This window comes from Gymnodraco acuticeps, unplaced genomic scaffold (genome assembly GCF_902827175.1).
Source record: "Gymnodraco acuticeps unplaced genomic scaffold, fGymAcu1.1, whole genome shotgun sequence".
NCBI lineage: Eukaryota > Metazoa > Chordata > Actinopteri > Perciformes > Bathydraconidae > Gymnodraco > Gymnodraco acuticeps.
Window position 1 is genome coordinate 573,800 of NW_022992032.1, and position 72,089 is coordinate 645,888.

Consider the following 72,089-nt stretch of genomic DNA (forward strand, 5'->3'; position numbering starts at 1 on the left):
GATGAATTCCCAGCAGCTGCATGGTGCGTTGACACAGTTAATTAAGTAGGCTTGGACCAAATCCAAGGCTTCCTGCAGTAAAGGTCCGAGCTGTGATTCACTTTATAGTACAAACATATAACTTCCATGGTGACATTTGCCCAAATGCTTAATGGCATCAACTCCCTTAAAACAATCTTATCACCTAAACATTTGTTTATCCTTTGTTTTTCCAGCAAGGGGCTATGTCATGTTATGTTGTGTGATTTCATTGTGAGTAATGCAGTGTGTCATCATGCAGTCAGCACCAGGTTGTTAGTGCATTTATGGCAAATTGTATGATCAGTGTTAGAAAAGACCATATGTTAGAAAATAGGATCTTTGAGCTCTATATTTTCTTTTCTTTTTTAAATAGAGCAAAATTATATAATCACTGATTTATAAATTATTGAATTTATATTCATATGTATTAATAAATGTTACATAGATTTTTTTTTAAAACATGTGGTAGTCACAAAAATATGACCAAGGTATAACTAAATGTGTGTCTACATAAAAATGTACTCATATTCATTCAATTAGAATGTTCAATAAGAAACAAATTACAAACCACAAATATTTCTTGCCATTTAAATTTTTTTCAATCAAATAAGAATCTAAACCAATAAGAGCCTCGTCCTTGGTTCAATCCAGTTGTTTCCACAACCATGATGATCAGATGTAATTATATATATATAAAAATAAGAAGAAATGTGGAAGTGATAAATAGATTACTGCTGTTTTCAATGCATGCCTATTATTTATTCAATATTTTTTTTCAATAGTGTCTGATTTATATTTTGAATAGTGGTTGGCTTTGTGTTGTTTACTGTTAGTACATTTTCATTTACCAATGTAGTAGCTGCATATGCCGTCACATAAGGATACAATTAGACTTCGGAAATGGTTCTTAATTAATATTATATATTATTTCGCAGATGTTTACCCTATATATTTACAATATAAACGAAGTTCATATTATAAAAACCATTAAAAAGACCACTAGCTACAGTAGGGCGTTGCTATGAGGTGACGTCCTGGCCCCGCCCCCTGCTTGTGTGCGGCCAGTACCGGAAGTTCCGTTCCGTCGCGAACTGGGAAAGCAAAGCGGTAAGTGTAATGCATTTGTTCTGCTTGCGGGCCTCAGATGTTCATTTTAATCCACTTTATCCAGGTCTTACTTGATTTGTATTAGAACATTGTGTTGCTTAAGGTGTCTTCTAAAAACTGCCCGTGTTTGAGGTCCGAATTCGATTCAAAACGTGAGCGAGAGGTAAACGAAGAGAGAGACACCGGCAGGAGACAATACAATGATGTTAGCTAGCAGCTCTACTACAGCTAGCCGCGGTTATTGTGCAGTGTGTGTGTGCGCGCGCACATGGTGTGTGTCTGTGCGCGCGTTTTGGCCAGCTATAAACCGAGATTAAAGCCGAGCAATGGGAGAAGTGTTTTTTGGGGCAGTATAGGCTTTGCAGTGCTGAATGCCATCACTACTAGTACTGAGGACGGATGGGTCGAATAACCATTCATTGTCTCCTTCCTCTTCGACACCCACACCCCCCACTTCCTCTGCTTCAACTAAAGCTTTTATTTTTTTATATAACCGATTAATCCTTCTGCTTTCACTGTGTTCTCCGACTGCGGTTTCTACATCGGCTAGTAGTCGCGCTATTAACCTCAAGCAGCAGCAGGCGGAAAGCTGCTGGTGGTGTGTATGAAAGTAGGAGGAACGAGGGTGGTGCCTGTCACTCATTGCCGCATATTATCCTGTTGTTTGCCAGCCATCCGAAGCCATTGAGCCAAAGAGCTGTCAGAATGCAGCACCGGGTGTTTGTGTGTGCCTGTTTGACGACCTTACACACACAAACTGCAGCACGACTCTGTTTATGTGTGTTTGTTTGATTTGAATGTAATTGGAGTCATGCAGGATGGCGACTCTTGATGTGCTTTACGTTGAATGCTGCAAATCTTTTCCTATCTCGGTGTTTCTGTCACCTAAAAGTATCACAGAGCAGTCATAAAGAGTCCAGTTTATTAATCATGTGACAATATTAAATTGTCTATATCCTAAAAAAAACAAGTATCACTTAGCACAATATTTAATATAAAATATACCATGATGAACACTAACATTTGATAATATCCATTTTTAATAGGGCTGCAATTATTTTTCGCTATTAAAAAAAGAAGGCTCATCCCATTTTCTCCAAGTCCATTAGTCCATCATTAAATGTCTTATTGTTCAATACAAAAACCTAAGATATATCCACATCATTTAACATATACAAAATTGATAAAGCCACACATCTCTATTATTTATCAATTATCAAATCAAATCATGATTATCGACATAGTTGCTAATTATTTTCTGTTTTCGGACTGGTTACATGTATCAATCAGTTTTATCTCTTAATTCAACATGTAACAGAAGTTATTAATGGGCATTTCAGGGCTTTGGTAGATATACAATACACATTTTGATTGATAAATGAATAACCAACTGAGGGCTGAAATGATAAGTCCACAAATTAATGCCAGCAGTTTTGATAAACATTTGATAATTTGATTATTGTGTAATGGAAAGGTTTTATGTTCATATTCAAGGCTTGTTAATTTTAGACTGATTTATTGGACCATCAAATCATATTGAGATCTTTCTATGGGATCTGAGAACTTTTCAATGCCGTCATAACTACACCAATAAACGAATTCCAAACACAAAAAACAAATGAAGAAAATAACTGTCACAGCTCTATTCTAGCTGTTTACATGAGGAGAAGTTTTAAAGGTTCTTATAAATCAAATTGGCAACATGCTTCATCATTACTAATCTGTGAAGCATGCTCTAAATAAGCTTCTCTGCCCGTGAACATATATAGTTGGTCCTAGATTAGATCGACCCATCCTGTTTTCAGTTGTTTTTAACACCCAACCTGAATTGGACAAGATGCTGGTACACAGCGTGACACTATTTGTAACCAGCAGCCTCCTCCAGAGGCAGAGAGCGAGCCATTATGTCTAAGCGTGCATTGAAAACCCACATGGTTATATTTGTGCTGTTACTCTGGGTTACGGGGCACTGTGAACCTGCTAAACAATTACAGGTGGCGAGTGCAAAAAGGGAATAAAAGTGATTAATCGCCTCTTTGCATATTCTGGCATGTTTAGAGAGCTTCTTCGAACACATTATCCAATGTCCCTGCACTCCTCCTCCATCTTTATCTCTTCCTGTCTTTCACTCCTCTTGTGGTCTACTATTAGTTATATGATCTAAGTGGCTCTGTCTGTTCCCATCCAGGGCCAAATGGCAGCTAAATTGCATTTATTTATACCCACAGTTAGAAATTGGGGACAATGATCAACTTGTGATGCACACATGTTAATCCCATAAAATGTGTCTAAGCATTTAGTTGAGATAAAAGTACTCACATCTTTTATTTAAAGTGGACCTATCATGCTATATTTGAAACATATATTGTAGGGCCATACTTATATAAACTATATAAATATATATTTTTTTTCAAAATACCAAACAGATCCTGCATTTTAGCCATGCCTCATTTAGCTCTATTTGCTCTTTCCAGCCCTGTTTTTGCAGGGGGCTGATTCTGTGAGCTGCAACTGACCACGCCCCCCTGCAGGAGAGGGGAGTAGGGGTCGATATTCCGCATTTGACCGATTATCGGTATCGGCCTTTTTTTTATATCAAATTGCCGATAAAACTTTGGCTCTGATGCGGCCGTTTCTCTGGCTGCAGTCACCACTCTGTGTACACGAGCAATGTCCCGCCCACAGCGCTATCTGATAGGCTATTACTGAAGAGCCAGCCAGAGAGGCGGGACCTTCTCAGATTACAGGCAGGTGCGAAAGAACGCAGACACAGACTGAAGCAAGCAGCAGCGCAGAGCGGCAGAGCCATACATGTGTTAAACCGAAGTTCAATAAACATCCCTATCCCCTATGCTGAAGTTGCAAAAACACCACGATCTTATGATCCAATTCTATCAGTTTCCCAGTTACACAGGGACGCGGGAAGTCAGTCAGAGTTGGGGGTGCGTGCAGCGTCTCGCAGCGGAGTAACTGTGGTGCGGAGGGGGGGGGGGGGAGAGGCTGCGAGTGGAGCCTCGCAGTTTTTCAGGTTGATATGTGAAGCTCATTAGCTAGCCAACATGTATCTAGCAAATGTTTAGCAAAATATTAGAAGTGAGGCTACTAGACTAACGTTAGGTCTACTGTAATAGTCTCACTTTTAATAGTTTGCAAAACATTAGCTAGCACTAGTGTTTTGCAGTTGCTAGCAGTTTATTGGGATTTTATGCTAGATAGACAGATATAATAAATTAAGCATTATTGTTAGTTAAGCATGTCAGCCTGCAGCCCCACTTCTTGTCTCTCTCTGACTCATTGCAGATGGCTGCACTAAAGAAAAGGGCACAGAGAGGAAACCAGTTGTAAGATGTTTAAAAGTTCATTAAACATAATATATGCTTAAATGCATTTCAAAGAAGTTGTGTTGAGTTGTGTTGGAGTTTGTGTTATTCTACATTTTGACACCAAGATTTTCTGATTTGACTGCAAATGTATATCGGTTCCAAATATCGTTTATCGGTCTCCTTGATTACTAATAATCGGTATCGGTATCGGCCTTGAAAAAGCCATATCGGTCGATACCGAGAGGGGAGTTGCCAGTTACTTTGGCATTAGGGCAGGGATTTAGATACTTTCCAAGGTTTGACATCATGAATTGTGCTACTTTTAAAGCAAGCAATGATGTTTTCAAATCTGTAATCAAAAAGCTCCTCAAAAACGCTATCGAAGCAGTTCCTGCCGTTGCTACGTTAGTTCAAACGGTAACAACGGACTATTTTTCTTAGCGGATGCATGTCAATTTAAATCAATACATACAACTATTTTTTAAATCAATAAAATAATTTTCTTAATCCATAAAAGCATTTAAATTAATATTGGGAGTCATGTCGTTACTTTGTTGAGAATGTGGCCATGTGTAATAAGCTGGATAATGTGCAGCAACGCGGTCATTATGGGGAAAAGAACGACAGGCTGATCAGAGGGATCTAGATCGGCATGAAGGTGCCCGTGTATCCCTTACATATGATTTATATAGAGTCATTATTCATTTGTTTTAAAGCAGGAGGCGCAAAATCTTGCCTCGGGGAGGGAGACAAAGAGCCACAGCGGAGAATAAACAGAAGGGCAACCATGCAAGGGAAGTCTTCTTCGCTGCTTTTGTGGCAGACTACAGCGCCACTTACAGGCCTGGCATATGTACTACAGCGTCTCCAGTGCTTTCGAGCAGCAATGGCCCGCCGTGGCCCAACCTCTCATTCCCCTGATAGGTGGAGAATTGACCAATAGCCGTAGCCATATTGTTTTTGCAAAGAATAAGCCACTGTTCCTGATGTGTATTATTATATCTGTCATTAGTAGATCATAATACTTAAGCATCAGTATGTTGGCCTCTTAATGTGGAGCTATTTTTAAACTTCTTTATATAATTATGTAGTAAATCTGGGTGGTCTACTAACTCGGGCTCCCACTACTCTAAAAGGTCCCAAGATAAATGTGAGGGCTCATCAGATGGTTAATGGTAGAGAAAAAATGACAGAGGAAATCAGACTAATTGTGACAAAGGGCCTCAAGTAGACACAGCACTTGTTTTAATCTGTCATTTTACAATTTATAATATGTTTTTTTAAATGTCAAATCCTCATTTAAAAAAAGGATATAATAACTACAGCTGTAGTGTAGAGCTGCATAATTAATAAAGATGTGATGGAAATCACAACACATAAAGGCAAAATCTGTGAATGTAAATGAAACGTATATCAAATGTTATGGGACTGCACAGAAGTCCAGGTCTACAAATGGTATTCTACAGACTAAATAAGAAATGATCTGAAATAATGAAACTATTATCCATTTCATGTATACAATTATCTTGTTTAATTCCCTCTAATATTGTAAATGATATTGTATTTGCAATATCATATTATGCAGTCCTAATAGTGCAGTAAATGTGGTCAAGTATGAATAAAGAGAAGCCTATCATTGAAATACTCAAATGAAATACAAGAACCTTAGAATGATACTTAAAGGGGTATTTTATCGATTTCTAAATGGCTCTTCATTATCGCAGTGTGTGACACTCCCGCCCACCCTCTCTTCACCTCACCCGGCGGACTTTTGCTGTCGGGCTCCTGATGCTCGCAACATAGAGGTCGTCCTTCTAGACACTGCAATGACTCAGTGATGGAGGAAAATTGTCAAAATATCACTTAAAACTAACTAACACGAAAGCGTGCATGTAGAAGATGTCCTTGATGCTTCACAATGGAAATGTGTACAGTTCTGAAAAGACTTTCCTGTTGCTTCACTCTGCCCTGTTATTATTCAACTATTACTCATTTATCAAGGGTCTGGATGCAGGGCATTAACTGCCTTTTTTTGCCTACACTTAATCACTAATTCACCGTCCACTTCCCCAGGTTTTTGCTGAGATTATGACCTTCAGATGTTAAATTGTCACGTGCCAAAGAGCAAACACAAAGTCCACACGGGTGATACTAAGCAGCATTTAGCTGCTCGGCCGTAGCAGCAGAGGAATTTTAACACACGTTACCCATTAACCTCTGCGTCTAGACATTTCAACGTCTCCCCGCCACCTATTTTCTAACCAGGCAGCATGGCGTCTGACCCGCCGTCTGTCTTGCCTCACTTTCCCCCACATTAACACAAAGTGAAAGGGCATCATGAGGAGGTTTTATTGCTCCACTTTACTGTAAAGCAACCACCTGATCTCATGCTTTTTATCGATGGCTTACTCATAGCACAGGGATGAATGTCTGCAGAGTACAGTAGAGGGGAGGGGCTGCGTTACATTTAGTTAGTCTCGTCACCTGCTGACAAACACACACACCTCATGACTGCTGTTTGGGGTCCAGCTTCATTTTGTGTGTGTGTGTGTGTGTGTGTGTGTGTATACGTGGTATGTTCAGCTTTGTTGTTTCTGTCTGCGTACTGAATGGCTGCATTGATGACCAGCCAGAGTTGTAACTGACTGTGAGCTGGTCATTGTGTCTGTTAGGTCGTCTAAAACGACATGACGATACAACTGTACACCAAACTGCCCATTACACCCTCTGCAAATAACCTGTTCCAAGCTCCTCTTGTTCAAACATCCTGCTTATTAGAACATTTAGAGCTTTGACTTTGCAAACAGCTTACAAGAAAGTAAGATGTAATAAACATGTTTATTCTTTAGCAAAAAAATAATTGAAAACAGTTTTTGTGCTTAAGGGAACCCTGTTATACCCTACAATTTATATAGGTTTCTTATCGTTTTTCTAAATGATACAATATGACCAAAGTTATCATGCTTTCCATTATAAAAGTAAGAGCTGCATTTATTATTGTTCAATTTATGAACCAAACATGTTTTTAGCTTGACCCATTAAGGGCAGCACTGATATAGATACTATGGAAAGTAATTAGCTTTTTACATAAACTAATACTTTTATTAATTATCATGATACAGATCAAACATATTTGTTTTTAAGACTTGGGACTACGAAATGATAGGTAACTTTTAGGTTAAAAAAAAGTGTTTTTTTAGTAGATTAATTATATTTTCACCTTTCTCGGAATGACTTCATCAACCCTGGGTAAGGCAGGCTGTATGTAGCTAAAGAGGGAAATTAAACTGACGGTTTTAAAAATGGGAGGATCAAAATATTTCGTATATTGAAATGATGTCCTGATGATGTGATTTGTAAAATATCCATAAAGAAAAAGTAAATCTGTTTACAGTTCTGTTTCATATGGGTGTTGAGAGATGTATCCATGGAGCTCTTAATGTTGCTCTCAAAGTGCACCAGATTGATGCTTTTAACTTCAATATTTAAAAAAATATCTTCCCGGGGGAGCATGCCCCCGGACAGGTCCACCACCCACTTGTAAAAAAATAAATAGCACTTTACCCCTGCTTACCTGCCGCGAGGCGTGAGCTGATTATCGAGCCTTCATTGTAACGGTCGCGGGTACACTGTGTATTTGCATGGAGTGTTGCAGTAGAATATTCCACTGTAGCACCGGTACATTAATGGGAAACCCTAAATGTTTCAGCACCCTCTATGAAACGTCAAGCTACCCCACAGCACCCCAAAAGAAATCTCTGGCGCCGCCACTGCTTGTGTTGCAAATTAAAAACACAGCGAATAAATAATGTTGGTAATATGTGTATCAAATGAATCAAGTTCCCGGGGCTGATTCATTCGAAGAAATGTTGACTGTTGATTAGCGTAAAATAATATATTTGTATTTTTAAAATCATTTAGCATCCAGTAAATGCTCCTGTAGATAAGGGTCTAACTAACCTCCATAGAACCACGCAAATAAAATATGTATAGTCTGAACTATAAGTGGATTCTTTAATATCTGTCATGTGAATAGTCTTGTGTTTAATATGTGCAGTAGGCTCTTGAATTATGTGGATATTTAGCAATTTGCTCTATCTCTTGCAATTGAGTTAAAAAAAAGCTCTTTGTTGAGTCCTAATGCACATGACAGCATATTTCTTGTGTGTCCACACTGTTCGCACTGAGCTGACCCTTGTTCTTTCTTCTCTTCTGTCTGCAGTACCTCTCACAGTGTATGTGTGGCAACAACATGTCTGTTCCGCTGCTCGCCGAGGCTGTGACGGTGTCTGGGATGGAGAAGGAGACTGCGGCGGTGAGTGGAAACTGGAGAACTTAGCGTATTATTACTCAGAGCATCTTACAGTCACTGAGCAGTTGAGAGCTGGTAGAGAGGAGATGTCTGAGTGACTTCCAATACTATTGCTTTGCCGCTCCATTTAAAGTACATCAGACAGACATTTTTAAGGGATATTAAAACCAGTACTTTTACATCCAATCCTCTATACTTTTGGCTAGAAGATGAGCCTTTTCTCATGTATGCACATGTGTATAATATCCCTTTATTTGCCTTTCAGAATAATTGTATCGATGGACTCATTTGACATCAAACAACGCAATAAGAAATTAGGAAGATTAAACTCAAAGGAAAAACAATGAAATAAAGATAAATCCAAAATGGAATAAATTATATTGTTTTTATTTAAAAAAGAAAGGCAACAAAATTATATATATAGACATTAAGGCCTAGTGGAAAGCGCTTGAGAATAATATGGTTTTAGTCTAGATTTAAAAACTGAAATGTCAGGGCCGGCATTCCTAAGTGGAAAGCAAACAAATAAAAAAAGTACACTGTATTTAAACAATGACACACTCATTTATGAAAAAGATTTGAGGAATATTTCGAATTGGTTTGACACTGTCATTAAGACTTGGTATTAAGCTTAAATCTTTTAAGTAAAACAGAGATTTTCATCACTCTAAACTTGTTTTGCTTCTGTTTTTTTATATTATCTTAGTGATATGACTTGATATTTTCAGCCTATACACTTTGATTGTAATAGTTTCCTTAAGTATAATAAGCATTACTCTCCAATTGTTGAATTTTCAAATCGGGTGCAAAGCGCAGAATTTTGGATACACTTTAAATAATGACAACTGGCAACAAAACGTCTGGTCAGATATTGCCATCAGGTTGTTCCTGACACTCTCAGTTTACATTATTTTTATTTGATTGATTTAACATCAGAGAATTGCTTCTTCTGTTAGATGATAAACAGGGTTTTGTATTCAAGTATTTGAAAATGTCAGAGTCCAGGCTTAGCCTAACGTAAAAACACGATCCTTGGTTTGAAAATAGCACGTTAAAGAGGCCCTATTATGCTTTCCCTTTCCTGTAGTGTGTTATTTAAGTCTTAATGCATGTAAATGGTCTGCAAAGGCTCAAATCCGGTAGTTTCTCTCCCCCTGTATTGGGTCATCTCAGCTGAAACCATAGTAACTAGCAGCTAAATGCTTTTAGTTAGTCATCATTTCTTTCTTCATTATGTCATTAAAGTTTGATTACACTAGTTTAATTTTTAAAGGCTGCAGTAAAGGATCATTCATTAAATAATTGATGCCGCACATTTGCTTACTATTTGACATCCTGGCAGGGCTTTTAAAAAAAAAAAATCAGGACATAATTTCTCATGCGCGAGTGTCAGAGAATGCAACACCTGTAGCAGGCGGCGTAACAAGCACAGTACAGGGAGCATTCAGATGCTCAGCTGGATCGGAGTGTAAAAAGGATCTGAGCCGTTGTCAGGTACAGAGCGGGGGTTTGTTGAACACTACGATCAAAGCCGCGCTCCCCTCAAACCCTACATGGAAGAAATGTGTTTTGATCAGAGCAAAGACAGCTGAGTGTCTGATTCTCAGCCAGCGAGCAGGGAATTGCCAGATTTCTAAATTGTTGTTATTCCCTTTCATGGTTTCTTTGCGGGGAGCAGCGTTTGTGGAAACTGCCAATGAGGCCGTATCCTGGCAAGAATTGTAGATTGGCACCTGATTTTCTCTGTTTTGGAACAGAAATGCACGCTTACCACTAGTACATTGTGGACTACAAGATAGATGTAATGTGATTAAATATATCCAAGTTCAAAGAGCGTTTATTTTGGGTTTTTCTCTCCAGCAATTAATGTTTCAGAAGTGAAAAATCCCTATCAGAAACTTCTCAGTATCTTTGTATGTGGAGGGTTTTATGAAAATGCTTAATTTGATCCCTTGTGTTTTTTGTAAGGTTAGTCATTTGAATGTGCTTCTTTTTCAAAAAATATAACGTAATTGTTATCATAATCTGGTGTTTCATCAATCCGTCTTCATATGATCTGTTGTCTCCTGTCGTCTCACAGTAGATGTCGAGCGAACTGGAGCTAGATTGATTTAAATGTGTGGCGAAATTAAACGTTTTTTTCATTTAGCTATGAGAGACTCTTTTGAAAACTTCTAAAAATCAATAGTTTCGTGCTGCCGTAAAGTCTGCAATACATCAAAAGCAATCTAATAATGGAGTAATGGTGTACATATGATTATAAAAAAAGAAAGAAGCAAATCCTCTTTTCCAAGCCTTTATCTGCTGTAAGAAAGGATTCAAAATATTGACAGTTTAACATTTTATTTGATCAATAAATCATTCTGTTGTTTCAGCTGTTTGAACCTCAATGAAAAAATAACTAATGTTCCCTGTTTCTTTGTGCATATTGTCAATATTTTGGAAAGTGTAAATCGAATGTTCTAACCAGCTTCTTTATGTGCTGCAGGTGATATTCCTTCATGGGTTAGGAGACTCAGGGTGAGTGGTGTTTATTTATTAAAGCAGCCACTATGAACAATGTAATAAACCTGTTTTCTAATTGACCCTAGTGAAGTGTGGTGTTATCTTAGTACTGTATCTTCATTCATGTCAAATGTGTCCTATACAAGAAAGACAAGAACTACTAGCTTTCTGCATCAGATGAATTTGGACGTCTATTAGTTTATTTTGATTAAACCGGCCCCTGGTTGTTATTCTACCTGCCGCCCAATATGCATAGAGTGGTTTGGTGTCAAAATGTTTAATTGATTCCCTCAATCATAATAATAATAATAATGCATTTTATTTATATAGCGCTTTTCACAACTCAAAGACGCTTTACAGTATGAGGGAGGGTAGACAAACAAGGACAGGCAAACAAGTAAAAATAGTAAAATAAACAAAAAAAGGCAGTCAAGAGGAAGTTGATTGAGAGGGGGGGGGGGCTTATGGCTAGACAGAGTTGAAAAGATGCGTTTTGTTTGAGGCGGGACTGAAAGACTGTGAGGGACTCAGCGTCACGGAGATCTTGGGGGTCAATCATGTAGTTTGATAATAAACCACTGACAAAAAAACATGAATAAATGATTTAAAAGGCTCTCAAACCATCAGTCCATGCTGGGTGACTCACTTACACAGATGTTCCATTGTGTCAATAGAGATATAAAAAAAACTCCTCTTTGGTGGGTGTTTTTCTCTAAAGTGCTTAATTGTACCTCAAGTGCAAATGAAGCGTTTTTTTATTTGTAGGCCATATACAGTGTTGTACTAAGTTGTTACACATTCTGGTTTTGATACACTGCCTATCTGTTTCTCATCCGGCTTCAGCAAAATAACAAAGCGTTATTTTCTCCCTGTTTTCTTTTAGGCATGGGTGGGCCGACACTTTGACGGGGATCCAGCTGCCTCACGTCAAGTTCATCTGCCCCCACGCGTAAGTCTTTTTTTCCCCTTCTCCGATATCTTATTCTGCTTCTTTTTGTGGGAGAAATTCTTACATAACTTTTATTTGATCAATAATTTGCATGATTGTGTGAACAAAAACACAATTTCCATCTCTATTTTAAGCCAATTTGCGCTTTAGGTCAAACAATGCACTTGCGTTTAGCTGCAGCTGGACTCCTAATCTGAGATTCGTGTTTTCATTTCTCTCCCTCCCTCTTTGCCCCTCGCAGGCCCCCGATTCCCGTCACTCTCAACATGAATGCAATGATGCCCGCGTGGTGAGTTGGCGTGATGAAAACAGCCTTTTAGCCCAACACTGTATGCTATTGTTTCCGTGGAAACCACAATAGGCTCCCATAGTGGCATTGACAACAATGCGATTGTATCTTTTGAGTTCCCTTCAATGCTCGTCTCTTCCTGTGTGCAGGTTTGATCTAAAGGGTCTCAGTCCCGACTCCGCGGAGGATGAATCTGGAATCAAGAAGGCAGCAGACAACAGTGAGTTTAAGTGTGCACTGTGATGTTACATGATTAAAACACACAAACTGTGTCCACCTCTTCATGATTGACACATTTTCATTGCATCTTTACAGTACACCTCTCACCTGTTAACACTTTATATAAAACAAATTCATTTCCGACCCTTTGATTTCAACCTTGATTTTCTAACTATCAGACATGTTTTAAGGATCTGAGTCCCCTCCTGGTGGTCATAGAGCATAACAACACCTTAAATACAGTGTGACAATCTGCAGGGCCGCCCCTGGCCAACTTGTGGCCCCACGCAAAGTTATATGAGGCCCTCTGTCGCGAGCGTCAACGGGGGGTGGGGGGAGGGGGGGGTGCTAGTGGAGTCTTCATGATCGGCCTGTAGGGTGAGGCGGCCCTGGCAATCTGCATTATACATTAAGGGTTCACACAGTCTTGAACGTTTGGAAAATGCTAAATTTGAACCAATAGGTTTTTTTAATGCTTGATCTGCACAAAACATGCACAATGTGGTGCTTCATTGAAAGAAATCACTAAAATAAACATATTTAAAATGAACAATCCAGTTTTCATGTTGTCTCATAGCAATTCATAAAACGTACGCCCGGAGCATATCCTAAACGAAAAAGTAAAAGATATAAACGCGTTGCCGTGAGCACTAAACTGGATTATCAGAAAAACTGATGTTTATGTAATCTTAAAAAGCTTTATATTTGTATATATATTGAATAGCACACATTTGTTCTTGCTATCTTCTAGTCAAGGCCATAATCGAACATGAGGTGAAAAATGGGATCCCTCCACACCGTATAATGCTCGGTGGCTTCTCTCAGGTTGGACTTCATATCTTACCATGTGTTATATTCCGCAAGAGAAGTATCTCTGAATCAATGTAATAAGAAGTGTGGATTAATAACGCTCTGCTTCCTGCACCCCTCCTCAGGGTGGAGCCTTGTCCTTGTACACCGCCCTGACCTGCCAGCATCAGCTGGCCGGCGTCGTGGCCCTCAGCTGCTGGCTGCCGCTCCACAGGAGTTTCCCATCGGTACAGTTATTACTTATCATAATGGGGAGAGGTTATGGTTCTCTGCCTCCTCAATCCAAACTTGTTCAATAGTTTAATTGGCTTCCTTATTTGATTTTCCTAGCATTTGAATTGTGTTTTTTGTGATTTTCCAAATATTCTCACTGAGTCAAAGAAGAGTGTTAATGTTAGGGTTTGTATTTGTACTAAATAAATACAATTATTTGTATTTATACTTATGTATGTAAAATCATGATGATGTACAGAAGTAAAACAGATGATATATATTATAGAGGTTAGTTTTTTGACAGCAGTATCAAACATAAGCAAAGTAAAGGGGGAAAAAAGAAAGTGGAAGGACATTTTTTTTAGCAAACAAATAAAAAAATGTACTAGGATAAAATACATATTATTTTAAAAGGTATTTCTTCTTTGTACTTTGTTCTCCTAGTTAATTAAAATTCACTGAAATGATCAGAATAAAGAGAAATATTAAATGTAATACAATGAGACCTGTGTGTGTGTGTGTGTGTGTGTGTGTGTGTGTGTGTGTGTGTGTGTGTGTGTGTGTGTGTGTGTGTGTGTGTGTGTGTGTGTGTGTGTGTGTGTGTGTGTGTGTGTGTGTGTGTGTGTGTGTGTGTGTGTGTGTGTGTGTGGTGTGTGTGTGTGTGTGTGTGTGTGTGTGTGTGTGTGTGTGTGTGTGTGTGTGTGTGTGTGTGTGTGTGTGTGTGTGTGTGTGTGTGTGTGTGTGTGTGTGTGTGTGTGTGTGTGTGTGTGTGTGTGTGTGTGTGTGTGTGTGTGTGTGTGTGTGTGTGTGTGTGTGTGTTGCAGGCTTCCAGCAGCCACAAGAACATCCCATCCTGCAGTGCCACGGTGAGATGGACAGCATGATCCCAGTGAGGTTTGGTGGCATGACGGCAGAAAAGCTCAAAACCATAGTCAACCCTCAGATGATCACCTTCAAAACCTACCCAGGGCTCTCTCACAGCTCCTGCCCTCAGGTACTCTACTGTGTGTGTGTACAAAGTGTAAACTTCAGCTCTTTCTCAAACCACAGCAGATATTTCCTTACAAAATGTTAAGATTTCTCAACCAAAGTGTCATGCCCTTAAAAGCTTTAATAGTGCTCTACCTACAGGTCACCAAAAATTGTCTTGACAGAAGAAAAAAAATGAATTCCAGAAACCTGAAATATTCCTTCTCTCTTTGCATTTTTTTGAGGCCTTTCTCACTTAAGTCTGTCTTCAATGCAAACTTTTTTCTTGTAAATTCCCATGTAATGCTTTTATTTCTACACAGTTGCAGTTAAAGATAGGCTGCACTTATATTTTAAGTATTACACTATTTGTAGAATACGACTCCATTGGTGGTAGGATTGTTTTTGACTTTTGTGATCTCAACATTTCCAATAACCCCAGTGTGTTGTAAAGTCCCATAGGGAACAACGTGGTTTAATGCAACCAAATATTCAGCTTATAGCAACACAAATTGTTTTACGTATAGCCTTAAAAAAAACTTGATTTTCACTGAAGATAACAAAAGTTGCTCTTCAGCTTGCACAATATGTATGTATTTATATATATATATTATATGATATAAATGGAAGTAGAATGTGAACACTTGTACTTTAACTTATCAGAATCAGAAATCCTTTATTAGTCCCACCAAATGTACAGTTTTACAGCAAAGTGTCATAGCAGGTAATAAAAAAGGCATGCAATAATACAGAATAAGATAACTTAATAATATAGAGAAGAAAAGCACACATTAGTTATACTAGAACAAAAATAAAGACAAATAAGTAGGTAAGTAAGTACGATTCTGATTAATTTGGCAGTCTAGCTCCAATCCCAAAATTATAATTTTTACAACCACAATAATGATGTCATAAAATATTAAAAATGGTGACACTTCATTTAATTGTAACAGTATCATCTGATACTCACTGTACCAACATTTTCTTTGCTCTCTTGCAGGAGATGGCGACTGTAAAGGAATTTATCGAGAAGTATATGCCCCGAGTCTGACCTCACCTCACCCCCACTGTGACCCTCTGAGACACTGACCTCTCACGCCTGATCTGCCATTCTCCCACAGGAAACAGCCATGAGCACCCCTCTTCCACACACATCAGCAAGATGACAAACACGCACACACATTTAATATTGATTTGATCCATACTGCTACACATAACATACTTCTCTCAAATGCAGTCCTTCAGACACTCATACTGAAAATGCACTGATTTATTCTAACATTAATAAGTGCTAACACTCACAAGTCTTAGCCTTTCGGAGGGAGAATACTAAACTCACATGATACATTCCCTTTGGTTTTATTTTAACCACCTCTGTCAGTCGCTTCCACACTATCAAATGTTTACCTCATCTTAACCTTCAGCTGTGTCACATCCTCTTTTGCTTTCGGTCTTTCGTTGCTGTGTCAATATGTAAGACATAGAGTCACATAAGCAGGTTAACAGCCACCATGCTAAGGTGCAGTCAGACCGAATTTCACTTCCCAATCATTTCCACACGGAATGGGATGCAACACATTTACTCCTAGTCAGGAATTTACCTTTTTCCTTTGGTTCAATCAGATTGAATAAGCAAACATATTATCTGTCCAATGCACAAGTTTAGGAAAGGGGAGTTTATTGTCTTGCTTAATAAATGCATGGTAAAATACTACAATCAGAGCATAGATAGAAACAAAGCTAAAAACCATTACAATGTTTGATAAAACCCTGCCCAAGCTTTTTCCTGTCCCCTCCTACATTTTTTGTGCTACACCACACGAGTACATTTGGCCAGATTAAATAAATTCAGCCATGTGAAATTCTGTCCAACTACGGCTTTGCTTCAATGTCAGTCCCACATAATCTGGTTTCCATCCCACCACACAAATTCTAAACAGCAGCCTGTCCGAGTCTTGCATCACTAACCGCCTACGGAAGCCCCTCTTCACTAATCTTGAATCATACACGAGGGCTTTACATTCCTTTCTTTTTTTTAAACGGGTGTAATAGAATATCTTGAAGTACATGAAGAAAAATCCAATTGAAATAAACCAATCAATCCATGCTTTTGCCACGCTGTGCTGTTTATTTCAAAACGTCCACATCTGCATGTTAACCTATTTCTGCTTTGTGATTATTATTTGTTTTATTACCTCAATTGATTAAAAAAATATGTAAGATTGTAGGTATGAGTTGCATGAAATAAAAGATCGCTCCAGATGTTTGCAGGCCGGCACAGACTGCACACCATGAGTCGCTTCACTGTCTCACTTTTCCTCAAAGATTCTCCCCATTCAAGTGTTCCTGTTTCAGCATCTGCCACCCACCACCCTCCTCTTCATCAGTCCCGGTGGATTTTCAAAGTTCTTTTTGTGTTTAAAACCCCGGAAAAACCTGATAACTATATCTTCTTCCACAACACCGTAGCAGTCCAGAGTTTTAAAATGTACACCTTTTTTTTCCTAAGAAAATATTCACTTCCTTACTCCCTGCTTCGCCAACACACTGTAACCCACTAATATCCCATATAAGGTCAGATTTAAAATGAATCCCAATGCTATTGTAGTTAACTTCTTAAAAAGATAAAATGGCTATACACTGGGAGCTTTGGCAAGAAGCTGTTCCAACATAACTGATGGGTGATTTTACAAATAAAAACAGCAAACCTTGAACATCGTGTGATCCATCCTTGAACATAGGAGTGTAACTGAGGAGTTGTTTGTGCTTAAAAATATATATCAGGTGTTCTGCATTTTCCTTTGTGAATGGTTATTTTGCTCCACATGATTAATTGTTCTTTGTTGGTGTTCTTCACCCTGATTTAACAAAAGAAAAGGAAGACATCTGTTTGATTGTTGTTGTTGAATCAGTGAATGTCTCTTCCCTCGTCGAGTCCTTTTATGTTTTCCTGTGACTCTGAATCTGATGCAGCCCTGCCTTCATTCTACGTCTCTGTTTTTAGTTTCTTTTCTTTGACACCTTTTTTTGTATTCATTTCTTACACTTCCCCTGTGTGAAAAGGTCTTGTGTTTTCTCTCCTGGGTTGTATGTTTTCATTGGTTTTTACTTTCATGTTTTTGTTGTTTATTTGACTTATGTTTCGTTGCGTGTTGTCGCTGTTGTCATCTCATCCTTTTATTGTTTGTTTTTAATTATAAGCATTAACAAAACATGTTTAGGTGAGACATGATGGTCTCCAGTTTTTTTTGGTTTTTGACACCTGTATGCGGAATAAATGACAAAAAAAAAGATTTCTTTAGAGTTGAGTGTTTTTCATTCTCCGTAGCTTGATATTTTTCATGCGATGCATAAAGCCTGATCACTAGCAGGAATTTATGTTGGTCAAAAAAGTACACAAGTCTGGATTGACAGACAAGACTGTCTGGATCCAAACAGTTATAGACTTAAACTGATAATAAATGTAACTAGTAATGATTTGTTGGTCCTTTTCAATGGTAATACAGTCAGTAATGTTTGTATAATGCAAAATGAAAATCCCATTCAAAATACACCCAGCAATAGGCTACATCTGTTGTGAGAATAATGTTGATTCTTTTTAGCCATGACTAAATACCTCTCCATTTCGATTATAGTTTCCTTAATAGGTATATTGTGTACATGTTCTACTTTAAACAAAAAAGAAGAGACAGAGAGGTTGGCAAAGAGAGCTGAATTTGTTTTTTTTACCAAAGAGTCGAATGAACTGATGCTTCATAAGACCCTGAACACTCCCTGTCCCTCCTCCTTTTTGGAAGCGGACCAATCAGCGGCTCGTGGGGGTGGGGGTTCGCTCTGCTGGAGAAGAAAGACTCCTCCCGTTCTTATTATACATCCATGCTCCCGACACAGTCGTCAATCGCCATTTTGAGGTGCTCGACCTGCAAACATCGGCCGAACACCGTTGTTACGCAGCACAGTTGAATCCATTTTTGTATTTTAATCATAGTTTTCGCTAAAACAAGGATCAATGTCTCGATTCAACAATAATCGTGGCGGATTCGCGATGAATCATTTCCAGCAACGCAGAGGAGGCGGTGGGCCAGGCGGCCCTATGAGGGGCGGGATAATGGGAAACCCACATTTCAGGAACCATCCTTTCCAGAACCAAAATCAGAACCAAAATCGGAGGGGAGCCAATAATAACTTGAACAGACCTCCCAACCAGGGGCAAAATACCCCACAGAAGCCGCCACTTAACCAGTCGCTGCCAATTATTCCTCCACCAACTCCTGGCCCAGCTCTCACTATGAAGGGGCCGATGCAGCAGATGCAGAAACCGGCACAACTGCCCATCGCAACACCAGCTAAGCAACCGGAGCCAAAACCGGCAACCCCTGCACCGCAACCGAAGATTCAGTCACCTCCTCCGAAACCCAACATCACTTCCCCTCCTCCGAACCAGGCGAACAAGGACCAGAACCAGGAGCTGAATCCACCGGTAGTAAACACTAATGGACAGAAGCAGCCTCCGAACCCGATCTCAAAGCCGGAGCCTGTACAAGGCCCAAAACCCCCCCAACAAACTCAGAGGTCCGGCCCAAACCAAGGCAATAGCGGCCAGCGAGCAGGCCCTCATCAAGGCCAGAGGACAGGCCCCTTTCAGGGCCAGAGGACAGGACCCCCGGCAATGAGGCCCAAACAGGACCAAGTCGTAAGAATGTGCGGAAACAACGACGGCGCCGAGACCGACGGCAGCCAGGATACGGTCAGTTATTTTTAATAAATGTTTTACTGTGCGTCGAGTCTTTGTTCGCTAACGTTAGCTTATTCAGTTGTCAATGTGCTCGATAAGTAATACAGTGCAGCCCGAGCGGGCGGGGGTTTCTCTCCTAACTATTTCCAGTATTCAATCGTCTGTGTCTGTTCTTCGTTGTATAAACAAGAGCACTCTTTGCCGAATAGTTATTTCTAATGAAAATAATTAATTATCTATTTTAAAAGGAATGTAAAATGATTAACGGTACACGCGGTGATTAAAATCATGCGCACCCTATTGCATTCGCTTTAGCTCTCCGCCATCTTGTCTACAACACGTAGGCCTACATTCACAAATCTCTAAATGGATTCTTTGTGCTAAAACACAAACGCACCTCTGTTTATTTAACACCAATTACAATTTCCTTTGCCACATCTCAAGTACACTAGGTTATAGAAAATTGACGTCAGAAAGTCAATCATGTTTTTCCGTCGAGCAACAATGGCGAATGGGGGATGGGCTGCTCGCATGGGGATACATCCATGAATACAAATTCCGTGACTGGGCAAGCAAAAGCAGTCATGTCCTAGCACAATATAACCTTTGTTTATTGGAATTTTAACTGAACAATTTCAGGGTGTAGTATTGTAGATGGACAACTAAATGTGTATTGTTGTATCGTCGACAGTCGTTCAAGGCGACCCTCTCCATGCTGCTGAAGCCTGGCGAGAAGACATACACGCAGCGGTGTCGCCTGTTCATTGGAAATCTCCCCAACGACATCTCAGAGGAAGATTTCAAGAAGCTGTTCGCAAAATATGGTGAGCCCAGCGAGGTCTTCATCAACAAAAGCAAAGGCTTTGGATTCATCAGACTGGTAAGAAATTATATTCTTATTTGTTAAAGATTGATTGTGGAGAAAAGCTGATTCAAAGTTCCTAATACTAATCTTACATTTTGTTTCTTGTAGGAGTCCCGTGCACTCGCAGAGATAGCAAAAGCAGAGTTGGATGACAAGCCGATGAGAAGCAGACCTCTGCGTGTTCGATTTGCCACACACTCTGCCGCTTTGTCTGTGAAGAACCTGTCACCATTTGTTTCAAACGAGCTCCTGGAGGAAGCCTTCTCACAGTTTGGAATGGTTGAGCGATCCATTGTCATCGTGGATGATCGCGGACGCCCCACAGGCAAGGGAATTGTTGAGTTTGCTTCCAAACCTGCCGCTAGAAAGGCATTGGATCGTTGCAACGAGGGTGTCTTCCTTCTCACCACGTAAGCATTTTTAATGTTTAAAAAAACAAACATTGTGCTTTATTATGCACCTGACTAAGTTAATGAAACATTACTAATTTCACTTTATTGTTTCACCCATTTAGGTCACCACGGCCTGTTGTTGTGGAGCCTCTGGAGCAGTATGACGATGAAGATGGTCTTCCAGAAAAACTGGCACAGAAAAACCCCAGATATCAAGCGTAAGCAAGGTTCAGTTTGTCTATAAATATGCACATATTTTAACACATTTCAGGAATCGAAATCTGAACTTTGGATAAAGCCAGGTTCCAAATTCTTGTTTCATTTTGTAGTCATTTTAGGATATCTCTTTTTATCACTCCATAAATCAGAAAATACTGTCAACAGCCCTAAAATATCAATTTTCGCCATGTTTTTAGGTATACAATGTTGTATAATTCAGGCTATGAATGATATATGAACAAACCCTTCTGTAAAAGCCTTCATAATATTGATAGGAATATAACTGGAAGGTTTGGTGTCTCTACGTGCTACTGAAGTTGAAATTTCGAACTCAGAGTAGGAGAAAAAACTCATTTTGAGAAAACGACCTTTAAAGATTGCAGTGTGGCGCTAGCTAAACCCTCCTGTTCTTTGGATGATAGCTTGCGCATCGACGCACTCCGTGAAGGTATTTCATGTTCGGGGTCATTTGTTTTTTGTATAACCTTGCTTCGTGCAAGTGACAATTGTTGTCTTCTTCTCTGAACGTTTTTTTCTCTGTTCTTTTGCCATTTTGAGATTTCAATTTCTAGCGGAAAGCTAACCAGGAAGTGTTTTAGCACACCACGTGACGCATCTGAACGAATCACGTTGTCAGAAATGTATACCAGCCAATGAGATTTCGTTTCTTGGTTTAAGACCCCTTTGTGCTTTCACGATTGGTTGCTGATACAAAGGAAATTACCATATTTGGATCTGATGAGATTGTGCAGGAGAGACTGAGCTTTCCAACGATATCTCTGATCACATGGTGCACACAGCGGTCGCGGTACTTTATGTTACGTTAGAATGCTAACTTTTGGTGAATTTAGGAGAAATCTACAGACGCAAATAGACAAACTATAGTAAAATAAACACTTAAATGTGTATTTTGTATGTTTTCCTTCCAAAAGCCTGAAAGAAAACATGTTGTAGAATCAAAATGGCTCAAAATTGACCAGTACTTGAAAAACGATGTTTTTGCCTGCCGTGTCTCGCCTTAAAAGTCAATGTTCTGTGTAGAGGAAGATGGTAAACTGACTGAAGGGGGGAAAAGAGCCTTTTTCTGGCAACATTGCTCACTGTAGGACAATGGCTGTAAATGAAAAGTTGATATCACAACACGGTCCAGTTTTAAATTGAGTGTTAGTTAGACTGTATTGAGCAACGTTTGTTACAATGGAGTGTATATATATATCAACTCAGAGTTCTTAAATTACTCGGCTTTAGTAATTCCAACTGGAAGGTTATACACAGTTTTTTATGTTGCGTATATAATCATGTCAACCTAACAATTTGTACATTGTGTTGATTATTTCTATAGAGAGCGTGAGGAACCTCCTCGTTTTGCTCGTCCTGGTACTTTCGAATACGAGTACTCCAAGCGCTGGAAGTCCCTGGATGACATGGAGAAGCAGCAGAGGCAGCAGGTGGAGAAGAACATGCGCGAGGCCCGTGACAAGCTGGAGAGCGAGATGGAGGACGCCTTCCACGAGCACCAGGCCAGCATGCTCAGACAGGGCAAGTGTAGTTGTATTTTTACCACATGAGACAAGATGGATGTCCCACTTGTTGAATGAAAGATGTTGAATACTTTTAAGTGCCACAATTAAATGTGTTGATCTCACATTACCAGATCTGCTGAGGCGGCAGGAGGAACTGAGGCGCATGGAGGAGGTGCACAGTCAGGAGATGCAGAAGAGGAAGGATATGCAGATCAGGTATTTATTAGAATTCTGTTTGCTTATTTAAGGAAGGGGTTTTAGCCACTAGGGCAACTTAATAAACACAAAATAACTTATAATTTTTTCATGTAGATTTTTCGATGCAGATTTGCTTATATTAATAAAATCACACTAAACATTTTTGTTTGTTGACACAGACAAGAAGAAGAGCGTCGGCGGCGGGAAGAAGAGATGATTCGCAAGAGGGACATGGAAGAACAGATGCGTCGCCAGCGTGAGGAGAACTTCAGGATGGGCAACTTCATGGATGTAAGTTAAACTTATTGGTAAAATGTACAACTGATACATTCCGCAATGAAGCAAAATATCATCAATAGTTGTCGGGTTTAATATATATATTATTTTTTTTACAGAGGGACCGGGAAATGAGAATGAATCCTGGCATGAATGGTAAGTCACTTTTCAATAATTTAATTGTTGTCACTTATTCAAAGATAATTTTATACTCGGAAGAGCCGGTATGACCTTCACCCCTGTAGGAGGTCAGCCTGCCTGATTCTTGAGCCTTTTTGGTCATTTGAGACTATCCAGAGCCCCTTGTGTTATGCCCCTGGTACCGGGGGCAAAACGCAACATCTTGCAAGAAACAGTGTCTGAGTGCTTCTTAACATTTAACAAACTATATTAAATGTCATACCCACTTAACGGGAAGAAACTCAGCTATCAGACAATATTAACAATTTTTACCGAAACAAAACACAACTAACGCCAAGCCTCTGAATTAGCCCTGAACAAAGAAATGCTAACGCACTTAGCATAGAACTCACGGTATAAATACTTTATTACTTATCAGATCTGCAAAAACAAGATATCAGATTTTAAAGCTGAGATTCCACAGATTCTAGCAGTATAAGTATCATCACTGTGACCGAAAGCAAACCCAGAGTGTTTCTCAATGTCAAGGACGCTTGCTTGGTAGCACATGTCTTCCGAGTCACTTGCTTCAGAAGCGAGGCAAGAATCCTTGTCTCGGAAAACGAAGAATTGTGGAACAGGTAAACAGGTGTGCGTCATATGCGAGGCCCCACGGACCCGGTTCCCGGGCCAAAATCACGTCATTTGCAGGAAACAACGTCTAAGGAACCTTAATATTTAATAAACTATGAATATTTTATATCCATATAACGGGGAAAAAACTAATTTAACTGATCTTAACGGTGCCCACCTCAACACTGAAAGATACAAACTCACAACGTTATCAACAAAAACGTACATCAAAACGGGTAGCCAAAAAACGCTAACATGGCTTACCTTGGTCTTTGTCTGGTCAAAACTGGTCTTCAATGGCATTAAAACGATGCTGTAGTTAATCCATAGGTTAATATCCAATGTGACTGTGTCCCCTTTGAAATTCTGATAATCCATCCATCTTCTGATAATCCATAAGCAATAAAAACTGCTTTTCCGTTTCCAGAAATCAGAGGATATTCCTACGCTCTGCAACAAGATTGCATGCGCAGAGACGCCAGCTTTTTTTTCTTCCTCTAGTCTATGGGACGATTTCCCTTCGATTCTATTGGCTCTAACTAATTTGGAAATTGGTCCATTGTGGGGATTTTAAGACCAGAGTCTACAAATTTCTCGCTACCACTCGATGACGTAGTATGCTTGAAATAGTGGCTCTGGAGCAGCCGTCCTCGACATTGAGAAACACCCCCAGACAACACACAGCGTAGCTTTACTGATCCTAAACGGCAAATTTGTCTTACCTTTGCTTTTTTCTGATCAAAAGTTGTGTTCAATGGCATTAAAACGATAAAAACGCTGCTGAAGGTTAAACAAATGTGTCTGTCACTTTGAAATGATTACTGATAATCCATCATTCCATTTGTCAAAACCCCTCAAAAACGGAGATTTGTTGTTGTTTTCATATAGTGTGTGAGGAATAGAGGGGTGAAGTCCCTCCCTTTCCGGTGGACCTCCATGGGATCTTATTTCGGAAAAATTATGTATTGAAGTCAATGGCGAGAGAAAAGTGATCTTTCGATCCCGTTTAAATTGTGCCACGAATTACACATGATGTTTGTCAATTTAATAGATAATTTTGTAAGTTAAAAAAAAAGTTGACGTAAAACTGTGAAGTAAGACTTTTTATTTTGTGAAACCGCTCCATGAACTACATCTCTGGTCTCGCACAACACACTTCACCAAGATGACCGTCACTACTGTCTTGCCAAAAAAATTGCCTACCCTCACTATCACCACAATGAAACGCGTCCAGAAGAATGTCATGCAAAGCTGCCTGCCTGCCTTCGATTCTCCCTGAACTGCCTGATATTTTTAATGTTCAATGTTAACCATTTGTGCAGATAGCATGAAGTAGAAAAGATTGCCGATGCTAATGTAGCTTTAGCATGTCTCCCCGGGGGCAACAGCGGTAATTAAAGTTTAAAAGTCTCAAAAATGCTACAACTACTGTCACAAACTGGATGAATGTGAAGTATTTTGTTAAAGGAGGATGAAAGCGTAATTAAGGAGCACTATTGGAGGGACTTTGATGGTTATTGGACTCAGGATTAATTCATTTGGATTCCCGCTGTATGAAGAAATTAAAGGACGGCGCGGAAGTGGAAATAATTCACAAAGGGATTAAACTGTTTAAAACACATGCTCAAAGTAAGCCGGATTTTGCCGCTGTGTTTATGTGGATTCAAAAGTCGCAAATAATCTACAAAATGGAGGAGACCGATCTGATCCGAGCAACTGTGACAAATAATCCAACTGGTTTGGACACTTTACGGGCAGAAGAAACATTTCTATTAAAGAAAGAATTATATATTTCTGTCTTTTTATGCCTTTAATAGCTACAGTACTAACTTGAATTTTTATTAAAATGAATTAATCAATTATTTGTTTGTAATATAAGGCTTTTAGTGACAATCATGTATTGCCTTACAATTATAAAAAAACTCTAAATATGATATTTGGCCTCAAATCATCTGAGGCCTGGCGCCCCCCTGCGATCTTTGGCGCGCCCCCCAGGTTGGGAACCACTGACTTACGTGACTGGGATTTGTAGTCTTTCTACTTGCGTATTTTTCATAATCTTATATTTCAACAGCTTTACGACAAATTGTGACTTTTTTGACATGGAAATTATTTTTTAAGATTGACAAACATATGTGCAATTCATGGCACAATTCAAGCGGGATCCGAAAGATAGGTTTTCTCTCACCATTGACTCGTCATTTAATAATAATTTTTCTGAAATAAGGTCCCATGGGGTCCACCGGAAAGAGACGGACTTGGCATGCATTCACCAATGGTAATGTTGGGATGGATTTTTAGGAACTTCCCCTCGATTCTATTGGCTCGAACGGTTCAAAAGAGGTGTCAATCATCAAAATCGGCCGAGGGGGTCCAGAGATATGGCAAATGACCCCAGAAGTATTTTTTTGTTTGTTGATAAACCTCTCTAAAAAGGTCAAATGTCACTTATTTTGCATCAATCTTGATACAGGGTACTTATTATGTTTTAGTTTGGATTCCTAAAGCTTTTAGTCTTCGATCCCATCACCATGAGTGGTTTTCACTATAAGTAATGGTTTGTTTTTTTTGGACGGAAACTATCATTTAAATGTTTTTACTATGTTCAATCTGAATTTACTTTAAAATTAAAAAAAATCAATTTTGATTCTGACTTTTCTACATCCAAATCAAAGGTTTATCATTGCTTTGAGAATAAAGATTATTAATTTAGCCCTTTTTAGAAGTGAAGATATAGTAATTTGTTCTGGGAATGTCATTTTCGAGCCTTAGACCTGAAAAACAGGCTTGGGGCTTAACAGGTTAAACCAGAGGTACCCAGTACGCGGGGGCTGGTAGTCATTCATTAAAAAAAAAAAATCCAGCTCCGTTAAAATAGACAAAACAGGTTTTGATCCCTCCTCCCTTGGCCTCCCTGCCACTTAATTCAGTAGTTTACTTGATTGACAGAAAAAGTGACCTATTGCTTTCCAGTCTGTTAACCCAGAATGCAAAGCGATACAAAATCAGTCAAGTGCCGGGAAAACTCAAATTAAGTTCAAGAGACAAACAAGAGACAAACAACAAAATGAGTGCGGGACCGAGCAAGAAGCTAAAGACAAACCACTTCCACCCAGAATGGGAGGAAGAATATTTGTTTGTGATGTCACATTCAAAGGTTATTTGCCTTATTTGTAAAGCAAGCGTAGCTCTGCCAAAGAAAGGTAACGCGGAGAGGCATTATCGGAGTGTTCACAAGGCATATGACAGCGACTTCCCTCCGAGTAGCGAGTTGAGAAAGGTCATGTATTATTGCTACACAAACATTATTTCGCAGTCTTAGTGTCGCCAACTCGTTTCTAACATGCAAAAAGACAAACAAATGCGTCTATGGTCGGTTTATTTTCGATCTTTCCGATCCAGACTAGATCTCTCCCCCCGTCTGTGTGCGAGGGGGCGGGGTAGTTTACACACGCGGCTGCTACATGCAGCAACACACGGCGGGGATGGCGGAGAGAAGCGCTCCAAGGTGTGGTTAAATGTTACCCGTCTTGAGGTGGACAATGCTCGTTGTCAAGAGTGTTTAGCATGTAAGGGCGGTAACACGAGCAATTTATCTAAACATTTAGCAAAAGTGCTCCACATTCAGACGGAGGAATGCACCGGGCTGACTGTCTTTCTAGTAGCTCTGTAGCCCCATCCACGAGTAACGTTTCCACGTCAGGTATTATGTATGCTAGCAGCAACACACGGAGTTAACTCAATTATACAAACATGGGTTAATGATTAGAGGAAACTGAGTTACTCTTTATTTTGTTAAAGTTTCAGCTATTCTGTTTACAGTTCTGTCATCACATTATTTAATATGATTTGTTAAAACATTGCTGTTTCTTTTGATGTGAAATATTATTTATATTTAAATAAAAAGCAATGTCAATTTTGTAAACAATTTGTTAAGTTAATTTAATATATGTACTTTTGAATCAAGTATTCATCTTTATTGTCTTCATTGCTAGTTTCCACATGCCTAAAACAACCTCAAGCTAAATCTAAAAGTTGATGGCTAAATAAGAGCGTTTGAGAAATTGTGCAAGGCATACAGGAATAGTCGATTAATCGTTTCATTAATCGATAGATTAATCGATTATCAAATGAGTCGTTTGTTGCAGCCCTATTGTAGTTATCCCATGTATAAATAAAATGTGTTATTCAGCAACCCTTGCAATTTGGGATTTTATTTTTGGTTGGTAGACCTCGGTGAGCTGGTCATTTCAAAAGTAGCTCACCAGCCAAAAAAGTGTGGGCACCCCTGGGTTAAACGATACATCTGCCATAGTAGTATAACTTGCTAAGTCTGCTTAATCACCTTTTCCATCAAAATAGGTGCATTCACACTGCGGTACTTTTCCCACAAAGGTTCATGTGAACGCTTTAGTTCTCATGAACTAAGTACAGATCGCGTTCACACTGGAAAAAGTCCCTGGGGGTGGATTAGGCAAATGAAGCCGCTGACGTCACTTGTTCTTCTTCTGCTTTGGGTTTACTGGCAGGCCGCAAACCACTTCACGGCGTATACTGCCGCCCAAAGTCCCCGACCGGAAGTCCCCGGAGTTGGGGACTAGCTTCAGTAGAAGCTGCTGGGAGTCCCAGCAGCTTCTACTGAAGCCTTCCGAGTAAATCGCCAGAACGCCGACACCTCCTCATCTCCACCGCTCCCATGTTTTATTTTGTGTTGCCATAAGTTAGTCTCTCTGCGTTTCTGCGCTGGGCTAATAATGCTAATGCGAGGATAATAAAATGGCGGCTTCACAAAACTTTTTGGGAGTTTTACGGGGCGTGGTTTGCAATCCGCCCAGCCAATCAGAAATATAGCTCTTTTCTCACAAGAGAGCCGCTCGAAAGTCCCTGCTCTCTAGCAGGGACTTTCGAGGGGGTAAAAAGGTTCACATGAACTAATTTTAGTACCGGCTCTTTTTGGTGTGAACGCGATAAAAGAGTTCACAGGAACTAAGTTCACATGAACCTTTGTGGGAAAAGTACCGCAGTGTGAATGCGCCTAATGCTACATAGGGACCGTGTCTCAACACATTTATAAGGATGTGCAGAGTTTGTATTTGACTAGTGTTGTTTCTTATAGATATGCCATTTGGTGGAGCCAACCAGAAGTTCCCATTGGGCTTTGAGGGACAGAAGGGAATGGGACCAGCTGCAGGAGGCCTGATGGCCAACGAAATGGTAATGTATCCCTCTTTTTAGACGAGTCATTGTTGTGTAGCCTCCTTTTTTTTGTTGGAGGGACTCCCAGCTGATCTTTCTACATCAAGGCCAGCTGGCCAAGCACAATGGGAAGTTATGAATGACCCAGCTGTCTTCGGGTGGCTTGCTGGTTGTTGTATTGACAGATGTGTTGCCTGCCTGATTTTTTTTTTTTCAATGGTAAGCCAAGCCCCCTCAGTTACCTCCAACTGGCTCTTACTGCTTTTCAGCTAGGAAACCCGTCAACCTGCACTAAATCATAATAAATTGCATTATGATGTGCTGTCTGACAGCGTAAAGCAGAACTCAATGGAACTGCTCTCTCTTATCACAACATTTGTGTAGTGGACTGCTTTTGCAAGCCCTGTCTCATGTGAGCTGGACAGGCACCTTTTCACCAGAGGCAGTATGTCGTCTAACTGAGATTTTTTCCCCTAACCTTTGACAATGGGCCGATTATGTGAAAAAAAAACTTTTTTCATACTGAGCTATCTTTCATGCATTGTCTGTCATAAGAGGAAGTGATGTTGTATATCAACAGGCTACATGTATTTTAACTAGGGTTGGGGTGTTGTTCATCTTCTCGACAAGCAACCTTTACTTTTCTCATAAACATTTTAAGTGATTGAGCATTTAAAATGCTTTTAGTGCAGGCTGACGGTATAAGGTATTGAACCCGGAACACAGTATTGTAAATGGATTTACAGCAGGATTAATTGATGGGGGCAGGCAAGACCTTGAACATTTGTGTTGAGAAGGGGTATTTTTGAATACTGACCAAGATCTTGAGATCTATGCTTCTGGCAGAATTGTAGTACCAATAGGCGCTTTCACACCGCAGTACTTTTCCCACAAAGGTTCATTAGTATAAATTCCTGGGGGTGGATTAGGCAAATGAAGCCGCTGACGTCACTTCTTCTTCTTCTGCTTTGGGTTTACTGGCAGGCCGCAAACAACTTCACGGCGTATACTGCCACCCGAAGTCCCCGGCCGGAAGTCCCCGGAGTTGGGGACTAGCTTCAGTAGAAGCTGCTGGGAGTCCCAGCAGCTTCTACTGAAGCCTTCCGAGTAAATCGCCAGAACGCCGACACCTCCTCATCTCCACCGCTCCCATGTTTTCTTTTGTGTTGCCATTCACAAAACCTTTTGGGAGTTTTACGGGGCGTGGTTTGCAATCCGTCCAGCTTATCAGAAATGGGAACCTTTTTCTCCCACGAAAGTCCCTGCTCGCTAGCAAAGGGGGTAAAAAGTTCTCATTAACTAATTTTAGTTCTGGATTTTTTTGGAACTAAAGTGGGAAAAGTACTGCGGTGTGAACGCGGCTAAGGTTGGTTTCTGGATAACACCTAGGTATGGATATTGTTTGGATTATATCACAGCGAATTCTGTTAACGATACTTTTTTCAGTTCGGTTTTTAATCAATACTCTTACTGGTTCTTTTCATTACTAAATTATAGCTTTTTTTCATAAACTAAATAATTGAGAAGAGGATTAGATTTAATCCATATTTTAATATCTATATAGCTATGGATCAAACTTAAATGTTTTTGTACCGCAAACTCTGGAAACAAATAAAATAACAAACGAGACAGCCTACAGGGAGGAGAACTGCGGATACATTTACAAATTCTTTAGATTTGTGACTCAAGCTAACAGACTACACACAGATAGCTTGTTTGTAACAATTTTCCATTAGCTAATCTAGCACGTTGTGCTTATGTAAAGCGCAGGGGCTTAAAGACTAGCCAGCAGATCTATATATATCACACTTAGTGAGACAAACTCTAGCATTACACAACAAAGAGAGAAAATGATGTGGTGGTAGATTATACTAGAACGTTTTAAAATGCCAATAAAATAACTGCTTAAGTTAGAGTTAATTGATACTACTACTTTCATGTATGCCTTGTGGAGCATTTAATAACAGTTTTGCTGCCCATCCCTAATTACAATTGACTGTAAGAACGTCTTATATACAACCATTTTCTGTTCAACAAACATATTATTTGAAAATAGTTTTGTCCATTTTGATAAATCAAACTTTGTGTTCTCATGCTAATAAGAGCATCCGATAATTATCAATTCTTGCTTTACCTTTTAAAGCATGATTTTCCTTGGTGGTTTTAGAAAAGGTTTCTTATGAATTGAAAATGTTTTTGAAGTTTGGAAATGCACCATTCTCACAATCCATGAAATGTTCACAATGACACTATTTAATAATGTCTTAATGTAAAGCTCCGTATAACATGACGTCTGATCAGTGTTATTTCCACTCGAGTACATACTCGTAATCCACTTTATTACTATATCGCTGTTTATGTTCTGTTTTTACCATATTCCAATGTAGCCTTGTGTTGAAAAAATAGTTGGTAGTGTTGGAGTTTTTAGCTTTTGAGACTTTTAGTCTTTTCACACTAAGGTTTCACAGGGTATGCCAGCATTGGCATATCATGTGCATATTGTTTTCCTGTTGGAGAAATGTCTTGTGCAATGTTTCATTTTACAGTGGCAATATTCTACACATGCATTCCTGATGTAGTCCTTGTACTTCAGTCTGGTCTCGTTTGGGACCATAAGTCATTAATGATTTCTTTTTTTAATTGCAGTGCCATAAGAGGTGCTGTAATAGCAGGACAGTGTATTCATATGTAATTTCTGCTCATCGAACCACATATAATTTAAGAAAACAACTTACGCTCGCAAAAACAACAACTATAACATTTATTTTATTGAAAGGCCTCCAAGGCGTTTTCTGTTGCTACATTAAGTTATCTTAAAAGCCAATTGTGGGCAGCATTCACAAAATGCTAGACCTACGGAGTAGTAAGACTATGCTTAAGGCTGGTCTTGGCATGCACTGGAGAGACCGTACTAGGTAGGCACTGACTAACGAAAGCATTACCCTCTCTTCCTTTTCTGTATGTAACCTGTGGCACCTGTGGACCTTCATATTGGAACGAACCGTTTCTTCGGATGTGTCTCCTGCTGGTTGTGTTGTAAATCTCACAATATAAAACAAATCACCTTTACTACCGTACCATTTATACACTTCCATATGGACATGAACTTTGTGCCTGCGCACTAAACCATTACTTAACACCCCCTCTCCAATCTGCCCACCTGGCAAATTAAACCCAACAGCGCAACGAGCGCTTTGCCCAGGGCGGTCCTAGGGGAATGGGTCCTGGTACCCCCGGGTTCGGCAGGGTCCGGGAGGAGTTTGATGGTCCTGCTAAGAAACCCCGTTTTTAAATGCTGCTATTTGAAGCTTCCAGCAGCAACATTTGTATAGATTCTCCACAACAAACTTGTTGAGTCGCATTTCTTCTATTTAAGTTTAAATTGTTGCTACATTTTAGCCTGACAATTTACTCATTTTATGACAAAGTCAATATTTTCCTTTTTTATTTTGTATTGTCAGTAGTATGGAAAGATGGAACACCCTCGTGTGATCATTAGCTCTTTCAGACACATGTATACTTTTCTTTTCTAGATGTATTATGCTCTGTGAGTCGCCGTGAAGTGATAACTGTAACACTTTTCTCTACCTTCTATGGCTGTGTTTTGTGCCATACATTTGGAGTCAAAGCATGTATTATAATAAAGAGACATTGGTTCTGTCCGGCAAACCGTTAACATTTATTCTTAAAAGTTGAAACTAAACGTTTAATATGTTCAAAAGCAACAATTTACTAACAAATAGTTGTTTTTAATTGACGTGGCTATTTCTGCCACGGTAGGTCTTAAAGGGTCTATGTGTTATATCTGCCGAAGTCCTAAACCTCAATCGCTCAGCTCCTCCTGATGCATATGCTGCAAATTTCCCTTCAGTCTTTTGCTTGTTTTTTATTCCCATTAAACTCAAAGAACTAGCTGACACACATATAATTTGCATTCCTGATATGAGTGTTTATTAGACTTTTATCAAATAAGTATACTAATCTACCAGTGACATGTCTTATTGGTAAAGGGCTTGGACATTTGGCATCTGCAAGACTAGACTGCATCAATGTCTTTGAACTGTATAGGAGACACAATATTATTAATTCATTTAAATATACCACTTTTAATTTTTTCTCCATATACACTGCTTAGTGGCAATGGAGGTCTCTGCTCTCTGTTTAGCATGTTCATTCACTGTTTTTCAGTAACTCTTCTTTCAAGAAAGCAGAAATACTACACATAGATCCTTTAAGAAAGACTTGTTTGATGGTTGTGGGTATCCAAGTGGACACTCGTCTTCTTATAAATACAAATGCTTATATCAGATACTCAGTGACTTACAGGAAACAATTATGCATCTTTGGTGCAATTTTGTAAAGCTATTGACTACGTTTACATGCAGTCGAATACAATATTTAAAAATGTAAGGATCACCATGCTCTCCTTTTTAGTTGCAAACATTTGATCAAAGTGACTGTTGGCCTCTTCTTGGTAGTAAATGGGTTGTTTTGATAAATCAAAGAGAGCTCATTACAATTGAACAAAACTATCCACAAAGTTGTGCATTATGCTTTTAAATACCCCCAGTCTGTGTTGGTAATTTTCTTAGTCAAGGCTCAGTTGTCACCATCAGCGGTGAGACCAATATAATGATGCACTTCTACTACTGCATTGTGCAGCTCAACAATCTTTGGTTTCCATTAGAAAAACTTGCATAATTTTTTGGTATTCTTCAGGTGAGATTTCAAGCAAGCTAAACTTGCAAATTAATATGGGAGCTCAAATGCTGCAGACCAATGAGAAGGAAAATGAAAAAAAGCGTAGCTACTGTCAATAGCGACCCCTATTTTATTTGTATTGACTCGACCAAGATCACAGAGAATGACCGCGCACAATATAACATACCTGCATCTAAACGTAGTCCTAACCAGTTCAGTCAAATAATTATTTTTGGGTACAGTTATCAACATCTATGTTACTAACTCATTTGTATGTTGATACCATAGATACAATATTTGTTGACATAAGTACATGTTGTCAAATGAAAGAGCTCAGTAATTAGTAAGACAATATTAAAGTTAAAAAAGGCTTCCCCCTTATTAACATAAAACAATGTGACTGACTCTTTTAGATGCTTGCTTTTAAATATATTTCCAATATGATTCAAATATTTTCGATTTTAATTAAATTAGTATAACACGAGTCAGCAAGACAGCCCGTGTTGTAAAATATTGCACTTTAAACTTGTGCAAAAGTAGAAGGTTGCAAAGCATGTATTGTCCTGTAAGAAGATGAGAACGTTTTCCCTAAGCAAGGTCAACTGCATTGATGTGGTTTGAACTGCAGTTGAATACCGGGCCAATGTTGGCTTCATCTTCTACTTTAGGTTTCTAACAAGAGATGGTGATATTTCACATTCTCCAATTTGGGAATTCCCTTTTTACATCTTGTCACTTCGTAAAAGGTCACAATTCTTTAATTTTTTTTTATTTCCTCAATTCTATTCAATGTGTTTATTCCTACTGCTTCATATCATTAATTGGGTGACATTATCAGGAGCCCATTTACAGCACCGTTTTGCATTAAAGGAGACAAAGTGTGTTAGGCTGTAGTTGCATCAATGTCATCTGTTGCAATATTGTAGGATGCAGGACGTTTAAAAAAAATAAAATACAATCTTATTTATACTGCCTTATTTATTTTTTTTATTCCTTTATTTATCCAGATAAATCCCATTGAGATCATTGATCTCTTTTACAAGGGAGACCTGCTCAAGTAGGTTCCACATGAAACATAAAAACATTAACAGAACAACAAAAGGACATCTTACATCATCATCACAGGGATTACAATTTACATAACTATCCACATGTGCAGGTACCAACAGCTTCCGATTGAGTAGCATCCAACCGAGCTTTAAAAACATTTAGTGGCACCAGATTGCTCAGTTTCCATTTCAGTTGCAGACTATTCCAAGACAGGCGCTGCACATCTAAAAGCTGTCTTCCCTAAGACAGTCCTAGCAGTTGGCACATTTAATAAAACTACAGCATGCGATCTCAGGCAGTAGCCACTTACAATTCGCCGTGAGATCAGGGAGCAGATATAGGATGGAAGTTTCCCTAACATGGCTTTGTAAATAAAAAAGTACCAGTGACTGAGCCTCCGTACAGTTAGTGAAAGCAAACCAGCCCTTGCATACAGGGTACAGTGATGGGTTAATGCTTTACAGTTTGTCACAAATCTTAGCGCGCTGTGATACGCAGCATCTAACTTGATCAGGCAATTGGCAGGTGCATTCATATAAATCAAATCACCATAATCCAGCATAGGTAAAAAGGTCACAGTGACTAGCCTTTTCCTGGCCTCAAGCGAGAAACAGGACTTATTTCTGTAAAAGAAACCTAGCCTAACCCTCAGCTTTTTAAGCAGGTTATTGACATGACGTTTAAAAGTGAGACAATCATCAAGCCAGATACCAAGGTATTTGTAACAGGCAACAACTTCAAGTTATAGCTGCCTTGTGCCCAGTAAGAGGAACCTATTTGACCTAGAGGGCACTTCTAGAGCACGGACCTCCGCCAAGGCTCAGCCGCTTCAAATTGTAACGGTTTCTTCATTGGCCCATGCTACACCCTTCCACCAAATGTAATGAAAATTGGGCCAGTAGTTTTTTCCATAATCCTACAAAGAGACCAGACCGAATCCTTGGCGACAGTAACAATGAGATCTATAACATTTTAAAAAGAGCCTGCTTTTAAAATTAAACATCAAATTATTAACATTAACATTTTCTATCATCATTGCTAAAGTCTTCCTACAACTGATATTCAAATTATAACTGTAATGCCCAATCTGGACCCTCCCCATGAATCATGTCAGTACCTGCTCTGAAGTGCTTTGACATCACGCTGGCATCAAATGGACACTGGCTTGCCTTTGCAAACATTTCTCAGAGTTGTGTGATAGAAGGAGATGGGCTTTAAAAGTGAGTGTAAGTATTTTTGTATTAACTACTTATTTTAGGATTTAACTGCTAAGTATACTTGTTTCATCCTACTGTGTTTTTCTGATGGAAATTGAGAATTTGCTCAGAAATTAAGCACTTTTTTTTGGGCAGTGTCTTGATCAACAGTCTTTGGTACTGTGCTCCTTTTTTAAACCGTAAACATCCACTGGCTGACTTAAGACAACATTTGGACATATAATTGGAGGACCACAATTCAGTGGTAGTTCTTTTCATTTGCCTTTTTATAGCTGCAAAAACATTGAAGTATTTGAGACTCAAGGAAACTTTAAAGTTGAAGGTCCTCATGCAGTGTCAATTTACTCTGCACAATAACAAACATAAGGGCTTTGTGCATTTCACAACCTTTTTTTATCGAATTAGTTTTACTTTTTGATTATGCAGAACAATTTCGGGGCAAGTGCATGTTTTATACTTCCCAAGGCTTTCCTTGTCAACAACAAATAATTTAGTTGTTAGTAAATGCTCAGACCTCAGCAAACGCTTTTCCAAAAGCAAATGGTGTATCCAACCAGTTATTTGGATTTGCCAATGCTGCTGTCATTCTTAATCTAGACATTCTGGCATATCCCTTAACCCTCCGACATTTCCAACAATACGAATAACCATTTTTGCCAGGTCTGAGTAACCCTCTCTTGGTCCAATAGTAAAAATTTACGATTTTTAACTGAACCTTTTCTTGTTAAACACCATGACATTGTTTTAAAATGGCCACTTATCTGAGCCTTATCATTTGTAAGTGGTGAAATGTCTTAATTCTGCCCTTCCCACACATTTTTCAGAGCTGCGATAGCTTTATTCCCACTACAGAAAAAAACCTATAATATTTGGATACCCCATCACGTCCTTCACATGTTTGCCCTGCAAGAATCCCTAGTTAATCCTTTCCCTTCGAGTGGCATCTGAGAAACCTGAAAAACACACCGGACTACGGATACTTGGTAAAATAATTGGATAACAAGGAGTGTTCATCTGTAATGTGTGTTTGTGTTATGTACATTTTTCTTTAACAGGTTTGACCAGCTTTAAAGATTGTGGACTGTGGAGGAGTTTTTGGCTGTATAGCGTGGAATCAAGAATGCTTTAGGACAAAAGTGACACTGGACCCGTGTACAAATGTACTTTAGTAAGACTCACAATAGAACAAAGGATGTAAAAGGGAAGAAAATCAGGATGCTGACATGTTAGCCTTTGAGCAATGATGCTCATCTAGCTTTGTGGCAATCCCTTTGACAACAATGGATACTTGTAGACATAACTACCGTTACATTTATGACAACCATAACAGAATTGCAACTTTAGATATACATTATTGATTTTTTTTCAGTCAAGATGTAAAAACAGTAATTCTGTCTACAACTTGAGGGTTTATTTAATTTTTTTTTTGGAAGACATACGTTATTGCTTTTCTACTAACGTTTCCCAGATTGGTGTTGGTTAAGTTAAATTAGCTGAAGAGAACCATTCCAGAAAAAGTTCAGTCTGGATACAGTTTACAGCAATTGTCTTTGGAGATTAATGCTGAGTTTTCTCCTTTTTTGTTTGTTTATCATCTAAAACTAATAAAAAATGCAACATTAAACTGTTGTGAGCTTTTAAGGAGATTCCAAATTAAATGTTTAGTTGCTTGTTTTTTATTTAATCTCTTATAATTTGTCAAGCTTACATTTTGTTTGGGAATTAATTACAAACTAAGTCCATTCATTTGGAAACTTTAGCACAGCAAAAAAAGGATTCAGTTTTGTAGTCTTATTTGGTAAATATACAGTCCGGCGTGTGACTCAATGGACAGATGTTTAACCAGATTTTCTGGGTTAACTTGACCTCTGGAATCCATTTGTCACATTGAATGGAAAAACTTTGGGGGGGGGGGGTTGGCGGTGCACAAGTGAGTTGGTAAGACAATTAGTAAGTATCACAAGCATAGTAAGTAAGGAAACATGAAGATAAGAAAGGACTTTGCTAGTTGAACAGAGACGTTCTGCTCTTAAAAGCATCTGAACATCCTGCAACATAGTACAAGTGCTCATTGAAGTGACCCAGGTATACCTTTTAAATATTTTGATGTTATGTCTGTGTGTTGGTGTTGTGTACAAATTGTTTTTCTTTGACAGGTTTGACCATCTTTAAACGTGTTGGACTGTGAGAAGGAACTTTCCAAAAAGAGACCAATCTGTAGCTTCTTCGCTTTTGATAGTAACCAAAGTACCAAATGGAACTTGTTTTTGAAAGACTTAGATCAATGTGTAATCATGAAAGGCTGTGCTTTGATCGAAGCTTGTGAAGTATGAAGATGGAGATTTTAACTTTTTACCATCCTTCTCGATCTAAAACCCTAAACTGCCCAGGTTGCAGTATATTTCCCCATAATGTGTTTATGTAGCTGAAAAGAAAAAACATTGACATTTTTTGAGAATAGTCATTGTCAATATCTGTCTATAAAGGCATTAAGTTGTATTTACAGACTACACAGTGACTTGATTTCAGGTGTTTTGGACAGGGTTTTCTCTCATGGCCAACACATTCTGACTATTATTTATGTCAAGATCTTGGCATTATTCATCAAGTGATGTTCAAGATTTGTTAAGTGTCGCCAAGCAACGAACTAATAAGAACCCTTGTTGGAATTTAAAACCGGAATGTGTGTTTTTACCAACGTACTTATTAGCCTTTGCTAGTTGAGTAAAATGGTAACCAGAGTTCAGAGTTAACCTTTGTTTAACACTAGAGCCGCCAGGTTGTCGCTGTATACCTAAAACCGCCAACGGGTCAAATGTACCCGCGATTAGAATGCATTGATTTTCAAGGTACAATGTTCTTTTATTTATCATACACACAGGGTTAACAGTGAGTTTTGATCGTACAGGGATGAAACTAATACCAATATAATCTGGACTCTCAGCTTTCATATGATATCTGAGCATGAGGTATAAAATATCGCTAAAAGTGTCTCTATAACTATCTATCTAGCTCTATCTATATCTATAAGGAACAGCAGTAAACAGGCATTGCTATAGCAACAAGTCATGTTTATGCACAAGATCAATAGCGCTAAAATCACTGCATTTTCTACAAGGTAAATATTACCCGCTGGTGCTGATGGGTATAAATGGCAATTTTTTCGGCCACTTTTTTCAATCTAACTTCATATTGACCATTTTTAACAACAGAGGGTGCTACGTAACACCCTTTCAGGAAAAGTGACAGACTGGGAGACTTGAATATTTTATTGAAAAAAAGTTACATACAATCAAGAAACAGCTGCGGGTAAAATGTACCCGTTGGCGGTTCTAGTGTTAAGGTTGTTGCCAACCACATTGATCCAGGTACACAAAGTATATTAGAGGTTCAGAACAAGTGCCACCCATTTAGATGGCATTGTGGTAGTTTAATCAACGCTATGGCACTATTAATAGGCACGATATTGCCGAGATTGATACAAAGTGGACCACACTTAGGAGAATACACAGGAACTATATTGGATGTTGAGATCTTGATGTGCCTTATTATCAACATATTTTGACTGCAATATGGAAGCAAAGCTTTGACAGAGAATTTTTTTGTCAACTGACTTAAGTAACTATAGTAAAGAAGTTAACATGGACGTCCCATAATGCAACACATTTTCGCATAGCTTGACACTGAAATGCCTGAAGAGAAGGTATCCGTTTGTTTAAAGGACTCATGCCTTTCCATCCCATTATCACCCATACTTGTTCAAATTTTTTGGAAATCCCCTGACTGCTGTTGGAAAAAACTGCACTTGTATACCTGACTGACCTCCCATTTACCAACCGACCTGAGGCAGGAAGTCCCGTACACCTAACGGTTGAAGAGAGGATGGCGTGTTGTGTGTGTGTTTCGTGTCTTTGGTAAAGTGAGTTGTGTGTAGCTGCTGTCAGCCAGCTTGTCAGAGACAGGCTGCCCCAGTCCACAGTAGAGGCTCTTCTCTGCAGTTGGGTTACATTGACGATGGGTAGTTCTGCAGAAGTCAGTGGACAGTAAAGCCTGGACTTGTTTGCACTGCAGCCAGAGGTATGCTTACACAGATCAGCTGAACAAGTAAGGTAAGTGTCCATCCATGTTTATAATACCAGATGCAAAGTTCTCCCATAACTTAACTCTTCTCTCCGTCCTCTTACACCACGTTGCTGTTCGCAGTGACGCTCACAGGGCTTCTGGCATCACACTTGCAAAGAATGGCATCACAGTGCAGATTTCAGTTTTTCAACCTTTTTGTGTGTGGATGTGGTAACTCATTTTAGACCGTGCAGTGTGTATGGTTGTAGTACTTTGGCTTTTCTGTATGTATGCATGAACGGTACTATGTATGGACTGCTGAGTCAATGGTTCAACACTACAGTTTCACAAAAAAAAAAGGTATCCTGCTGTCAGTTTGTGAGAACATTGCTTGAATACTTCAAACAAGGTGAAAAGTATTAGAAGGCTTAATCTGTTTAAAATAAGTCGGCCTATGCTGATTTCTTAGGTCATTTTTGAAGAATGTTTTCTGCCATATTAAAAACCATTCAGCTTAAGTAACAGGCAGGTTGTGTGCAACAATGACCAGAAATGAGTCAAACTCAAATGGCATTCATTTAAAGGCTTTCTGGGTAGCTTTGTCTTTGTGCTACACATCTTCTTTTTTTTCTTTTCTTTTTTTTTTTTACATCTCACAATCGTAGTGCCGAGCGGAAAGTTTGCAGGCTACTTTTACCTCATTCACACCAACGGTGTTTCAGGGCCGGTTCGGAGCTGGAGCTTGAAAAGCACCGGGTTTTCCTGTTCACACCGCAGCGGAGCAGCCTCTTAGCTCCGGAATGCGGTTCGTTTCAAGCACCAAATTGTTTTCCGGCTAGAGCAAAAGCACCGCATACGTCACGCTTACGTCGGGACGGGGGCAGGGGCAGATCAACTCCTGAACAACAACAGAAAGCCGGCGTTTTATCCAGTTTGTACACAACGATGGAGAAACTTAACAAGCAGCAGTGGTCCACTGAAGAGACCAGCTACCTACTGGGAATCTGGTCTTCTGAAGAGGTGCAGAGGAAGCTGGAGCACAATCGGCCATTGTTGTTGTTGTCGGTGTCAGCTGTGAGGGGTTTCCGTGCGCTTTGGCTTTATGAAGCAGGCACGCAAACGGTTACGTCATGACGCAAACGATGACGCCGGAGCTAAACCGAAGAGCTGGTTCTGAACTTGAAAAGCTCTAGCACGGAGCTTGAACCGGAGTTGCGTTGGTGTGAATGAGGTATTAGTTTCACATGAATTTACCTTCTAGTCCTATTGTGATTCGCAGAACCCTGGTCGATAATAAAAACTAGTTTTCATTATTTACATTTGACCAGAGCATCTGTTGTCACCACTCCTGACTCTCTTCAGTGTAAAACTATAAACATTAATACTTTGTGGTACTGGGTTGGGATCTTTGCAGCTTTGAAGTGAAGCACATACTGCTGGGTTGCTCTGGGTGGGATTGTAATAACATTTAAATCCCTTGTCATTCTGTTCCTCCAGTTTGATTCTTACACAACAACCTTCGTGACTTACTGTTTGTGGGCGGAGAGTTTTATTTTTATCTTAAGAGAACACAGTTTTTCAAATTCTCACTAATTGACTCGTTTTCTGATCTCATGTTTATCCTTTTCTCTTGACTTTCCGCCCTGGTGACACCAGTGCGTTTTTCACAACAGGTCTTAAATATATACAAAAAAATGTATTTTTAGATATTTTAGATTGTCTTGAACTTGCAGATACACTTGCAAAGTTAAACTTTACTTTCAAATGCACATAAATATTGTATGTTAGGTACATAAACATTTCCATTTTTTACACATAATACATATGGGTACAAATACTACAAAAAACCTGTAATTAAAATGGTGCTAATGAGATGTCTCTAAAACCTAACTTATATTAATAACATTTGCTGCCTACATCATAACTAACTAAATGTAACATTTACTTCCTGTTTACATCCACCAATGCATCATGGGAACAGTAGTTCACAAAAGTACAGCTTTATTATCCGTTGTTTTGATTATCAAATGTTTCACTATTTATTTTGGGTTACGCCAATAAACACTTGACAGTGTAATGGGGCAATGCCCCTAAAGAAAACTGGTTAAAAAAAATACATCTACAAACCTTTTTTGACATAGTCTTGAAGGGACGGGAGGATGAACAGGGAGAGATGTAGTTCTATTGTGACAATTTGATTTTGCAGTAGTGCTGGACTCTTATTGCGTTCCTTTCTCCCTCAGTATCTCATTGATGATATCTCACTTCTTTTTGAATACCATTTACTGCCAGTGTCCGGCTGCTCATTGAGATATACAGTACATGACAACTGTGGCATTTTCCTTTTTGTTGCTTGTACTTAGGAGACAAAATAACTGTTGAGTTATCGCTTCTCCTTGATCAAGAGGGAATCACACTGTTCAGCCAATTCCGTGAATCACGCCCTGGAGGCTGCCGAGATGTATCTGTCTGCACTGTGATCCATTTTCTAACCATGTCCTCAGTCCTGATTGGCCAAAATAATCTCCAGGTCCTGTCAATGAGTGTGATGCCAGAACAACCCTTACGGCCTCTAATGGCCTCAAAGTCTGCACGACTGACACTGAAAATGTCTTCTCTCTATAAGCCTCGTGTTGTAGCTCCCAGCTCTGTTTTGGGTTTTTGCAGTAACACCCCGGATGTGTCAATGTGAAGTTCAGCTTCCCATGGCTTTGTAACGGAGTTCCCCAAGGTTTGCAACAGACCTGAACGTTGTCATGATTTTGTCTCGACTGCTTTTTCTAAACAAAAGTATCTACTTCAGGATGCTGAGATGCTTTCTTAAATCTGTCGTTTACTTGTATCACTCTCTCATACAACATATTTGAACTTTTTCTCACATTCACATTTAAACTCTAAATGTATGTTTTCATTATAACATCATTACTTGTATTTACAATTAAAACATTGAGTCACTGCACATACAAAAACATGCAAAACACCCATAGATGCTCAGGCTGTCTTGTATTTATATTTTTATTCTCAAATGTGGCAACCTGAAACTGTGTATGAAACAAGCATTAAAAAAATTATGTTGTAAACCTGCTGAGCAGTTCACTACTCGGCTCTCATTGTTTGTTTCTCGTCACAGGAGCCTCGAGCAGCAGCGGAAGGAGGCTGAGAATCCACGCTGTTAAACAAAGGTGAGATCTACAGTGGTTAGTACTCTGCAATTGGTTGGGTTTGTGACAAACATGTTCAGTGCATTGCCTTGTACGCATAATACAGCAAGTCTGCCCCTGTTGAAGATCTCATTTTCTGACCACCCTTCTCCAAATGTATGCCATATGCATACGGTGGTGCAGGAATGAGTCCTTAAGCCCAGAAAAGAGTTAGTATTTTTACCATTTCCCGGTCCCTTGTCTCAAAGTCAATGTTTTTAGTTTTTTTTTTTATCGGGATTTGCCTGAAATAAGGTCTCTGGTCAACACAAGCTTAAGAGATTTTCACATTAAAAAAAAAAAAACTTAAAATACATCTGTAAATACCAGAGGTGGGGACTCGAGTCACATGACTTGACTCGAGTCGCATATTTTTTGACTTGAGACTTGCTTGACTAACATTGATAAAAGACTTGACTTGGTATTCATGACTTGAGACTTGACTTAAGCTTGAGACAGATGACTTGAAAGGACTTGACTGTTTAAAATTAAATATTGGCGTTTGTTTTTGTAGTGAGATATTACGTTTAGTTTTTTCGAAAAACGTGATTATAGCACCATGCGCGCAAACCTAGCAACCCACTAGAAGGCAGGAGTCTCAGTTAACATGGCAGCGGCTAGCTTTACTCCAAAAATAGTGAAGTTTGGATTCAAGGATTATGTTGTCGATGACGGTAATAAGAAGAGAACAGCGGTATGCAGGGTCTGCAGCATAAAGGTCAGTGACACGACCACCACAACATCCAACTTCATTCGTCACTACAAAAAAAAACACAGAGAAAGGTGCATGTGTTGTGTTAGCTAGAAAGCTAACATTAAGTTTAAGCTACGTTAGACTTGGTTTCAAATCGATTAAGCATTGCAAAGAGAGAAGACAAAGGTAAATGAACACTAGAACCTCCAAGGGATTCATTTTGACTAACCCTGATACTGACGGGCTGTCAGGAGAGGGAGAGGAAAAGAGATGCCTCGTTTATTTCCCCTGTGTTATTATCAGAAGTTACTGTAAACTTTTGAATAATGTAGTTCATCTACTTTTTAGTAGTTTGTTTAAATGTTTTAATTATGATGTTTTTGTTTGTAGAAGTGCATCATTCCTTGATTTATTGTAAAATGAATCTGAACTTTTTGATCTGTTATGATCATCCAAACTCTGCAGCTTTGGGGACAGAGCCTTCTTAGTGGCAGCTCCTAGGCTCTGGAAGTCCCTCCCCCAAGATATCTGTGACTCTGAGTCCCTCACCAGGGTGTCCGCGGTGTCTTAAAAAGTATTAAAAGTTGATAAATCAATTTAGCGAAAATTAAGGCTATTAAAAAGTATTAAACGGCATTTTCCAAGGTATTAAGAAGGTCCACAGCAACGACGACATGAAACACCCTTTAATTTACTGAAACAACATGTCGGGAAACCCCCTCAAGGTGGCCCCATGCATAGCGTGCCATAAAATGCTGCTTCTTATTTTAAGTTTCGTTGCCTTGCTCTGTGGGGGGGGGGGTTTATCTGCTGGTGGACTACCTGAGAGATATAGCCTACAGCAGGAGAACACGCCGTCCACCGCGGAGAATAAACAGGACAACCATGCTCCGGGGTCTTCTTCGCTGCTTTTGGTGTATTTTGTGGCGGCAGCAGCGCCACTTACAGGCCTGGCATATGTACTACAGCGTTTCCAGCATTTCCAGCGGTCTATTGTGAACGGACACGTTAATGAATCAAATGCGTGTGAACGGAGGACTTTTTGGCGTATGCGTTTTACTGTATGCGTCCTCGTGGGGCCGGGGTCTAAGCCAAACTATATCCGGTCACAGCGATCTGCTATTTTAAAGTAAGGTCAACACATATCGACCCTAAATATAGTCTATATTAAGAATGAGAAAAGTCTTGACATATATATCGTTTTTTGTAAACATATGACAAATGTGTGAGGGTGATGACGTCAGAGTATCGTCCTATGTGCCGGGCTTAGCCCCGGACAGCCCCAGCCCAATTTAACCCCTGGGTATTTTTGAGGGAGCTCCTATATGGCATTACCCCGCTGAAGCTCACCAAAGTTTAATATATTTCATAGTTCAAAGTTTTGTCAATTGTTTTGTTTATTGGTCAAATACTGGTTTCTAATGGTTTCTGAGGAGTTTTACTGGAATGAAAGAGCACAGAGTACAGAAGCAACAAAGCAGCATACTGCATTAAACCTGACCTTCACAGAGAGGTTGAAGTTCATGTGGAGAGGAGGCTTCAGTAGTCTGTCTGCACTCTGTTTAGTTGTGCTATCTTACAATCAATATAGTCAATGTGATGTAAAGTGTGTCGCCAATGTAACCGGTTAGAACTCGAAGTTGCGATGAGGTCTTAAAATGTATGGAAAGGGTCTTAAAAAAGGTCTTAAAAGGTATTACATTTGGACTTCAGGATTCCTGCATATACCCTGCTCAGTCTTTCAGTCCCGCCTCAAAACACATCTTTTCAACTCTGTCTACCCATAAGCCCCCCCCTCTCAATCAACTTCCTCTTGACTGCCTTTTTATTTATGTATTTTACTATACTTACTTGTTTGCCTGTCCTTGTTTGTCTACCCTCCCTCATACTGTAAAGCGTCTTTGAGTTGTGAAAAGCGCTATATAAATAAAATGCATTATTATTATTATTATGATGATAAACTGAAGCAATTTCTAAATTAAACCAATTAAGTGATTTTTAAATCGTTCTACTTAGTTTATAAGGAAATGATGAAGAGGAACAAATTAAATGATTTGAAAATGATATCTATGTAGGTGCTGAGGCTGTTGGCGGTTCTAGTGTTAACATACATTTAAATTAAATATGTGTAATGGCAAATGCAATATATGATTTTCTTACCTGGAATTCTGCCTTTTTGAACAGACTTTTTGATTGAGTCCTAGCTATATTGTCTGCAGTTCTAGGGTTAATATGAATCTAATATGATTGTCATCGGTCTAAATTAGATTTCAAATGATTAACTGTGTATGTAATGAAGATCATAGTGTGGGTTGAATCCATTTTCATAACCACTGTCTTTGAACAGATTTAAAGTGCCTGTGACAGCATCCCAACAACTGTTGTGCAATGAAATATTGGGCTACTAGTCATCTCGAACCGTCAGTTTAAAAAAGAAAAAGCGATACCGTTCCGTTAAATATCAATAATTTCGAACATCGCGGGAAATTCCTTCGACTCATTTTGAAGTTTTGGGGGAAGCCGGAAGTGACGTCAATGCGGGAACGCTTCACTGTGCGGCGAGAGAGCCAAACACGGACAAAGTGTGTTGTCATGCGTAGAAATGGTGAATTACTGAGTTTAGGCACGTTAATAACGTTTTAATGAAGTTGACTACAGTATATTCATATTTGTCAGTGCTTTCATGTCAATTCGGTGAACATAAACATAAATGATCGTGGTGAAGATGATGATTACATTAGGATTCAAAATCGGTAGTGAGAGCTGCTGAATTTCCTCCCGTAGGATGTGATATAAAAACAAATCGATTATTTTTGTAGTTGTAAACTCAAGTGGATGAAACTACATTTATTAGTGCTTTCATGTCAATTCGGCGAACATATGATACATTAAATGATCGTGAGGATGATCGTCTGCATTTCCTGATGAGAAAACAAACCGATGCTTTTTGAAGTTGTAGTACACCAACATGGATTAAACGTGTGTTTTTTTTTTCGCCACAATGTTGGGGAAATTAATGGATAAAATGCACGGATTATTATTATTATTCCCACTCCGATCGTGACACTAGGTCCACCGTTTCCCCGCAGCGAGGCTCCCCCTGTTGACAGTTTACGTGGGCTGGGTGCAGTCGCGGACTGGCCATCGGGACGAATCCCGATGGGCCGGTACCGAAGTGGGCCGGTCGGATAAGTCACTAGCACATCCCCCATATTCGGCGCGTGAGGCTCAGGTTTGGGAAGGCTAAATAACTTTTTTTACCTGACGCTGCCCGCCTCCGGCGTCTATAGAAAAGAGAGCAACTCAGTGTGCGGAGTTTAAATCTCTCAAGTCATATTACAGGATAAAGGAAATACAGTTTAAACTGCCGTATGCAGAGAAGATGCCGACGTGTCGCACTTATCATTCATATTACATCATCGATCATATAATATCATAATAGGCCTATATCATAGCCTATATTTCCTTATCTGAGTCAGCTTCTCCAGCCGTATCTGGCCGTGCAACACTTACAGTGTCACATACTGTATGCAGAAGTATTATTTTAAGTAACACATTAAGTTGACGAAACACTAGAGTCAAATGTAATTAAAGTCAGATCCACTCGTGTCTTAGACGTGAACGCGCTCTCAGCTGGTGAGAGAAACCCTGGCTTGATTTACCGAGTTGATAACCAGCGTCGTAGGACCGCTTAGCGAGATCTCGTTTGTTAGTTTGTTGTTAGTTTGTTACTCAAACATATCCAGGGTATGTTGAACTGGCTTCGTAGTACAGGGCACAGGTGGCTAGCAGCGCTAATGGCAAAGACACAGACATTGCATTATATTTGTATTTTACCAGGATGCAGTGACACAAATATTTACATTTACTATCTACAGCACCCGCCGCCCCTGACATCCCCCACTCCCCCCGTTGACAATTTACTAGCGGTACCGAAGTGGGCCGGTCAAGAGTCCCGGGATGATTTTTAGTCCCATTCCACCACTGGCTACATGACCGTATGATCGCCCATATTGACGCACCTAATTCCTAAACTTCTAACAGATACAACATAAATCGATCCTTCAGCCTCATATGAGCTCTCAGACACGTTCAAAATGAAACTGTCTGAGCTGTCTGAGCTTGCTGCTGTGTGCGCCATCGTGCGTTTACATGCAGATGCTGGGATCCTGAACGGTGCAGCTGGAGCGCTGTGCCCGCAATGACGTCACACGTAATTTGGCGGGACTTGAAGAATCCCCGAGCAGATCCAGAAAATGGTCAACATTGAAGGGCAGATTAATGGTTATCAAAGTACAAATATCCAAAATCAGTTCAGTAACGGTTTTCAAGGGGACAATATTTACTCAAATTGATGGGTTTGGATGATGGGGGAAACTCGTGTCACAGGCTCTTTAAATGCGGAAACTGGTCTTATTCATCAGAATTTCGTATGACTTGACTTGCTTGACTCTCATCACAGTGACTTGGGACTTGCTTGATACTTGTAGGTCAAGACTTGAGACTTGCACATGTAGGACTTACTCCCACCTCTGGTAAATACACACACTGAACCAACTAAAACTCCAGTGAGGCTGTGCAGGGCATTTAAAAAATACCACAAATCGTTGTGTTCTGTAGTTATGTGTAATAGTTAATCAACAGTTGGTCTTGTCTTTTGTTTCTTCCTGTTTTTTTTAGGTGAAATGAAGACTTGTGTCAAATGCCAGAGCTGCTGGAGAGCTAATGCACTGTGCGGACGCCAGGATGGCTTCCATGTAAGTTTGCAGTTTACCATTCAGATATTTATTATTTAATATCTTGTTACGTAAGTATTCAAGAAAATAAATCCAGAATAATAATGCAAAAGATGTGATGCATTTAAGGCAGGGGTGGGGAACCTTTTTCCTCTCAAGGGCCATTTCAATTTTTTCAACATCCTCCGAGGGCCGTACAAATTATTGACCTCTGCTTAAAAATACTAAAATCACAGCCCATTCATTTGGCCTTTCTTTCATGCTGTGCAAAGAAAAAGCAACCTCTTAATCCAGATATCTTACCATGACTCGTGCATGCACGTGCACGGTTGTGGCATGACCACCAAAACAGAAAGATATGGACACAAGATGTGTGCAATTTAGTTTCCTATCCATGTGAACATGATTTAAGTTGGGGGGGGGGGGGGACCTAACCTCTTCTAGGGGGGTCCGGGGGCATGTTCCCCCAGGAAGATTTTTTTTTAAAATATTGAACTTAAAAGCATCAATCTGGTGCACTTTGAGAGCAACATGAGGAGATTTATGAATACATCTCTCAACACCCATATGAAACAGAACTGGAAGCAGATTTTCTTTTTCTTTATGGATATTTTACAAATCACTCTCCTTTCAAACTGTATTCTTGTTTATTAATAACAACTTTTTTTTACTGTCATATAGTATTTTATACCTGTTTACTTTATTCTCTTATTTTTTTATAACTATAATGATCATATAAAGATGTGCCTTTACCGCACTGGTTGGAGAAAAAGCTTCTTATATTCGTTAGCATAGCTAGCTAACCAGATGCTAATAACAACAAAGTTATTGACTGTATGATCAGTGTGACAGATGAACAGATTGCCACTGGGCTTTCAACTAAAGACACAGCCACGCAAAAACTGCAGCATGTGTACGACTCCTTATGGGTACTGACATTTGTGAAGTCCCGGCCCGGAGCGGCGTTCTGGTGCTCTGCTCTAAACCCCTGTCGGACGAGACATATACCACGTGATGACACGTTAGGCTCGTGTTGTGTTCAAGGACCCTGACCTTGGCCAGGAAAAACAGGCACTCGCTTGTTTAATTATTTTGCGGTCTAGATTTCTTAATTTTTTTTGTTTTTTGAGTGTGTTACCTCGAGGGCCGTATCGAATTGTCTCGCGGGCCGTATACGGCCCGGGGGCCAGAGGTTCCCCACCCCTGATTTAAGGCCTAAAATCGCAGTTTACCTGTTGAAACATTGTTTCAGTTTAAAACAAATACAACCATTCTGCTTCTCCTTGTCAGAGCTGCGGGTGGAACGATGCAGCACCAGGAAGCATCCAGCAGGAGGCCAAGCAGGCCGCAGTCCAGAGGAGGGATGCACTGTTTGTTTTAAAAAAATAAAGTGTTCATAAATTATATTAACCTGACATTAGTGGTTTGTGGTTTTTTACAAGGCATATGATCACCATATTGTTAGAGTTATGAGTCCATTTAAAGCTGTTGCTATATTGACATATTAGTAGGAGTTTGGATAAGAACCATACTACATTCATAACAAAATTACATATATTCAATCAACATTAAGTTGCAGCATATGAACCCTTTCAAATAATATATAATCAAAAAGGAATATAAAAAATAGCTTGATAGCCTTATCGATGCATCTTTACAACTTTTTGACTGATTAAAAAAATGTATGCTGTATTTACACTGTAGACTTTCTAATCAATACACTTTTTTTTTTTGTGCAAATATATATATAAGCACGCATGTTAAAGTACTAAGCAAAGAAAACATGCAATGAACAAGTGGATACAACAAAATGTTGAAAGGGTTTTGGAAATGTACTTGAAGACATCACATTCACTGATTCACTTTACATTTTGCCCCCATACCAAAGGCTGAGCAGGTTATTAGCTTCCTCTTCAGTTTGCTCACTGACCTGAACCAGCCAGTCACAATTAAAGATAAAGGTGCAAGGTTTCCACTGCTGGATCACTTGTATCCTGAGGGTTTGGCTGTCAACCCTGGAGGAGGTCCGACCCGGAGAGATGAAGGCGATACGGAGGAGCCTGAAGCTCAGGAGCCCGACCCAGGGAGGCTGGATGTGGGTCAGTTTGGTGTCGGCTCACCTGAGCTGCTCTCTGGTGTTATAACACTCTGTTTACAGGCTGTTGGCTGCCAGAAACAGACAGGTGACAAATTAAAGGAAAAACCCGGAAACTTAAGACAGCACTATCCAATGAGTGTGCTAAAGTGGTAATGTGCGGGAAATGCACAATGTAAACAAGAAAGTTAACTGCTTATTTTACCTGATTGTATATCTATGGCAACCCATTTCAGTTTGTTTGTTTATTTATTTAAAGGACAGGGCACATTAATCCACATTGCTGTAAATGAGCCAGTATTAGCCAGCAGGCTAATTTTCAACTGTTGTCCTTGGCAAGATGTTAAATGACCACAACAAGACTAGAGAAATAAAAACATAATTAAATAGAGTACAGCAGTACACCAATAAATAAATAGCAGTACAACAATAAATAGGAACAAACAAACATGCAAACATATGAAATATCATCATACCTTGATGCAGTTAAAAGTGTTCACATTTTTGATTGCTTAAAAACCAGTTCTTATGATTGCGGTTAAATGTATGATAGGAGGTGTTATTCCTTATCTGTATTGGTGTTGTGTTCCAGAGTGTAGGTGCCCTCACAGAGAAACAGTGTTTGCCAAAGGAACTGGACCTAAGAGGGACTACACACACAGTCCCCTCTTAGGGCAGACCTTGTGGTTCTGCTGTTTGCATTGTTCTGCTGTATAAAAGTGCAGAGTGGTGGTGGGGGTGCCTTGCCGTTTAGAATCTTAAAAATTAGACGTGTCAGTGTGTTTTAAAATATTTTCCCAGTTGAGCAGGTTATGTTTGTCCAGGATTTTGCAATGGTGGTATAGCTTAGGTTTTCTGTCCAAAACTTTGAGAGCTTGTTTGTGAAGTGACAGGATAGGCCTTCATGTTGTGCTATTCGCCAGTGAATAAAATAAATTAGATGAGCAATGAGATCATAAGATGGGGGGGGGGGAAATCCCAATAGTATATTGGTCACTCAATATTTAGAACGTCCAGGCCGCCATATCATATTTTAGAGACATAGTCATTCATATTGTGATATGACATTCTATTTCGAGATCTATTAACAGTACCTTTTTTTTCATTACATTGGCAGTAACTTGTTTCCACATAATCTAATAATATATTAATCTTTCCTAATAATTTAGTAGGAAGTTACCTGGAAAGAGCAGTCAAAAGCTAATTTAGGTTAATGAATGACAGTGTTCAGTTATTGAAGCGATTTCATCAAAAATATTGCTACACATTCTTTGGCTGTAAAATCTTTGCATGTACTGTAGGCCTACTTCCTGTAGTGAAGAAGTCCACCATGGTTTACAATTACCAGTGTTTGGGAACCCTAAATAGGTACACATTACATTTCTTGCTAATCATTTTAGAGGCTCAATTCTCAGCTGAGCAGATCTGAGTAGATTATATTATTTGAATCGCTCAAAACTCTACACAACCGACTGAAGAAAGGGAATTGGCAGAACTTTGTGTCATGTTTTATTCTTTTAAAAATAGATTAAGAAATACAGGATCTGTGAACCTTTTTAATGGCATCTTACTTTCACTAATATCATTTCTAAATTATTGAAAATGTTGAATTGTTATGTATTTATAAAGCTCTGAGCTACATCATATATGAAACAGTTCCAGGGTTAGGACTGTGTTTGGTTTACACTACCCGAACGGTTCCCAGTAATTACAAAAACAAATAAAGAGTTTATTTGAAGTTCATTGTATCGCATCTACGTTCATCCTGTGTGTTTACCATCTGTTCCCGTATACGACTGTAAACCGACCTGGTGCAGAGGGAAAGGGAGAGAGGTAAAGTCGGTGCTGTCCACCTGACCAGCTTCAGCCATGCATCATTAATGGTCATGCATCATTGATGGTGTCCGCTGCCTGCAGGTGGAGTCGTACAATCCCTTCTACATTCACTCCCCGGTTCCCGTAGGCTACACGACACACATGTAGTACATGCACCACATCTAGGTCTCTGCAGCAGTCCTCTGTCTGTTGGATCTATATTGCCTTTGTCAGGGCCGTCCATAGTTTAAATTATCAGAACATTTTCAGATAAATTCTCCTCCAGGTGAGACACAAACTCAGAGACCAATGAGTGGCCCCGCTGAAGCTGCGCCCCAGGCAGCTGTGCTCGGCCTGGGTTTGGACATCAGTGGACGCTGGAATCAGAAAGACACGAAGCAGAGCCGAGCTTTGGTCCAGACCTACCTACTTCCCAGCTTTGTGCACCCTCCACCCACAGCAGGAGGAGGCTGGGGGGCCAGGACCCCTCTCCGTCTGCCTTCACTTACTGCCCAGGGGCCCCGCAGGCCAAGCATAGCTCGTTTTAGGTAAGAAGCAGCACATCGCACTTTAACTGAAGGGCTGGATTGGATCAATATCTGCAAATTACTAGCTCAAAGCCACTCATTTGAATATTTTTAATAAAATAAAGTATTAGAAGCAATGTCTCTTATCCTATAATAACAGCATTGCCATTAAACTGCTATTCATAACAGTAAACAACAACATAACTTAAAATAAATAGCAATTTCTCATATCCTTTTCAATGAGTAGCCTACACCAAGTGTTAAAACAACAAGGTGTTATTTTAAGTGGATTATCATATGACTTTAGAGATATTTGGTGGATTTTGTAATATTTAAACAGAGCCAGGCTATACCTTGTTCTAGACATTAAGCTAAGCTAAGATATAATAGGCTAAACTAAGATAGAATAGGCTAAGCTAAGCTTTCATAAAATAAGCTATCACAAGCTAGGCTATGCTAAGTGGCTAGCTGGCTGGCTCAAGCTGCATAAGGACATACATGAGTCTTCATCTTCTAATCTAATTCTTGCACCGTATTTCGGAAATGTCAAACTATTCCTACTGCTGCAGGTCTCCCTTGAAAAAGAGATCATTGATCTCAATGGGATTTTACCTGGATAAATAAAGGTTTTGAATTGAATTGAATTCCTTTAATGTAAATTAAACCAAATGTTGTACTTTCATGCTCAAATATTAAGCAATTACTTATCAATGTAACTGTATATGTTAACTGTATCCTCAAGTTGTTTTGTATCCACAACAATTACAGAGAAGCAGTCTGAGGCTCCTTCCTCCTACAATGTTCATTAAATATGTATACAAAATAAATAGAAGATCACGAAAGTAAAAACAACTGAGAATTTAAACTTAAAACAATTTTAAAAAAGGGACAAATATACAATATAACAGTAAAATATTACAAAAAAGTTAAATGAATTAGACAGGAACATTTTACTACATTAATAAACTGAAAAAAAGGAATATAGTGAAAGCATGTGGTACGTATATAAGTGTAAATAGATTAGTGTCATGATATACCAGTATTCATATCATCTTTTGTTTATTTTAATTTTTTTGTTGAGTCCCTTCCCTAAGGCCGACATACAACAGTTAGCACTTCATTTTAAGTAATATTATGTCCAATGTGTATTATAATAATGATAGAATAGTATTAGAAGTATCCGTTGTTCTCGCGTCCCAGGAAAGAATAAAGAGACCTGGAGTCTCTTGCCCCGGCCACACGAGGACGAAAACGGCCGTTTGCGTTACTGTTTAGTGTCATATAGACCATTCGGCCATACGAGGACGACCGAATACGGCACTAAACGACTGAGGAAACGATAACGGGTCCCAAGGTGGATAGAACGGCATACGCAACGCTCTGGGGGGTCAAACGGCTCCGTGTGTACGCCCTATACGATCATTTTCTGATAATGATTGCGCAATAGCAATAGCCCCGCCTCTCCCCACCTCTTCTGCTCACCTCCGCTTACCCAGACCCGGCGGCAGACATACGGGGGGGTTTAGGTTGCCATAAGGCTGTTGACGGTCTTATTATAGGCTACATCCATTGGTTGGTTTTGTGGCACATTTGTAACGCTGTGCCAACTTGGGCAAGCATGCAGGCAAACTTGAGCACACACAGGGTGGAGAGGTGAGTAAGGTTGAGCGATTGAGAGAAAGGGAGAGAGAGAGAGATTGAGCGAGGCAGAGAGCATGTGCAGCGGTCTGCTTGCGCACAGAGCAGGAGTTTGTGAGAGAGCCGGCTTGAGAGTCAATTTCTCTTCAAAATATAATTGATTGCCAGCCTCCCTTGTCCCTGGCTGGCTTGCTAGCTCGTTGGTAACTGATGTCTTCTAATGTGCCTGCATCTGGCGCTGAGTTGCCATATTCCTTTCAAGTGTATAAATGTGAACCACTTCCTGATATCCATTGTTGCAGATAAATATAAATGATAATAGCCAAACTAACCTAGCAAGCGTAAACTGACAGGCTACTGTGCCGCATCTCACTCAAAAACCCACACGACTCAACCCAGCGAAAAACCAGTCTCGCGCGCAGCCTTTCATTCGGAATTTCATTCAGAATTTAATTCTGAATTTCATAGCATAATAAAAAAAATTATATTAAACTAATCTTTCAACATAGTTTAAAACAAAAATAAATATTAGGACAAAGCCCTACAAATAACAACAATAAACATAATCAGTGGCGGCTCCAGAGTGTTTTTGTTGGGTAATAGGGCTAACCCATACAGTGGTGGGGCTCAAGTCAGTATTTGCAATGTAATTACATACACGCTCCCCTTGACAGTGAAACGCCACGCGTGAGGTTTAGATTATTTCCCTGTCTCAATCCAAATTGAATTGTATGAAATAAAAAAGCACATTTGTGTTGTAGTAAATAAAAAGGACGACCAGCTGGAGCCAATTCTGCAATTTCCCCACAGGTGAAAGAGTTGACATGCTGAAAACCCAACCCCTGCAGGGGGGTCTGGGGGGGGGGATTCTCCCCCAGGAAATACTAACATAAAATACACATTCTGGTACTCTCTTGAGAAGAAAAATAAATAAATCTATTACTACACGACATATTTAAAAAATGAATGCCATTTTAGCAGGGGCGGATCTAGACAAATATTCATGGGGTGGCAAGAGGGTGGCAGGAGATTTTGAGGGGTGGCATCCCCTGACAGAAGTATATGCTGATTTAAATCGCAATCATATCAATCAATTAGGGGTGTAATGGTACCCGTACTGAAATTATTCGGTACGGGCCCTTCGGTTCGGTACACGTGTGTCCCGAACGAATATAGCGTTAAACATAAAAAATTGAGAACATGAACCACTTTCTGGAAGTAATCTCAGGTATATATCATAGAGCGACCAAGTCATTTCATTGGACGAGAGGCATACTATGAGAGCTGGTCACAGGGATGCGTTCAAATGTAGTCAGTAATTTGAGGAACTGTCGAACGCAGATTGAGCTGAAAATCCTCCAGCATCATTGAAGTCTCTGGTTTGGGAACATTTTGGTTTTGCAGTTACGTACAAGGATGACGGACAAAGACAGTGTGGACAAGTTCATCTTTCTTTAAACAACATGAAAATACAATGACAAGCAAGTCCTAATGTCAAGCTTGCTGTACTAGTACAGTTCAAACACAGATTATTTCAGTTCATCGAAATGCTGCACCTTAATGTTCATTTTACTATATTTTGTATTTATTTGAATACATTAGTCAGTTTAATAATAATTTAAAAAAAATATTTAATGTTTTGTGATAATTTTTTCTGCTGTACCGAAAACGTACCGAACCGAACCGTGACCTAAAAACGAGGTACGTACCGAACCGAAATGTTTGTGAACCGTTACACCCCTACAATCAATGTTTACTTGGAAAGCCACAATATTAATATTTTAACTCAATCACATAGGTGATATTATTGTGGCACATCAGTAAAGCCTTACATATAAGGTGGCAGACGTAATTTAATGAATTTTTGACTGAACAATAACTGAATGAGTTTGTCTCACTCTTAGACCAGCAGAGGTACCAAATCTATGCAGACTGCTGCAATAAGTACATTAATTAACTGTCTCATCGATGTTTGTCTGTATGAATATGATACTATTAACAATCATATTATTCCTATCAGCTGTCAATCACTGTTAATAAATAGTAATAATAATAGATTTAATTTGTTAGCGTTTTTACAGGTGCTTAAAGACGCTTTACAGATATAGTGAAGAACTGTTATGATTCACATATTCATTTATTATTGAATAAACTATATTTTTTGGAGGAGTTAATGATGAATGTTCATCAAGATGCTTGCTCACCCTCCTTCAAATTTGAAAAACAAGTAATTATATCATTATTGAAATACAGTTACAACCTTGCCTTTACATCAGAAAGAACAAACATTAAAGAAGTGACTAACTGCATCAGTTAGGGTTAAAAAACGTGTATTCAGCTAAAACATCACTGCAGTTATTATCCAGTGGAAGGTCCTTACCTACTGGCCTAGTTAAATCAAAGTGGTTACTTTCTGTTGGCTGGGCAGTTTTACACACCGTCTTATTTTACTTTCTCAGGACTTAAAACTGTTTTTTGGGGGCAGACCCCCTCAAAGAAAAAAATATATACACGCATACAAGGTCATCATCTTAACAGTTTGTTATTCTCATCGAGTCATCCGTGAGCAGAGCATCAAGTTGGCATGTCTATTACAGCTGAATGCGGCGATTACTATTTTGTTCAGCAAAACGCCTCACAAACTTATTAAGATCAACAGCTTTAGTGCGTTTTGATTCAATGCTGAGTACAGCCAAACTTGACATTCTCTTCTCTGTCATTGTAGACCGCAAATACCTCATTCCTTCAGTGCTTGGGTCCGAAAGGCTTCTCGTTTTGCGCCGTCCCCCCGTTCAAGTGAATTCGCCACCAATCATATTTCCACTCTCGCGCCAGGACCGGGGGAGGGGTTACATGACGTGCATCTTGTGCTGCATTCACTTGCACTCGGACATTAGAGACTTTCTCTCATAAATGTCCGATGAGCCACAACTTTTCTTTCAAAACAAAGATGCCAACTGGGGTGGCAGCTGGGGTGGCGAGGCTATTGTTTAGGGTGGCAGTTGCCACCCCATGCCACCCCGGTAGATCCGCCCCTGCATTTTAGTTTTCTGTTACTTTGTTCTGAAAGCTGAACCTGCTGCTCCTCACAGAGAGAAGAGGCTGTGTGAATGACTTTACATTGTGGATAAGGGTGGATAGCCCCCATTGTTCTGTGTGTCAAAATGAAAGACAACCCACACACCTATCAATCATCAAACCGTGGGGTCTTATTTAATTACGTGTTGATTTCTATCAACACGTAATGTTGTATCGATGTATATAGAGATGTACTACAGCAAAAGTATTCTCCGTCGGGACTTCCTGCAACAACACCACGCCGTTATCGTGATTCTGATTGGCCAGAAGACATTATCAAAGATGTTCTATTGAGAAGACGATCACTACGTGACAAAAGTTTTCAAACCGTTTCTAGTCTTCGGTATTTACTGCTGTCTGTGCAATTTACTCCGCGCGAGTTGGTGGACTTTATTTAGCTTACTTTAAAATCAGTTTTTCATGGTGGGGCTAAGCCATTTCTTGGTATGGCTGTAGCCTACCCCAGTATACCTTGGCGCCGCCACTGAACATAATAATAAAACAATTAAAATGTTGTATTCAGCCCTGATTAAAACAGCGGGCCCAAATCCTGGATGGGCGGGCCCAAATCCTGGATGGGCGGGCCCGGCCCCATGGGGCCCGCCCATGACGCCGGGTCTGCGCTTACCCCGCGCCATTGCTGATGTGTTTCGCCACCAACAACAACAACAACAATGGCGGATCGCAGAGTTGCTATCGTGCTCCGGACGCTACTGACCATGCTACAGTTCTTTGTGCAACATCTACAGCAGACTTACACATCCGGGGGGGATTTTACTCGCTGCTTTTGTGGATATGTACTGCAGCTTCAGCGATCATTTTCTGATAATGATGAGGCAATAGCCCCGCCTCTCCCCACCTCTGCTGCTCACCCCCGCGTCAAAGTAAACTGCACACTGAATTCAGATTATTTATCTTTCTCTCGATATGGACATAAACGCGAGAGAAGTCTAATCTGACAGGACGGAGACACCTCTCAAACTACCTAAACTAGTTATAAATATGTTTATTTTTACTGTCGGCCGGGTCACTCATTACTGGATCAGCTGCTGCATGAGACAGACACTGACGCTGTCCAAAGAGAGGGTGGAAAAAGAGAGGCTCCGTGTATTTTTATTATTATATTATATAGAGTCGTTATTCATTTGTTTTAAAGCTCAATAAATAACAAAGAAGACCTTTGACCGGCACTTTTATAATTTTGTCGGAAGGTTTAAACTTTAATACACGTTGACTGGCGAAAAACTCTGCCCGATTCCCTCGGCCCCCACCGCGGAGAATAAACAGAAGGGCAACCATGACAACCATGCTTCTTCGCTGCTTTTGTGGAGGAAGTTACAGCGCCACGTACAGGCTCCTGCATATGTACTGCAGCTTCTCCAGCGGTTGGAGCTAAACGGAGCGGTCTCGTGTGGGCAGACACTATCCGGATAACTATTGCGTGTGGACGGAAGCTTGTTTGCGATTGCGTTTGCGTTAATCCTATGCGTTTAGCCGTTTTCGTCCTCGTGTGGCCGGGGTCTCTGGCATAAGGTTCAAATGGGTACTTTAATTAAATGGCGCGGTAATGGGACAGACAGAAGGAGTACAGGAGCACAGCTGTGGTGGGGAGGCGGCGGGGTGAAGAAAAGCCTGAGATCGCGTTGTCCTCGGTCTGTATCGATCCAGCGCTCCTCCTTCAATGGCGGCTGGTGACGTCGTTCTCCCCCCTCTTTCTCCAATGTCCGATATTGCGCATAACCGAGGATTTAGACGTTGTATATTCATTGCATAACTCCACACGCCTCTTCTCCTCATACTCTCTTTCATGACTTTTTATTTAATGCATTTTAACGGCTCTAATAGTTATTTTCGTAAAACCGGAAGTTAAGCATACTGTTTGCATTTCGGAGATCTCTTCCGGAATAGCTTTTCAAAATAAACTTTAACAACAGGCGAACGCTAACCGGAAATGTTTTCACAATAAAACAGTTATAAGATTACTGTATGTTTAAACTAAATTACATAATTAAACATTGATTTTAATTTCTTACAATAGCATCAAATGATATTTAAAAAGGCATAGCCCTGAGTCAGTGATGCGGCATGTTTGAATGTGATTAATCCCCTGTATGTCATCTCCACTCTCACATCTCCACCGTCTCTATTCATCTCAGCAAAAGTGCCTGTCAAACGTTCAACGCTTGACTGGAATTACAGTGTAATTGTTTCCTCTCCAATCCGTCCCAATTTGATAGCAGATAGTTGGCCACCTCTGCGCTACCCCCTGGTTTGCTTTGACTACAGAAGGCCAGGATACAGTGTGTCATAAATCTCAGGTATGGAAGCTGATCTGTCTCCTGATGCAGCTTAACTCAGAGGAGGGAGAAACCTGAGTGACCAACGCACAAACTTTAAGCTCTTAAACAAACACACACACACACACACACACACACACACACACACACACACACACACACACACACACACACCCACACACCACACACACACACACACACACACACACACACACACACACACACACACACACACACACACTGTCTGACAGGTTACTTTATGGCCCTCACCCAAGCAGAGCAGGTTTTGAATAACCATCAAACTGATGAAGCGTTCTGTTGTTTGAACATTCCTATTTGTATTAGTGGCCCTGACAGTGTCTTTCTGTGAGTCAACCACTTTGATTCAAACTGGAAAATACGTCAAGAACTATTTAATAGACTGCAAATTTGGTACATAGTCATGGTCCCCAGAGGATGAATTGTACTGGCTTTGGTCATCCTTTAACTTTTATTCTAGTGCAACTATGGGGTTGACCTTTGTGATTTTGGCAAAAATGTCTCCCTACTTATTGGACTGATTTTGATGAAACTTGATTTAGACATTTAGGGTTCCCTTAGGATGAGTTGTAGTCATTTTGGAGAACTTACATTTCAATTCAGTGCCATCCTCGGCTCGTGACCAATTACCAGCTAAACTAATGACATTCCTATTAGCCTCAGTCATCGTATTTATTAAGTGCTAATAGCAAATGTAATCATGCCAAAACGCTGAAATATGATGACAAATGGGAAAAACATTACAACTGCTTAATATCAGTGTTATCAGAGCAACAAAGACATGGTTTTGCAAGTCCACAATTTTAAACTTTAGGTTTCAAATCCTAAACAAATGAAATTGCAACTTATCTACAATTAGTTTTTTTGTGGACCACCAGAAGGATTTTTCCAACTGCTACCTTCAGTCATGTGACATTCATTTTGTATGGTTCTTTATCGAAACTTGATTGGTTGCCTGGTTGAATGGATCTCTTGCTGGGATTGAGTAGTGGGAAATTGAGGGAAATTATTAGATTTGGGGCTTTAAGTAAGGTATTAAGTATGTTTTAGTCAAAAGGCTCAGGTCCAAGTCATTGGTGTTACAATCTTTTCGGATTTGGTCAAGTAATGTTTTAAGTCATCGAACTTGGTAATGAAGTATTAAAATATATTTCTAAAAATGTTTTTTCTACTTAAACTTTCATTACTGTCTCCACAGCCTCAGTGAGCCATCCCTCCTCACCCCACATGAAAACGCCCTACTCGAGGGATTCTCAAACAATCGTCGCCCCAGTGTTTTAAAAAAGGGCTCTGCACCTCCTACTCCGTTTTCCAAGTCATCAGTCCTGCTCCCCTGCAAGACCTGCCTCACATCTGGGACCAGCAAGCAGCAGAACCACCGGCAGGTCCAAAACTGCAGCAGACCGGCCTATTTCCACTTCTCCCAGGCCATCCAGCCCGGCTCCAAGCCAAGACCAGTGAGGCGCCATTCCCACAACCCGACCCTGAGCGCAGAGATGGAACAGCAGGGTGACCTCAGACCTTTAGTGATGCAGTATCGCAACTCATCTCCTCAGGGAGAGCCTTTGTATGTCGTTGGGAAGCCTTGTCTCCCGAGCAGCAGTGAACGCCCGGCTCCTTCTGCTGCCGCCGGTCCGGCCCGCACTCAGCTTCATGTGTTCCTGCCCACAGAGGCTGAAGGAGAGGAGGTGGACAGTGAATCTGTGGATGAAGGCTTCATGGATGAGTTGGACAGTAAGATAACTTCTCTCAAGCTCCAACAGGGAGAAGCAAAGACTCTCACTTACTAAGGGTTCTTCCAATATTATTGGTCTATATTCAATCTAAAAGGTGTTTCCTTACAACTCCGATCAGAAGTAACGATCAGAACACAGGAGTCAATTGCTCTTCATTCTGTTTAAATCGCTTAAAGGCAGGGTAGGTAAGAATGGAGAAACCAGCTCGAGTGCGCTAGAATTTGAAAGTACACAACCGAAAAATATCTGCCCCTTCCTTCAGACTTCCTTACAGAGCCCCTCCTCCAACACTCACGAACGCGCACATGACCAATGAGGGCAAGAGATAAGTTTGTGCACACGATGGAAGGCTGACAGGCAGGTAGGCCATCCAATTATCTGCTGCGGGCCGAGGAAGATCATTGGACTTGCTTTTTACAGCGCCACGGCTTCCACAGATGAAATATTTGTATATATTTATTGTCAAAGCATTTAATTTATTCATTGCTATCGGGATGTTAAGAGCATTCCATGGGATATAACAAAAAGTGTTTCTGAAGTGAATTATCTATGGGCTCAGAACAGTCTCATAATACACACATGCACACAGAAGGATTCACACTTGTATTTCATGATCTGCAAAAGGATTCACACTTCATGATCCGCAAAAGGATTCACACTTGTATTTCCGGATCCACACTTGTGTTTTTCAATGCACACACAAATGTGTTCCGTTTCATATACATGTAAATAAAATCCAAATACAGAAAAAAGTTTTACATATGTATTTTTGATCCTCACATATTTGTTTTCCGTTTAAGGCGAGACACGGCAGGCAAAAACATCGTTTTTCAAGTACTGGTCAATTTTGAGATTTTGTGCTATTTGATTCCATAACATGTTTTCTTTCAGGCTTTTGGAAGGAAAACGTACAAAATACACATTTAAGTGTTTATTTTACTATAGTTTGTCTATTTGCGTCTGTAGATTTCTCCTAAATTCACCAAAAGTTAGCATTCTAACGTAACATAAAGTACCGCGACCGCTGTGTGCACCATGTCAACAGAGGTATCGCTGGAAAGCTCCGTCTCTCCTGCACAATCTCATCTGATCCAAATATGGTCATTTCCTTTGTATCAGCAACCAATCGTGAAAGCACAAAGGGGTCTTAAACCAAGAAACGAAATCTCATTGGCTGGTGTCAATTTCTGACAACGTGATTCGTTCAGATGCGTCACGTGGTGTGCTAAAACACTTCCTGGTTAGCTTTCAGCTAGAAATTGAAATCTCAAAATGCCAAAAGAACGGCGAAAAAAACGTTCACAGAGAAGACGACAACAATTGTCACTTGCACGAAGCAAGGTTATATAAAAAAAAATGACCCTGAACATGAAATACCTTCACGGAGTGCGTCGATGCGCAAGCTGTCATCCAAAGAACAGGAGGGTTTAGCTAACGCCTCACTGCAATCTTTAAAGGTCGTTTTCTCAAAATGAGTTTTTTCTCCTATTTTAGGGCTGTTGACAGTATTTTCTGATTTATGGAGTGATAAAATGTGTTAAAATATGTGCATATTTAATGATATAATGGATCATTTGCATATTTAAACATGCTATTTCAGAAAACTTGTAATACAAAAGACAATTGCCTTATTGTAAGTAATTAACTGGAGAAATTTCTAGCTTAAGTTAAAAAAATTACCCTATTCACCTGGGGTGTCTCGCCTTAAAACCTCTGCACCTGCAAACACAAACCACTTTCTGTGCACGGATCGCTGTGCATTCGTGTGTGGGTTTTTTGAGATTCCCCTGACGCTCACCCGATTCGTACTTGTAATTTGTTCTATCAATAGCCAATCAGATGTCTCCTTCATTCTAAGCCAATCACATGAGCGCGCCCCCACGAGGGTATGATTTATTGCGTTCATGACACTTCATATACGCATTTTGCGTATTCAGCTCGCTAAACAGAGGGCGGAGCTTTAGGTGATCATGCAGAGCTGCGTATCTCCGTCAGACTCAGCAGCTGATCTGATCTCTCTCTCGCGTCCGGTTACACTTCACTCGCGTTTATGTCCATATCGATCAGATCCAGCTCTCCTGATCGGCCTTTATAGAGCACCGATCAAACTATTAAGAGTGAATATCGGCCGATAATGACCGGCGGGGCTCCCCCCCGTTAACAGGTCACTGTCTAGCACTGGCTTCGTAGTGCACTGATCGATTAGGCTAAGCTAACCTGTAGCTGCTCCCTCCACACTCACAACAACTTCATGCAGACATAAATAAAGCAGCTGTATTCGCCATACAGGAAACACTCATTTAAAACGGGTTTGCCGGCCGTTTTTGTGTAGCATTCATCAATGGTTCGGAAAGTGGCGCTGTACCTTAATAATATAACTTTAGGCTTGTATTTGCGTGCATTTCCTGTTAGGAAAGTGGCAATGTAGTGAGAGTGGACTGGAGGTGTCCTGACATTAGCGCCTGCAGGCAGGCTCCATGGACCTGTCAGCTCCCGACTGCGCAAAATGCGTACATGAAGCGCTACGTCATGAACGCAATACATCTACCCTCGTGATTGGCTTAGAATTGAGGAGACATCTGATTGGCTATAGATAGAAAAAAATACAAGTACGAATCGGCTGACCGTCAGGGGAGTCTCAAAAAACCCACACACGAATGCACAACGATCCGTGCACAGAAAGTATGGGCTCAGAACAGTCTCATAATACACACATGCACACAGAAGGATTCAAACTTGTATTTCCGGATCCATACTTGTGTTTTTCAATGCACACACAAATGTATTCCGTTTCATATACATGTAAATACAATCTAAATACAGAAAAAAGTTTTACATATGTATTTTTGATTCTCACTTATTAGTTTCCCGTTTAAATCCTCTGAACCTGCAAACACAAACAGCTTTCTGTGCACGGATCGCTTTGCATTCGTGTGTGGGTTTTTTGAGACTCCCCTGACGCTCAGCCGATTCGTACTTGTAATTTTTTCTATCTATAGCCAATCAGATGTCTCCTTCATTCTAAGCCAATCACATGAGCGCGCCCCCACAGGGTAAGATTACTTCATATACGCATTTTGCGCAGTCCGGTCAGCTTGCTAAACAGAGGGCGGAGCATCAGGTGATCATGCAGAGCAGCGTGTCTCCATCAGACTCAGCAGCTGATCTGATCTCTCTCTCGCGTCCGGTTATACTTCACTCGCGTTTATGTCCATATCGATCAGATCCAGCTCTCCTGATCGGCCTTTATAGAGAGCACCGATCAAACTATATCGGCCGGTAACGACCGGCGGGGCTCCCCCCGTTAACAGGTCTAGCACTGGCTTCGTAGTGCACTGATCGATTAGGCTAAGCTAACCTGTAGCTGCTCCCTCCACACTCACAACAACTTCATACAGACATAAATAAAGCAGCTGTATTCGCCATACAGGAAACACACATTTAAAACGGTTTTGCCTGCCGTTTTTGTGTACACAAGCATTCATCAATGGTTCGGAAAGTGGCGCTGTACCTTAATAATATAAAGGCTTGTATTTGTGTGCATTTCCTGTTCGGAAAGTGGCAATGTACTGAGAGTGGAGGTGTCCTGAGATTAGCGCCTGCAGGCAGGCTCCATGGAGCTGTCAGCTCCGGACAGCGCAAAATGCGTACATGAAGCGCTACGTCATGAACGCAAGAAATCTACCCTCGTGGGGGCGCGCTCATGTGATTGGCTTAGAATTGAGGAGACATCTGATTGGCTATAGATAGAAATAATTACAAGTACGAATCGGCTGACCGTCAGGGGAGTCTCAAAAAACCCACACACGAATGCACAGCGATCCGTGCACAGAAAGCTGTTTGTGTTTGCAGGTTCAGAGGTTTTAAACGGAAAACAAATATGTGAGGATCAAAAATACACATGTAAAACTTTTTTCTGTATTTGGATTTTATTTACATGTATATGAAACGGAATACATTTGTGTGTGCATTGAAAAACACAAGTGTGGATCCGGAAATACAAGTGTGAATCCTTTTGCAGATCATGAAATACAAGTGTGAATCCTTTTGCAGATCATGAAATACGAGTGTGAATCCTTCTGTGCGCATGTGTGTATTATGAGACTGTTCTGAGCCCATAAGAAAGTGGTTTGTGTTTGCAGGTGTAGCGGTTTTAAACGGAAAACAAATATGTGAGGATCAAAAATACATATGTACAACTTTTATCTGTATTTGGATTTTATTTACATGTATATGAAACGGAACACATTTGTGTGTGCATTGAAAAACACAAGTATGGATCCGGAAATACAAGTGTGAATCCTTTTACGGATCATGAAATACAAGTGTGAATCCTTCTGTGTGCATGTGTGTATTATGAGACTGTTCTGAGCCCATAATTACCTACCCTACCTTTAATCTGAGCTGTGCGTCTAGTAGTCCATAAAGCCCCTTTTACACAACCTGTAAATCAGGTCACCTCTCCCTACACACAGAACACGCAGAGTGCGTAGGGCCTCATCTTGCGCAGTGGGCCTCATCTTATGCGCAAATGCCACAGTTTCCCCGCAGCGAGGCTCCGGGGCAGCCCTGCTGTAAAGGCTCACTGTTCTGTGAAAAACGTATGGACATTGAATGGAGGTGCAGGCACAATTGTGTTACACGTCACACCAACATGCTATCTACAGTCAAATCAAAACTAGGGCTATATTATGTTTAAGGCCTCCCGTTATGTGGCAGCATGTTTATGTAAGGCCCGGCCCTGCTTCAACATGGCATTGACCCTGTGCACAAAGCCAAGACCCGTTTTTTGTTGTTGAGTTTGCTGCGGAAGAACTTGACTGACCTCAATCCTGCCCAACACTTTCGGGAAGAAGTGAAACACAAACTGCACAGACCTCATTATCTAATCAGTGTTTTTTATGTAATGATTGGTTGTCCACACACCTTTGGCCATATAGTGTCTTTAAATACAGCCTGGTCCAAAACATGATTCTGTTTTCTTCAAGGTTGTGTCTTCCTGGTCGAATGTACTTATTGTAAGTCGCTTTGGATAAAAGCGTCAGCTAAATGCAATGTAATGTAATGTAATCTATTCATGCTTTGGCCTGTAGAAGACAACGCACTGAACCTCGGAGAGAAATCAAAACATGGAAGTCACACAGTTTAATAAGCTACTTTAAAAATGTAAATATGCCTGTGTATATAAAATTGGTTTCTTATTATTGTAACAAAAACAAGTTCTTATTATGAAACAGAAAATCAAATGGTAGCAAATGAAAAGCATAATTTTCATATATTATTCACATGAATGTACAAACATTTTCATTAATACCTTTTTACTGTTGAAGTCAAGAACTTGCACTAATCTGCATATCATAAGGATATCACTTTCTGGAGAAAATATGTCATGAATATTGATAAGGAACAAGATTTGTTTTGGTGATTTGCATTTGGTGATGAGCTTGTCTTGATGTATTGGAGTTGGTTTGTTGTTATGTGCATTATTAATTAAAATTAAACATTTGGATAATATACAAACATTATTGTTAAACACATATACAAAGTTTGCAATTAACATAATTGAACAAGGAGAATACAGTACAAATAACCATAATAATCTGTCTCATTCATCATTTGATGTTTCCAAAACTAAAGTCATGTTTTAGACACGCCCCAAAATAAATAAACGCGTTTGATTGGCCCAAAGGATATACACATTAATGGCGTCCTTCTGCTCCAAAATCTTCTCTTCTTTCTATCCATGTTGTTAATGAGCAGTATTGAACTATTAGAGAATATTATTATCTGTTATATTTGGTAGCTGATTGATAACATAATATGGTCGTTGCTGTTCATATCCAAACTGTAGTTAGTTTTTCATCCGATCACTTGATCCTCCATGAAGTGTTGCACCTATCCGACACTCACCGCCGTCCCGTCCGCTAACTGTGCTCCAGAGCAGACCGGTGGGAGCGGGACCGTCACGGCATCGGGTAAGCAGGGACGTGCACTGACATTTTGCTCTAACAATTTACTCATACTGTCTAACTCACTTTTGCCAGTCGTGGCAGATCTTAGTGACTCTTTTGGCTGCGGGGAGCGACGTGGTGAGGCAAGAGGTGGAGCAGAAGAGGGCGGGGGAGCCCTTCCTCTGGAAAGCTGTCTGTCCTTTGATCAGGCTCGACTTGCGAAATGCGACAATATTCCCATTAGGAAATGTATTTATCTAGTCTATTTCCAATGTAAACGATCGAGATACGCGAATTTATTTTTTGAAATACGCGCCTAATGACCTTGGGCGCACGACGCTGAAGTTGGCATCCGATTCGGCAGTTAAGGGGAAAGTTAAGGGACATTTAATTTACAGCGCTGAGCGAACAATCCTCCGTGTTTGAACCTCTTAAATCGCTGCATAGCCGATTTATTTGGACTGGATTATCCCAGAGAGTCTAAAGATTCTTTATAACCCAGTTTGAGATTTGTGAAACCTTTATTCTATTTGTGAAAATTAAAAAAAGGGAGATTTCAGTGCTTTTTTCACATGTAGACCACATTAGACCAGGTCCTGATCTAAAACCATTAGACCTACACTCATCAAATCTGGACTGGATTATCCCACAGAGTCTAAAGATTCTTTATAACACAGTTTCAGATTTGTGAAACCTTTATTCTATTTGTGAAAATACAAACAAGGGAGATTTCAGTGCTTTTTTTGCATCCTGACCACATTAGACCAGGTCCTGATCTAAAACCACTATACCTAGACTCATTAAATCTGGACTATCCCAGAGGGTCTAAAGATTCTTTATAACCCAGTTTGAGATTTGTGAAACCTTAATTTTATTTGTGAAAATACGAACAAGGGAGATTTTGCTGCTTTTTAAAAAAATCTAGACCACATTAGACCAGGTCCTGATCTAAAACCACTTTTCCTAGACTCGTCAAATCTGGACTGGATTATCCCAGAGGGTCTAAAGATTCTTTATAACCCAGTTTCAGATTTGTGAAACCTTTATTCTATTTGTGAAAATACGAACAAGGGAGATTTTGCTGCTTTTTTTACATGTAGACCACATTAGACCAGGTCCTGATCTGAAACCACTAGACCTACACTCATCAAATCGGGTAAGTATGGACAGCTAATTAAGGAAGAATAAAGTCTTTACTTCTCAAATGTATTATAATTTTGTGTTGCAAATAAAAATTCAACAGATAAGTAGGTATACTTATATAAACTTAATTTATTTACAGTTGCAGGCAAAACATTTCAACAGGAAATTAAATATAGTCTATAACTAGCATTGTTCAAGTTTACTTTAAGCAACAAGCTTTGCCTAATTACAGTATGTCATCTTGAGTACTAGGATTGCTTGGAATGTGAAAAACATTACAAGATTAGAAAATAACACTTTGGTAAAAATAATTGCTATTCATATTTTGCTTTAGGACAAAGCAGCAGAAGCTGTTCAAAGTGGATGAAAGACTGAAGGTTAGCCTTTTTCTTTATCTCATGAACCTGAATTCCTTTAACATGTCTTTCATTTTTTTGTTTGCTATGAAACAGTATTTAAGATACGAAAACTTTGTAGATAAAGAATTATCACCTAAATGAGGAGCATACACTTATTTTTATTTTTTTATTTATTTGTTTAACAGGGACAGTGCACATTAATTAACATTCCTGTCAATGTGCCAGAGTTAGCCAAGAGGCTATTTTTCATCTGTTGTCCCTGGACAGATTTTATAAGTGAACCTAAAACAAATTTCATTTAAACAAGTAAATACAATCAAATTAAAACATGCAACATACATTACTGGAATACTTAAATAAATAAAAAGACAGAACAATAAAACAAAACAAAAGAACATGTTGTGACGACCCCTCCCCCCTTCTGCCTGTCTGCTCCCTGCCTTGCTGTCCTCTGGCAGGTACTGGGAGTGTCGTCCTGTGTGTGCCCGCCCATCTAGAGGCGGAGCCTCAAGAAGGCATAAAGGCTTGCCCAGCTGGGAGGTTCACTCTCTGATCCTGATCCTGGCCTGCTGCAGCAACCTCAGCCTTCCACCTGTGCTTGTATTTTCACAAATAGAATAAAGATTTCACAAATCTGAAACTGTGTTATAAAGAATCTTTAGACCCTCTGGGATAATCCAGTCCAGATTTGATGAGTCTAGGTATAGTGGTTTTAGATCAGGACCATGGTCTGATGTGGTCTACATGTAAAAAAAGCAGCAACATCTCCTTTTTGGATTTTCACAAATAGAATAAAGATTTCACAAATCTCAAACTGTGTTATAAAGAATCTTTAGACCCTCTGGGATAATCCAGTCCAGATTTGATGAGTGTAGGTCTAGTGGTTTCAGATCAGGACCTGGTCTAATGTGGTGAAGATGCGAAAAAAGCACTGAAATCTCCCTTTTTTTAATTTTCACAAATAGAATAAAGGTTTCACAAATCTCAAACTGGGTTATAAAGAATCTTTAGACTTTCTGGGATAATCCAGTCCAAATAAATCGGCTATGCAGCGATTTAAGAGCTTCAAACACGGAGGATTGTTCGCTCAGCGCTGTAAATTAAATGTCCCTTAACTTTCCCCTTAACTGCCGAATCGGATGCTCTGAATCGGAAGCCAACTTCAGCGTCGTCTTGGGCGCTTCCATCGATCCCTATAATAGGCCCTGATTGCAGCACGCGGAATGGGGCGTGGTCAGATGTGGGCGGGGCTGGACGTCCGATGGGCGGGGTTTATGGATATCCTAATTAGACAAACAGCATCATCTGCTGGACAACTACAAGAAGTACAAATACAAATCTGCACTCGACTAAATATAATTTAAAAACTAAATATAAAAACTTCATACTAATTAAATGCATGAATGTATTTAATTATACCTTTTTATACCACATGTGCAATGTGGTATAAAAAGTCATATTTTCTATATTAGTGTATTAAAGTTCATTATTTAATATTTGTTTTAATTGATTATTCATTTAGTCAGTTCTGTGCATACTCATATCTAGTCCATATATTTCAAATGATACATTGCACTGCATTTCATAGAATGATAGAAAAAGCATTTATTATTTACAACATTTATCATAAAACAGAACAATCATTAAGATAACAGAACCGAAAAAGCAAATACAGTAAATATAAAAACCAAACCAAGTATAAAAAAAATAAAATCTATACAACAGTGAAAGGCTTTGCTGATGCAAACATTCAACCGCGCTCTTCAAAACAGGCATGAACCTTAAGGTTTTCTTTATCAATGCACTGCTCAAAAACATTAAATAGTCCGACTCAAATTTGAACCTGAACATAAATGGGTCCATCCTGTCTTCCCAGCTGTCTTCGTCACGCAGGTTGCTGGCTTCACCAAGGTTATGGAGAGCTGCTTCTCTGTCCAGTGGGGCCATGGAAAGAATTTGTGGCAGGATGACTTTATCTCCCATTTTCTTTTCAGAGCACCACTGAGATGCCGCCATAGCACTACTTATAAAGGGGTGCTTCTCCTACAGGAAGAAGAGAAATAGAAATAGTTATGCATTGCTACTACACTGTACATTTACTATTCTTATAGTGCTGCTGCTGATTTGCAACAAGATGCTTTGAATGTGTAATTATGACGCACACAAACTTGCACATGCAACACTATCTAAATCAGTGGTACAAAATATTTTCAGCCATTTTCTACCAGTCGCTGCAGAAGAACAGAAGGAAGTGCTGTGAATTTCATGTAAGGTATAACAGATAGCATATCACGTACTCCATCCTCCTCTTCAGAGCTGACAAGAATTTCTTCTGCAGCCGTCTTTGCCAGTGGGTCCTTTTTCTGGAAGACACCAGATAAAAGGAATTACTACTGCATGGTAAAACAGTTGTACTTGCATCATGACACATTGCCCCCTTGAATAAGAGGTGGAAGCAACAAACTGTATGGCTGTGGAGCACATCCATGGAGATTTTAAGTAGTAAATTACAGTCTACATACCCATCCAAAGTCGCTGCAGAATGCCATTTCCTTTACGACTTTACTTCTTTTGGGTGGGTCATCATGATTACTTACCCTGGGACTGTCTTCGCAGTCTTCCCTCTCCAGTCGTCTTTTGGTTGATCTTCTGCCTTCGAATCTATCAGTGACAACAAGTGATATGGGAATTGTTAACAAACATAACTGGTTTATTGTTTAATTTCATTTTTTTTTTTTGCCCTCATAAGACATAAAAACAATACAATAAAAGATTCAAGATGACACATGCACAACATTTGTCACGGTAAGAATACTTACGTCACGGGGAAGTTGTCAATGAGTAGCATGCACCACCATCTCCAATGCTCCATGTCCA

The 72,089-nt window shown here is 39.8% G+C and overlaps 2 protein-coding genes across 3 annotated transcripts; both read left to right on the top strand.

Annotated features, from left to right (window-relative positions):
- The first annotated feature begins 1,038 nt into the window (after positions 1–1,038).
- lypla2 (lysophospholipase 2) lies at positions 1,039–18,008 on the top strand. The gene is given in 11 exon segments (XM_034201581.1): positions 1,039–1,128; positions 8,674–8,766; positions 11,252–11,283; positions 12,152–12,217; positions 12,459–12,506; positions 12,656–12,726; positions 13,477–13,550; positions 13,661–13,762; positions 14,573–14,591; positions 14,594–14,742; positions 15,718–18,008. Coding segments are annotated over 10 exon segments (690 nt in total). The 5' UTR covers positions 1,039–1,128; positions 8,674–8,688; the 3' UTR covers positions 15,769–18,008.
- Positions 18,009–18,582: 574 nt separating this feature from the next.
- Positions 18,583–49,949, top strand: sfpq (splicing factor proline/glutamine-rich). 2 transcript variants are annotated; one of them, XM_034201580.1, is made up of 12 exons: positions 18,583–19,464; positions 20,144–20,332; positions 20,426–20,727; positions 20,832–20,927; positions 22,271–22,467; positions 22,583–22,667; positions 22,829–22,940; positions 23,045–23,081; positions 28,795–28,892; positions 43,035–43,086; positions 48,479–48,555; positions 49,825–49,949. In XM_034201580.1, exons 1-10 carry the CDS (start codon positions 18,727–18,729, stop codon positions 43,062–43,064), a joined length of 1,884 nt encoding a protein of 627 aa, XP_034057471.1. In that variant the 5' UTR covers positions 18,583–18,726; the 3' UTR covers positions 43,065–43,086; positions 48,479–48,555; positions 49,825–49,949. The 2 variants fall into 2 exon arrangements, with proteins under 2 accessions (XP_034057471.1, XP_034057470.1); XM_034201579.1 differs by lacking the exons at positions 43,035–43,086; positions 48,479–48,555; positions 49,825–49,949 and adding an exon at positions 32,056–34,542.
- Positions 49,950–72,089: the final 22,140 nt, after the last annotated feature.

Excerpts from the sequence above, each read along its gene's own strand:
- sfpq (XM_034201579.1), top strand. The coding sequence starts at position 18,727 with ATGTCTCGATTCAACAATAATCGTGGCGGATTCGCGATGAATCATTTC. Across the intron at positions 19,465-20,143 it reads CCGACGGCAGCCAGGATACG|TCGTTCAAGGCGACCCTCTC; the intron begins GTCAGTTATTTT and ends TATCGTCGACAG. Across the intron at positions 28,893-32,055 it reads GCCTGATGGCCAACGAAATG|CGCAACGAGCGCTTTGCCCA; the intron begins GTAATGTATCCC and ends TAAACCCAACAG.